Source organism: Dermacentor silvarum, chromosome 3 (assembly GCF_013339745.2).
Source record: "Dermacentor silvarum isolate Dsil-2018 chromosome 3, BIME_Dsil_1.4, whole genome shotgun sequence".
Lineage (NCBI taxonomy): Eukaryota > Metazoa > Arthropoda > Arachnida > Ixodida > Ixodidae > Dermacentor > Dermacentor silvarum.
The window spans coordinates 2,558,588-2,619,535 of record NC_051156.1 but is presented as its reverse complement, the minus strand read 5'-3'; the positions used below and the strand labels follow the sequence as shown (position 1 = coordinate 2,619,535).

The window sequence follows — 60,948 nt, the reverse complement described above, 5'->3', positions numbered from 1 at the left end:
CCTGCAGTTCTCTAACAAAGGCCTCCAGATCGGTTATCGCTTGGGCTTCTTGAGTTTCTCTTTCGCTCCGGAACTTTGCCCAGTCTGTGGTTTTGGTGGAGCGTATCTTTTTTCTTGGGAAGTCCACGTGTACCGAGATGTCGAGTATGAAGTGGTGGCTCCCTAGCGTCTCATTAGTGTTTTTCCACTCGACGTTCCTGAAGCCTGGACATGAGCGCAAGATCGGGACAGGTGTCGCGGGCCTGTGCTGTTGCCTACTCTCGTTGGATATTTCGGATTCGTCACTATCGTAAGTTGGTGGTGTTGTATGACGTTGTACAAGGTTGTTTCCTTTTTGGTATGTCTGACGTACCCCCACGCCTCGTGCGCCGCGTTGAAGTCGCCTAATATGAGGAGGCCATTTTGTCCAGCTAGCTGCCTCGCTTGCTGCACCAAGCTGTCTAGGGGTCCTAGCGTTTCCTTGGCGAACTGTATATACTAAGTATAAAAACACTTGTGTTTCCCCTGCGCTGCAGCACTATTTCCGTGAAAACACAATCGATTCCCGTGTCCGCATAAGTGTGGTCGATTGCAGTGAAGTGTTTGCTCGTGAGTGTGGCCATACGTGCTTCTGCTGTCGCATGAGTGTGATATCCGGTGATTCTTGGTGATTTTACTGTTTCCTGTAAGGCTATTACATCCGGTGATGTGTCTTGTTTGGCAATGTACTGCAGCAGCGTCGCCCTCTTGCGAGTGAAGCCACGACAATTCCACTGGGTGATGCGTCCATTTTGATCATTCGGTTTTCTGGCCATTTTGATCCTCTTGCAGCATTTGCTGGAGGGCTGCCTCTCTGTATGGATAAACTCTCGGCTTCTTGTGGCGTTGATCGTTTACCAGAGGGGTGAAAACCTCGTGCAGATGCGTTATCATCTGTCGCATCTCGTCGAAGCCCTCGTACATTTGCATATGTAGCTCTTGGATGGCTTTCCGATTTTCATGAATACCTTTTTCGCAGGCTGGTACTCGCGCATCGATCGGTTGGGCTGTCTGATTCGGTTCGGGCGGCAAATCGGTGTTCATATCCTCGACGGTCTCCTGCACTACCGAGGCAGTGGACGCGCGCTGCGGTGGCTGTGGCGGTGTTCGGGGTTCGGGCGCCAATCTGCAGAGCTGCGAAACTGAGTTGGTTCTAGTAACGTTGGGCTTAGCGCCCACGCTTGCAGAACAGGCATTTATGGGAACCATATCATTGCGTTGTACCGACGATTGTAACACCACTTGCTGTGGGTGAGAGCAAGAGAAAATGATAGCGAGAGAAAGACACATAGAGAGAAAAAGAAAGAGAATAAGAGAGAGGCAGAGATTTGAATGCGGGTACTCATGGTCCGAAGGAGAGCGTCATACCCAATACGCAGTCTACGATATACAACCACACTTGCAGAGCTCCGCTGTTTCATCAGATTTCACAAGCGTGGAACTTGCTTAATTTTTTGGAAATTCACAGCTTTCATAACATTTACTACAATAATGAACAATAATGAAGGCACAGCACACATACCTCCACAGAAGGAGGCATCTGTACATGTAGAACAGAGAGAATTTATGGAGAAGTTATAAAATATGAAGGTAACTATACATCAAAGTGTTTCCAGATTAACACGCGGTCGGAACTTGCTGCGCGTGAGAGAAAAAAACTGTCGCGCAACTAATGGAAATTAGTCCTGTACAAAATGAAATGTACTTATGTCTTGATTGTATACGTTGGGCTGTTCATTTGGCACACACAATAACATGTAAGCGCAAAATGCATGCAGACCTAGTGTTTACGTGCATGTGTGTGCAAATAAAACAGCGCAGCTTGTATATCAAGACATGTCGTAATAACTATACCCCATCGATGATATTCTATACAGTATCCGGCTGGTCTTATTTAAATTTTTGTGACGGGTTGTAGTGCCATTTCATACTTGTATGTATTCTAATTTATGGACTCTATCCACTGCATGTGAGAATCTAGACTAATGACAGTACCTGAGGCAGGAGCTATTACAGCGGAGCTGTTAAAGTCGAGCTTGATCCGGGCGTAGCGATGTTCGCAGCATAGCTAAGTCGGGAGAGGGCCAAGTGTCTAGCGAGAGGGAAAGCTCTCTAGAGGGAAGAGAGTGTGGTGAGGGCCGGGGGACTAGGGAAGTGAGTGGCGAGGAGGACCGGCGGCACATAGGGTGCCTCGATGCCAGCGCCGCCGTTCGCTGGCATCGAGGCACCCTAGCGGCACAGGTGGGAGGACGAAGTTGAGTGGGAGCGGAGCGAATGCACAGCCGCGCCCAGCGCACGTTGTATGACCTTACTAATGACATCAGCACCCCCTAGTAACAGGCGCGCTCTCACATCGGCGCGCCTCTATCTCGCCCTGAACTTTCTCGACGTAGCACAATGGCGTAACCGACTGCTAGAACTCCCGAAGAAGAAGCCGCTCGATTGGAACGCCGTAGAGAAGCGGATCGAGAGTGTGCTGGGAAACAGAGAGCCGATCCCAAGCAACCGGCAATGGCGTACCAAACAAGTGTTTCTCGAGCGGGGGGGGGGGGGGGGCGACAGCCCTGTGACCATATATATGTATATATGGATAGATAGAGAGGAGAGAGAAGGTAGGAGACCAATGGGCGAGTTCTTTGAACACAAAATGGCACAATGGAGGCTCTTGTGAGGCTATTTCAAACTGCCCTGACGACGAGAGGTCCACTTTAGAAACTGTTGGCGTAAATATACTTTGAGTTTTTCTTGACAATAACGCCTCCATTGTGCCATCATTTCTTCTATATACAATGTGTCTCTGTATATAAATTACAAGTGCATTAAACTCGGCCGAATATTCCGCCAGTGAGTTATTTCTTAATTGCCAGGTCGATATATGAATCAGATACGGCCAACCATTAAGCAATTAATCATTAGACGAAACACTGGGCGCAAAATAAAATAGCAACGAAGCTTCTGTGTTTTCAAAGGCGGTTAGACAGCCCCAAAAACTCCCCAATTCTAGAAGTAGCTAAAGGTGTCAAGTTCCTCCATATTTAAAATGCAAGTGATGTGTGGGACCACCGTGGTAACTGGCCAGCCATGGCATGCATGCCACCATGCATGCTGCATAAGCTTTTATATCACGGGTAAGTGGACCGTGAAGGTGCACGTGGACTCTCACTTACAATTGTGAACCACACAGTGGCACAGCTCGAATTTTTTTTCGGGGGGGGGGGGGGGCAGGGGAGGGGGGAGCACGCACTTCACTGAGGACGGGGAGGGAGGGTGTGGAGTGTGGGTGTGGGCAGGCTCCACACTAACAGAGTAACTTGGGCGAGCGGGGAGAGAGCTGCGTCATTGCATAGTCTCTTAATAGCTTTTTCTGGTCACGAAACTGCCGCCTCAGTTTGATATAGAGCCAGCGCCTGCCGCTAGCGGCGCCATAGTAAAAGAAAGGCTAAAGCCCCTATATATAAAAAAGTTGCGCCATTCTTAGATCTTGCCGCCACCGCGCTCACCCCGGCGTTTCCTCCTTGCCGCCTACTGTCGTCCCTGCCTCCTCCGCTCCCCCATTGGCCAATCCGTGTCACGTGGAAGCACGCGTTGCGCTTTTGTGTATTTTTTTCTTTCCAGCGCGCTCCGACTGCCATTTTCGGGCCTGTGCGACGAAAGTGCTGTACGCACATAGGGATCAAACGTGTTAGGGATAAGAACTTCGTTGTGATGGCATGTTGCTGCGCCTTAAGTTGCCGCAACCGACAAGGTGAGGGCAAAAAGCTTTTTTTTTGTTTTGTTTACTATCCGGCGAACGCAAATGCTTGCTGCACACTTGGTATTTGCGCCGTCTCGCTTCGTCGCGTTGCCAAAACGGCATCATTAAGGCCAGTTACTGACTGACGAAGCAAAATAGCACCTCAAAAACTTCTCCGCAGGGCGGGATCGAAGTTTTCCGCGGATTTCCTCTGGTAGCGCGTTAGCTGTCGTCTGCCACGGCAGGCCCAACGGTAGGCGGCACCACTGTCGTTATCGCGCCTCGATCGCGCTGGCCGCGCCGAGCGTGACAGTGGAACGGAGGAGAAGGGATGTGGTTGGCGCTACTTTTTATATATAGGGGTTTTAAGAACGGCCACCTATTCTTTCTGCTCCGGTCGCGTTGCGGCCGAAAGCCCAGCTTCTTTTCGATTTTATTTACACATATTTTGTCGTAGCAGTTACAGTATCCAAACTTGAACATCTGAGAGTGTTTTCTAAACGAAATCAAGGCGCGTACAAAAAGTAAAAAATCTCAAAGTCAGCTGGCGGCTCCGTGTGTCAGCAGACGACGCGCATAGAATTATTTTTATTGAGAAATCTGTCGTTAGGTGGCCCAACCGGCTTCAATTGAAAACTTTTAAGCGACTTTTATGCGCTGTACAAAGAATAAGACATTAGCGGCGTGACGTTGCCAGTAAACGACAACCTGAGCTCATGGTCGTGTGCTGTTATGGAATTCCGATTGTACTCGAGCTGTTCAGGCGATGGTGACAGATTGTAATCGCAGGTAACATGAAATTTTCGACGACGTCAGAATTAGTTTGGAACAGGTACATCGGCAAATCGTAGCGATGAATGAAACGCTTGCTTGAAGGGGAGTATTGTCATTTTCACGTATCACAAGCTTTGCTAGTTTTGGTGCGTATTATTCCAAATGTGTGAGAAAGTTTTCAAATGCGATTTTTGTTGCCAATATGCCCTATGAAAAGCCAAACGACTGCCCGACTGCCCCAGCACTGCGCTTATTAATCTTTAACTCACACAAGCAGAGTGACGAGGATTGACGCGGTCCGCTGCACTCAATACCATACCTCCTTGGCGAACTGCGACGCATAATAGTATTTGAATCGCGAGCTTTCTTTGAAGCAAATGTAGCCGTTCTAACTCGCAAAAATTCTTATGAGAAATAGCATTTAATGTTCGCTTTCACTCAGCACTGCTGTAGTGTAGAGCTCAAAAAACGATCTGAAAGTTGTATTGACACAGTAAACTGACATCTCGTTTTTCCAGTTGCACTAAGTTCCTAATGTCCCATTTATCACGGCTGGCAGCCTACTTTGCTTCAGGAAACAAAATTACTTCTATGGATTGGCCTTTTTGTAAGCCGCGCAGCGCTGAGGTAGCAACGTTAAACAAATGTTAGAATTGTCAATAGCTGTTGCTATCAGCATGCGAAATCCATAGGCAAGAACTAAGTGCTTATGCGAATAATTAGTCGTCTATAAATATCAACACACAGGCAGTGCAATCATGGTTACAGCTAGGTCATAAATATTTTATTGTTTAAACTAGAACAAAGTTTTTATATGTGCTTATGTTCTCGTGGAGCTACTAATAGGCACCGATGATGTTATTTGCAATATATAAATGAAACAAATCTTGTAAACAGAACAGGCGACTGAGAATCACGCACACACACACACACAGGCCGTCAAAAACACGAGGAATGGCAGTAGGCCCGAGGCGCGGCTTGTCCCTCGGCAACGATACGGCGTAACCGTCTATCGTGAAATCCGTCATCCGTACGGAGATGGATGATGGTTAAAAGTACTTCACGCACACACGCACATGCTTGGACTCGAAGCTGAAATCGTCCGTTTCTTGCTGTGGTATGGCTCGCTTCCTATTTTGAAACTGCTCACGAACACTCGGCTTGCAAAATAGCGATACCTTTTCGGTATTTCAGTGCCTTTGCAGCTGGAACGGCCTGCCGGCACACAACACCTGAACGGCATCGTCAAGCGAACGTGCCGCTTCAATTGTAGAATGCCAGAATTCGGATCTTGCCTAAAAATCAATCACAAATATAAAGTACGCGTCCAAACTTTCAGCCCACGCCGGCCGCATCTGCAGTCTCTCCGGGATTAACGCGGGGAAAGGTGGCCTCTCAGCTGCGGTGGCGCCGCAGCGCGGCGGCTTCACGCGACATATCAAGCTCTCCCATAGACTGACGGCGGCGTTTCGTGACCAGAAAAGTATTAGGGGACTATGGCCATTGCAACCAGAAGAGGCACTCTATGTCCTGCTCTGTCAGCAACCACGACAACACAGTTCAGGTTATAAATTTGTTTATTTGTCGCTAACAAGAGATCACACAGAAAACAAAGGCGCAGCTGTTGCTATTCCTTTCGAAACAACTTTGCTCATATGGAATTATCATTTTTTTATCTTCCTAATTTCAAACGTTCCCGTAACTTAATTTTCTTTCAGAACGCAATCAAAGCCGGCTCTTCTGCCCTCCGGGACAGCACCCGGTGTTGCTAGTATTTCTTCAAAGGTTCGGTGCAATCGATCGTAGTTTTCGCGGAAGTCTCACAACCAATTCACCTTCACCACCCAGCGTTTCGGATAGAGCGGTAATTAGCGGCGCCGTCAACCAGTGCCCGCGAAGGTCTTACATGCTAAGAGTAAGCCTCACGAGCACGTCTTTTATAGAAGCCGCCAGCGTTTCTAGTGTAGATTCTGGCAGGTTGTAAAAGCCAGTAAAGTGTTCCTTCACAAACGACAATTGTGTATCCACGCAGCGTACACAAAGAGCAAATTGTTCGATGCCTGCCTGGTCAGAGAGAGAGAGAGAGAGAGTAGATTTCAATGAAGAGAAGGGAAGAGAGGTCGGCCTGGAGAGCGTGTCTCTAGCCTGCTACTCCTCACTGGGGTAAGGGGAAGTGGGAGATAATTGGCAATAATTGTCAATAATTGCGTAGAATGGGGTCTTTTGATCTCGTGAACGATGTCGCATTGCACCATATGAGCCTGTATTTCAAGTATTCCATTTTGGATGGATGGTGCCAACGAGTTGTCGCGATGCTTTAGCTACGTTTTTAACTCCGGAACGTCGTTTGCTCTCCCACTAATGAGATGAGGTTCCCAACGTCCGCACCCTCACCCCATATCCCCCTGCCTGTACGTGCCAGATACCTTAGTGAACTCATAATTACAAATATAACTCTTCGGGCTTTTCTCTGCTCGGACATATTGTGCTTAACGAGTGGGGATATCAGCGGAGCACCTTGTTGCTGTTCGACAATGATTTCTGTGGATGCCCGATGAAAAATGCTATTCTCATGAGATTTGAACTTCTCGGTTGCTTTCTTCCAATTACGAAACCCCCTGGGGTCAAAAAACTAATTTCCTCACTTTCGAGGGACTGACGCTTCGCAATGTGAAGTGCACTTATACTGTGAAAGCATAGTACGCAGTAGCGTTCCTGGTCTTAGTGCAGCCAGTAGAAAGTGGTGAACCATTCGTACCGACAACTTCACCCATTCGTCTGCGGGAACTTTGTTGTCTTAAGCGGTCGATGCTGCTCAATGACAGGAATATCTGGGCGTCCTTTGGGATTTGGTGACCTAACCGAAGTCGTTCTTCCGTGAATATAAACATTGCCTGGACAGACACAGTCAAATGACTAGTTAACTTATTGTTTGGATTGTACAATAAGTAAAGTTTAATGTAGTCAGTGCGCGTCACTATGAACTCTTCGAGGGCCCGTTCATACTTGAGCGTCAAGAGCAACTATAGAGCTACTGGAGCGAGCAATTTTGGCCGCATCAGTCGCTCAAATCACCACAGGAACACTGATTTGGCCTGGAAACATTTTATCGTTGTAGGCGTAGGCTCGCCAACTCGCGAAATTCCTCGAGTAGCCCCTTTCGCATGATGCTAAAATGAAAAAAGAAATAGTGCAGTCACACACATAACATTGCAATTTTCGAAGAGCACTTAGTACATGTCTGCGATTCCGCTGGTTTCAATGTCCAAGGTTCCTTTCTCCCAGCACTTTTGGGAAGACGCCGAATATTTCAAATCTAATGCGACAACCTACACGTTATGATGTTGTTGACCTGTAATAAAGTCATATATTATGCGTGTTTTCTAAGTAAAGGAATGCTTTAAAATTTGCATTTATTTTTAGTGCGCAACAGCGCTCACTGAAATGCAGTGCCTGAAGATATGGCGGCCGTTGGCTGTTTCTCGCAGTTTCGCACATAATGGATCCAGCAACGTCGTCGGATCAGTGTAGTTATATGTATAATAATAAGTATGCAATACATATTATACTGTATGTGTACACGGTCGCGGGTTGTATAACTAATAATTACGTGTTAAAATGACAGTGAATAGGCGCAGTAAAGATACGTAGTCCACAAAACTGTACACATATAAAGATTTCCGTGCAGAATAAATGACACTCTACCAAATTAAACAGGTAAAACCATATTGTAATATAAAATTATAGTACGAGGTTGTCACTTCAGTTTCCTTCTGTGTCTTGTCAAAACGATGAAATGTATGTACAGATTCCCACCCACGGCTCTTCAAGAGAAGCAGAACCCTGCATAAGCTGAGCCAATTTTAGTAATTCCAACGTGGGCTAGTCTACACACGAGTCTTAATCTATGCTATATAGTACCATATGCGAATGCCCGTAATTATGCCGTGTGTACCACCTAACGTTAGCGAAGCTGTTTAACGAAAAAGAAGAAGCAAAAAACCCTGCGCAAAATACATTTGTAAGACCTGCGGTGCTCGGTGGTCAGAGGACTGACGAGCGAATGTCGTAGATCTTACAGTGGCGTCTTGCACCATGTTAAATATTTTTTTTCGCCTAACAGTTTGGCTATCGTTAATTGGGACACGTCACATTACTCAAACACGGTGTACGTACCTGCCTCGGAGGCAGGTGTTACAGCGAGGGGCGCTGGTCCACAAGAAACCGCATAGCTCGTGCTATGAGTTGTAGATAGCCGCGGTCTTTTCAGAACAAATTTATCTATTGTGGGATGGTTCTCCGACCTGAAAATAACACATCAGACTTGTGCCACCTTGCACAATTGCAGTTCAATTTCCATCGACTGCGTTTTTTTTAGAACAGTTGCATCAGGAATTTCAGGTGTCTGTTAATAAACAACACGCCTTAAAACTGTACGCTTATGACTCACGCGTGCAAAAACCTTGATCGCATACAACACTTTCGAGCACTTGTTGAGTAAACTTCTTACAAAAGCAATAGTTGCGGCACACGGAGGTACCTTTCACTAGATTTTATCTCGATGGAAGCTGCAGTTCTCAAAGACAGTGGGTTATACGGGGTGATCATGTTTAAGTTTTACGAAAATTTACAGGCAACAATCTTGTTAACAATGGTAGGCGGAACACTTCCCTGGCTCCGCTGCTGAGCAGATTGATCGGAGCGCGACGGTGTGACGGCGTGAAATTGCCGATTTTGCAGCCAAGTGCACTGCTCGTCTTTGGAGATATTTTAACCCTCAACCCGTGGGCCCGGTATCCACCAGCAACGCCGTAAAAGCACGAAAACGGTTCCGCCGACGGGCACGCCAGCAGTGCGAACGTGTGTCGAGTGTCTCTATATGCTATCGCAATAAGGAATTCATCCTGATTCCCAAGCTCACCACGCAATAACACGTGGTAATTGAATGAGATCGCCGCCATAAACAATTACAGTTAACCCCACGCTAGTGCAAGCGCCTAGGACAACTCAGCAAGTCTAGCGCTCACCAAAAATCACAGCCGCGATCCAGCGTTGTCCGTCGTCCACCCAAGCGCTGCGGACCCGCCATGTGGGGCGGAGAGAGAGGAGAGCACTGTGGAGAGGGCGTGAGTAGGAGTGAAATCTCTCCTATGGGGAACCAGCGCTGGAGTTTCGAGCTGACACACAGCGCTTCTTGCGGAAATCACGTGCATTGTTCAGTAATACAAACAGAAGAAAATGCTCGGCGGCGACATGCGGTGAATGAAGTGAAAAAGGCGTGAAGAAAAAAAAACTGATTTTTTTGAAGGCCATCGTTATCCCTGCGTGGTTAATTGCTACAACTAGAAAAGTCGTAATGTAGCCTTATCATTCTGTTATTTTTCGTCAAAACTTTCCTGAGCAACGGCGACGTCGGATTCAGGCAGGCGCGATCGCGGGCCGTTTAATATTCAACTCTTTCTACAACTTCTCCGGCAAGGAACTGCCTCTATTTGCGTCCGGAATCCTTGTGCATTTAATTTCATTGAAAGCGAAAATGACAATCCTTTTAGTTCCAAAAATGTATACATGTTCTTAGTAAAGGTCGCATATATACAGACGGCATTTTTTCGGGGGCGCTAAAAGTAATAACTGTGCCAGCCGGCGTGTAAATTCACACTGGGTTTCGAGCGGTTGATGCCTTGTGACAAAATGAAAAGGCAGCAAATGAGAATGGAACTGATACAGTCTCACAGCGAAAATATAAGGTTAACACTTCGTGTTTACTGCAGAAACACGGCGCATCGACGCTGCACCCGGGCGACGCCGCTACCGGCGACATAAACATTGGTTATGCAGCTTCTATCCCAGGCAAAATGATGTCCGCTAGAGTAAAGTTACTTGTGTATAGTGTTCTATATATATATATATATATATATATATATATATAAAGAAAATGGCGATGATCAAACGTTTCAACGATAATTGCGATACAAGTCAAGTTCAGCTGCAGTCCATGGCTATACCGACGGCGCACTGCGAATAGGCTCGGCAGTGCTCGGATTGCATATATCATCATCTTCGTGGGAAATAATTGCGAGGCGAGGGTAAAGCGGCTACAATGCATGGTAACAAAACATTGCTGCTTGGGACCGCCGTTCGTTCTTTCTGCAGCGCCGTCAGCTACAGATTGGAACATTAAAACGCCTGCGACGATATCGGTGGTGAGCGATCAGCGACGGCAAGGCTGCCGGCGACGCCAGAGCGTAGCCGCGACCACTCCTCTGTCGCTCAATGGCCACGCCGCTGTGCCGCAGGGAGATCTAGCAGAGAGGTATCCTCTGCATGACAGTGAGATCTTACCGTTTTCCAGCAAGACCGCCGTCGGCCGGCGGTCTCTGCAGTGTCGTTAACGGGCACGCGCCTTCAATTCCGGCGCCGGGGATACCATAAGTGGCTCCGAGGAAATCAACGTCACTCTGCTTACGAAGGAACTGCCTCTATTTGCGTCTGGAATATGCAGAAATGGAACACTGCTGATCGCTTATTTGAATTCTGACGGCGTTTATAGGCTTCTTCACTCGATCGTAAATAGTATTTCGCTGAAACCCTGAACCATCGTTGTCAGGTATCGTTTTCTCAACCTATAAAACAATTTACTGCATGCAATCCTCGCCTTTCTCCAGTTATATCGCATCAAAAGCTCTTACAGTTAAACCACAGTCTCGAAAATGTGCCGAAAGACGATCGGCTTTACACACTTGGTGCATGCAAGGCTCTCATGCAGTTTTGTGCGCAAGACACTTCTAGGGCGTTTTTCACAGGGAAATTCGTCCTCGATTATCGGGGCCTCTTCACTGTTTTCAATATTCACGCTCAGAGAAAAGAGAAAGAAAAAGTCACAGGCCTGCGCGGCACACGCAGCACAGTCACAGCGTAAGCTGGTGGAGTGGCGTAAGACTAGCACCAATTTCGGCACCACGCACACAAGGGTCTTCGCGACAAAGTCTGTTCGCCTCGTTTTAACAAGAACGATCTGAACTGTCCGCCCGGCGTCGACGGCGAGCTGCAGCTTGTAATGCTCTCTGCACAGCAGTCTGCTGAGCCCGATGATGCCTGGTTGTAGCCCGCGCACGTAGCTCTACGATTCGCTTCTTCAGCAGCGGTTCGTACCTTGCGAGACGCCATAACGTGTAGTAGCGTCGTGTACCGAAGAGGCACGGCCGCTGGAAAAGGTATTCAGAATACGCGGCGCACATCTCACATCGGAATCGAGTTGATTGCGCGCCTCGTCTGAATCGCATCTCGTCGTCTGCGCCTGCGCCTGCTGCGTTTGCAGCGTGGTTTGCAGGCACCTTAACTAGATGGCGCCACCATACTGGCGGAGGGTCGGGTCGTTCAATGGCGGCGGCGGAGGTGACATCGCGTACCAAAACTAGAGTGTACTAGAATACGGTCGAGTGGAACGAGCGGCTGGGGCGGCGCATGCTTTGCAGTGAGGCGCCCGATGTGGAGAAATACTACCATTTTTCGATCGGACGCTTGATTGCGAATCTTTCGCATCTTAAACTCCTCTGTTATCCGCCAAATTTCAACCCTAGAGGTTAGTAACGTTAGAGTGCCTCTAGTGTTTGCTTTTCTTTTCAAGGATGTCGGCAAGCTTCCCTTTATGACGTGGGAGTGCCTGCAATACGCGCTTTAAATGTTTTTCATTCGTCTGTACGATTACTGTAGCAGGATGGCCCTGTTGAGCACGTGGCGTGATGATGGGACCACAGCTGCTAGACTGTCGCTAGATAGCTCGTATTGTGAACGCCGGTCGTCAATTGTATTTTGCTGAATGTAATCCAGATTCTATTAACTGTTCTTTAGTTTGTTATTTCATTAATGATCTATTTCGCGGCAGTGAGGATTCGGTCTCCAAATCTGCTCACAAGGCGAAAAAAAAGGAAGCATTTCATGCGCAATTAGATTTTATTTTGTCCGTCTATTTTACTAACAATACGTGTACGGTATGAGCGAGCCTTTCTTGTGTAGAATTGATTACGTGAATCAATACGAGAGCAATGGAAGCAAACGAAAAGAAAATCAGCTGAGATCACTGCTTCGAGTGTTTTGGAGGCGGCTGCTGGCTGTCTCTCGCAAGTAGTCTCAAGATGTTCTGCATGGTTGCCGCCAGCTCGTCCATGACCCGCGCCTGGTGCTCCGCGATGGCTATCTGGCGAGTCGTGGTGGCTTGAGCCTGTGAAGCAAAATTTTTCACCTTGGTTATTCATAAGGTCTCCTTTTTTTTCGTTAAATTTGCGCACCATGCGCAGAGCACCAATTAAAGCCAGCCTAATGTACGGTGCGCTACATTTGTCTCCATCGCAACACGGAACATTTAGGTTCCCTAATTTATAAAGTATTGCTTGACAACCATAATCACCCCACCTAGCTATAACAAAATTTAAATTATGGGGTTTTACATGCCACATATACAATCTGATTAGGAGGCACGCCACTCCTGATGGATTTTGACCATTTGGCGTTTTTTAGCGTGCAAGAAATACACGGTGCACAACCGCTTTTTGCGTCGGGCCTCCACGGAATGTGGCTGTCGCAGCCTGGATCAAACTCGGACCCAGTAGCCCAACGCCATACCCACCGAGCTACCACGGTGGGTAAGAATAAACGTTTTGGTCGTACGCTGTATCGTCTTACTTCGGCAGCGCTTATAGGCGATCCCGTGGGCGCCGCCATATTTGATCACGTGGTCACGCGTCCATTGCTTGCCTCAGTTGCCTCCGTGTTTCCAATGAGTGCATGACGGCCGGCGCGGCTGAGCAGACCTGTTTTTGCGGATATCGTTGACGATAACTGGGGGGACGACATGAAGCTTTGACCACAGCTCCAGTGGACATGTAAATGCTCGCGTAGCTCATTACACCTTGTCCAAACGGCGCAACCAGCGTATACAGTACTTGTACTAAAAGCGGAGCTATAAATTTATTCCAGCTGTCCAAACTTTCCACTTGTCAATTAAATCAGGATCAGTGTGTATTGCTCTTGGTTCTTTATTTGCCAAAAACATGGAAACAGTGGCTTGCCATGTTTCTCACTCGTACTAAGTTCCTCAGTGCGGTCACTATCTGATGTTTATTTTTTGCCTGATCGCTCGTGGGTGTGCGCAGTGGTGATAGATTTGCTCTTGCGGCGCACAAGGCTTGGAAAGTAGATGATGGGCACTTTGTAACCGCTTATAGCAATAGCTACAGAGGCACGTACTTTAGTCTCTTACGTGCATTCAATGCGTAAGTATTCTGGGCGGATCAAATCGACGTCCATACTATTTCGACGTCCATGTCATGTCACATTGCACATGACGTCATCACTTGGTCATGTCACCTTGCAACTTAAGGTTACTACTTGGACACGTGACTATGTCACCTGACGGGATCACTTCGTCATTGCTCAGTCTATATTGAGGGTGGGCCACCCAAATTTTGGGGGTGGGCCAAGTCAATTCTAGGATACGGCAGGTCGGTTTTGAACATCATCGTCATCATCAGCTTATTTTTTCTGTCCACTACAGCACGAAGGCCTCTCCCTGCGATCTCCAATTACCCCTTTCTTGCGCTAGCGTATTCCAACTTGCGCCTGCAAATTTCCTAAATTCATCATCCAATCTGGTTTTCTGCCGACCTCGACTGCGCTTCCCTTATCTTGGTATCCATTCTGTAACCCTAATGGTCCACCGTTTATCCATACTACGCATTACATGGCCTGCCCAGCTCCATTTCTTGCGCTTAATGTCAACTAGAATATCGGCTATCCCCGTTTGTTCTCTGATCCACACCGCTCTCTTCCTGTCTCTTAACGTTAGTCCTAAGATTTTTCGTTCCATCGCTCTTTGTGCGGTCCTTAACTAGTTCTCCAGCTTCTTTGTTAACCTCCAAGTTTCTGCCCCATATGTTAGCACCGGTAGAATGCAATGATTGTACACTTTTTTTTCAGCGACAGTGGTAAGCTCCCAGTCAGGATTTGGCAATGCCTGCCGTATGCACTCCAACGCAATTTTATTCTTCTGTAAATTTTTTTCTCGTGATTAGGGTCCCCTGTGAGTAATTGACCCAGATAAATGTACTCATTTACAGACTCTAGAGGCTCACTGGCGATCCTGAATTCTCGTTCCCTTGCCAGGCTATTGAACATTATCTTGTCTTCTGCATATTCATCTTCAAAACAATTCTTACACTTTATCGATTAAGGTTCTCAATCATTTGCTGTAATTCGTCTCCATTGTGGCTGAATAGGACAATGTCATCTGCAAACCGAAGGTTGCTGAGATATTTGCCGTTGATCCTCACTCATAAGCCTTCCCAGTCTAAGAGCTTGAATACTTCTTCTAAGCATGGATTAAATAGCATTGGAGAGATTGTGTCTCCTTGCCTGACCCCTTTCTTGATAGGTAACTTTCTACTTTTCTTGTGGAGAATCAATGTAGCTGTGCAATCCTTGTAGATGTTTGCTAAGATATTTACGTATGCCTCCTGTGCTCCTTCATTACGCAATGCCTCTAGGACTGCTGGTATCTCTACTGAATCAAATGCCTTTTCATAATCTATGAAAGTCATATAGAGAGGTTGATTGTACTCCGCAGATTTCTCGATTACCTGATTGATGACATGGATATGATCCATCGTAGAATATCCCTTCCTGAAGCCAGCCTGTTCTCTTGGTTGGCTGAAGTCAAGTGTTGGCCTGATTCTATTGGAAATTATCGTGGTGAATATTATATACAATACTGAAAGCAAGCTAATGGGTCTATAATTCTTTGATGTCTGCCTTCTTATGGATTAGTATAATGTTAGCGTTCTTCCAGCTCTCTGGTACACTTGAAGTTGTGAGGCATTGTGTATAAAGGGCCGCAAGCTACTTAAATCTACTGTTATTCCATCTTCTCCAGCAGCTTTTCCCCTGGTCATGTCTTTCAAGGCCCTTCTAACTTCATCGCTAGTTATAGAAGGAGCCTCTGTATCCGGTAGCAGGTCTGACCGCCGCCTTGGTCAGGAGCTCCGCTGCCACTGGGGACTGAGGGCCATGGGTTAATTGTCGGAGTCATGAGGGAGGTAGCGGCCGAATACTGCTGTTCTGGTGAGGGAATGACTTTGATGAAGCTTAGTGAGCCTTCCTAGTTTGGCTGCACCTGAACTAGTATAGCCCCAGTAGCTCTCGGCAATATTTTTATTTTCTTTGCCGGTGTCAGGCACTACTCCATGCCTGAAAATGTGGTGGACTGGAGTAGGATTCGAACTTACGGCCTTCAGATTTGAGGCCGGGTATTCTACCTCTGCTCCACGCCACCACATGCTTTGGCGTGGAGTTCACCACATGGTTTTGAACATGGGTGAAGTCAATTTTTGAATTGGACGAAAGTCAGGTTTGGGGAGTAGGACCAAAATTTTGTGGGTGGGTCAAGTTAATTTTGTGGGTGGTTCAAGTCAATTTTTGGGAGTGGGCTAGGTTGTTTTTTAACGTGGGTCAACTCAATTTTCGAATTAGGCAATGTTTTCGGTTGTCGGCCATGGCGTCCACCCCACTCCGTGGCAGTTCATCGGGGGATTTTATAGTGCAAGCCGCAGCAGGTCCAGCGCCGGGAACGTGACGTCATCACTTGGTCATGTGGGTTTTGACCCCATGGGATGTTAACGCCGGATGCTCGCCGGAATTTACGGTTCATGGGGCATATAATGTTTTCGCATTAAAAATGTATTATGGTTAGTTATCTGCTTACTATCTGCACCGTCCGAAATGTTCAATTTCGAATATTCGTTTGCTGTCGGTGTGCTCGCCGTCACCCATGTTTTCGGCGATTTGATTCAAGTGTGCACCTATACATTGACAAAAGAGTGGGCGTAAGTTTGCGTGTGAGTTGCGGATGGTGTGCGTAAATAACGTGTGAGAAACTTACTATACCAGGAAGCGACGTTACTCTTTGTCACTGGTTAACGAGCAGTACTCACTCTTCCCGACGTTGCGGGGTTGAAGTCCTTTGTTGGGAGGTTAGCGATACAACGCTGTCGAATAGGTTATTTTTATTTTATTTTTGTTTTTATCCTCGACGAAAACCATACATAACGAAGGGTCGGCAACAGACAGTCCATTATGTAGCAGTGGTTAATGAATATGTTCACACATATACATTCCATTATTCAATATGCCATTCACTATTTTTCCAATCTGAATGGTCGTAAGTTCGAATCCTACTCCAGTCCACTACATTTTCAGGCATGGAGTGCGCCTGACACCGGCAAAAAATATCGCTGAGAGCTTGTGGGGCAATACTAATCCAGGTGCAACCAAATTAGGAACACCCACTAAGCTTCAACAAAGTCACTCCCTCACCAGAACAGGAATTTCCTCAGTCACCCGCGGCTGTGGAGCATTTGACCAAGGCGGTGGTCAGACCTGCGACGCGGCAGAGGGTTCTAAGAATCTCCGGGTACGGACAGGCCGCCACTGGTAACTGAACCTGGTAACGGTCTTCTTTCTGGGATTCTCCGTGCCAAAAGCGGTTCTGATTATGAAGCACGCCATAGGGCAGGGCTCCGGGTTAATTTTGATCACCTGGGGTTCTTTAACGTGCTCTACAACGCAAGCACACGGGCGTTTTTGCATTTCGCGTTCATGGAAATGCGGCCTCCGCGGCCGGGATTCGATCTCGCAATCTCGTGCTACCTGGCAACTTTAAACACGTGCACCCTATCGAGTGAGGCTAGCTTAGCAGGGCTATTTGAAGAATTATCAGGCATTGCCTGGGATATTATTGGCCTTAGTGAGGTTAGAAGAACTGGTGAGGTTTGTTTTCTTCGTAAACATAGTGTAAAAATTTGTAAAACTCACGCTGAGTACCTCTGGAGGTGCTCCTGCGGATGAACTTTAGGCCACTCTTTGTAGGAAAAAGAAAAAAAAAGCGACAAAAGACACGTTTGAACGCGCCGTCACCGGTGTAAATGTATCGCGGGGACTATTTGGCGCTTGTTTCCGCCACCGTTCATGCAGGGTGGCGACCCTAATAAGGTTTAATATACTCATGAACAGTCACGTGTCCGTTGCTATTACTGTTTAGAAGCGGGGGTGCTGCTTTTAGGTAGGCAGCTGAAACATATTTCTCTTCGAGTAGGTGAGCTGGTGCTAAATCATAAAGGGAGGCTGATTGCTACTTAGACGAGATACAAGTTCTGAAAGTTCCCAAGCCAATATCTCGCAATATATAATGCAGAAAGCTTAGCTATAGTGAGAACGCCGACATCGGAGACATTTCCAGTACTTCATGGTGGTGAAGAAACACCGTAGAACAGACAAATGACGACACATCTGGATGGCCCAGCGTCCTTCCTGCCCAGTCTACCGTTTCCTCTTTTGTTTCTACGCTGTTTCTTCTTTCCTACGAAGCGCTGGAAATGGCTCACATCTGACCATAATTGAAGGCGTTAAATTGCGAAGCGGCCTTCGCACCTCTTCGAAGCGCCTCAGCACTTGGGTACGAAAATTGGTGTCCTCAGCTGCCTGCTGCTCCCTCAGTTGAGTCAAGCGCTCCTGGGCTTCCGTGAGGCGTGCGAGATAGTCATGCGTGCGCTGCTTCCGCGAAGTCGTGGCCTCGGTTGCTGCAGTGGACGCCTGGGGAACAGCCTGGTATGCTGCGTGTCGACGAATAGAGAGAGAGAGCGTTTCTACATCCTTTGATGCGGGCTCTACGCCTGATTACTTGCAAACATCGTTACCACGCTAAGGAATAAGAAGACATAAACACAGAATGCAGTGGACTGGCGCTGGACATTACCTGACTTTACTCCATTATTGCACACAAGAAGCCGATAATTGCATTACAACACCTTCTACCGGGATCTCAAGTAAAAAAAAAATAAAAAATGTTACTTGAACAAGAGAATGCGTAGTGCACGCGCTTTGATGGCTGATTCCGGCATGTGATGTACTCTCTAATTGTGACGCGAGTGTGCCCGATGCTCGTAATAGTTGATGCAATAAAAGCAGTTAATATCCAGCCCCCACACTGTGTGTTCCGTGTTTCTCTTCGTCTTTCATAACGCTGTAATAATGTTTCATAATGCCAGTAACAATACACAGTCCAGCTTTTAGCGATATAGTGCTTGTCTATATCTTCCAGTACGCACGGACTCTGCAAATAACACGGTTTCCTTGGAGTCCTCCCTTTTCAGTCCTATATTCAGAGTACAGAATGCACACAAATCAGGCGCACAAAAAGAGGCTGCAATTTACTGCAGCGTAATCTGTCAGAGAGAGAGAGAGAGGTTTATTTGAAGACAGGCAGAGAGGTCGGCTTGAGCGTTAGTTTGCTCTGGCCTGCTACTCTACACTGGGGAAGGGGGGAGGGGATAAAAAGAGCGATGAATGATGATTAGGAGGTGCGTATGTACATGTCCATCCCGTTGAGGTCATACTATAGCCGTGCATGGAGTCCAGTGGCTTGAAGGAAGGCTATAGTCGCTTCGATGACCACAGCTGCGCTGTTGGCGTCAGGCCAAGGACCTAAGACAATCTCGTCAGACATTGGTCTTTTAGTCACTCGCTGAATAGTTGAAATGAGGCTCTGCCGTTCTCGCGCGTACGCTGGGCATGAGCAAAATATGTGCTCAAGTGTTTCTGGCACTGGGCAGTGATCGCAGTTGGGACCAGTGTCACTGCAGCCGATGATATGCGTATAACGCCTCGTGAGTGCAACACCAAGACGAATCCGGTGTAGCAGACTTGTTATGCTCCTCTTCAGTTTATGAGGCATGCGGAACTTCATTTCTGGGTCCCATTTGTGCAGTCTCTTGTGTCGTCGATCAGGATTGGTCCAGTACTCAAGTGTAGAGTTCCGCATGACGCACCGAAGCAGGCCATTCGTGGCTGTTCGTGAGAACGCGATGCTTACTTCTGGCGCATTATTTACAGCTATTTTAGCTTCAGCGTCTGCTTGTTCATTTCCTATCACGCCACAGTGTGCAGGTATCCACTGAAAGGTGACGTGGTTACCGCATTTGGTCGCAATGTCGAGAAGCTCTGTGATTTCTAGAGCTAAAATATAATAAGGGCCTTGTCTCATAACGCACTCAATGGCTTGAAGAGCGGGTTTGGCGTCGCAAAATAAAGTCCATATGCAAGGAGGCTCTCTTGCAAGGAATCGTATTGCCTCGCGGATAGCAACAAGTTCTGCAGCAGTTGAAGTGGACTTGTGGTCTAATTTAAACCGTCGAGCGATGGACATTTGCGGGATGACAAAGGCTGCGGTGGAGGCACATGGGGTAACAGAGCCATCGGTATACACGTGGGAAGTACCACTGTATGCTGTGAAAATGTGCGATAGGGTAAGTTGCTTAAGGCCAATGGATGAAACACAGGACTTCCTCGTTATCCCAGGATTTGAAGTTTAACAAGCGGTGTAGGCAGCACCCACGGAGGTGCACTAGGAATGCATGGGGAAGAGAATCTAAACGGCAGAATGTTTTCATGACGCAATATAGTTCTTGAAAAACTGCAGTTTGGGTGTGTGGCAGGGAGTGCTGATAGGGGATGTTGCCTATGTCGGGTCAACAAGCGTAGGTGCACTCGAAGAGGTTCGCAGAGCATATATACGTTGATGGGACAAGCCCGAGCTTCCGCAATGGTTCCATTCGTTGAGATGCAGCGTGGTAGGCCCAAGCACGTGCGCAAACCTATGCTCTCTAACGTCCGCACACAGCTGGGTCTCATGTTCGAGAGCGCCGGCATGCTGTATCATATATAGCCTACGAACAGGGCTTGGTACAATTGAAGAAGAGATGATTCCGACGGGCCCCATCTTGCTCCTGCCACCACCCGAAGCACAAGGACAAAACTCTTCAGTTTTGACTTCAGTGCAGTGACGTGCCTTGACCAGGATAGTTCACGGTCGATGGTTACACCAAGGAACTTGTGGTGTGTTACGTAAGGTATCGACGTTCCTTTAACGACTATCGGATATTTAGTCATTTGTTTGCGCGTGAAGGCAAGCACTGCACATTTTTCAGTTGAAAGTGTGAGGCCTTGACGTCGTAAGTACGTGGCTGTAATAGTCACGGCACGTTGCAAACGCGCACGCAGTTGCGGACGCGTAGCTCCAGATGCCCATATGCATATTTCGTCGGCATACGCGCTAATCTTTACTGTGTTGGGAAGCTCAGACGCAAGTCCAATCAATGTCACATTGAAGAGAGTCGGACTGAGAACTCCTCCTTGGGGAACACCGCATTGAATATTATAGTGACCGGTGTCTCCATCGCTTGTCGACATATATACGGTACGGTCATTGAGATAACTAACGATCCAATTATATAGTCGGCCACCAATGCCTAAATCGTCAAGCGCATCAAGGATCGCGTAATGCAGAACATTGTCATAGGCGCCCTTAATGTCAAGGAATACTGCCCCGACTAATCTGCGTTGACTTCCTTCTTGTTCAATATCGGAGATCAAGTTGACCACACCGTCAATGGCAGATCGGCCTCTTCTGAATCCATGCATAAATTGGGGAAAGCAGTTATTGCTTTCTAAGAACCACTCTAATCTAGACAGTACCATCCTTTCCATTACTTTGCCGACGCAGCTGGCTAAGGCGATCGGCCTGTAGGATGAAAGTTCATTAGGGCACTTCCCTGGTTTGAGCAGTGCAATAATGCGGCTGCATTTCCAATTGGCAGGAACATTTCCTGATTCCCACGAGATGTTATAATAGGACAACAGGATTTGTCGTGCTTCTGTGCCAAGATGACGGAGTGCAGCGTGCGTGATTCCGTCTGGACCTGGAGCCGATGAGCGTCGGGAGACTGAAATTGCAGCGTCAAGTTCTTGCTTCATAAAAGGCACCTCGAGACGCTCATCAGGTGACGGGGGCGCTATGGTGGTAAGAGCTTCAATTTCGGTATTAGAGGTAGCCACCACAAGTTTACAGTAGTCATTGGCCACCTCCAGTTCGCTCCGGCCTTGATGTAGAGCCACGGCACGGAATGGGTGGCTTTGTTGTGGACTCGTCTGCAGACTTCGTACTACCCGCCAGATCTTAGATAAAGGCTGTCTTGGGTCCAGAGAGCCGCAGAACGTCCGCCACCGCTGCCTGTCAAGCTTGTCGAGATGTCTAAGAACGTGTCATTGCGCTCGGCGACTGGCTGAAAGGTCTGACGGAGACTTCGTTCTTCTGTATCGTCGTTCTGCGCGGCGGCGGATTGCACGAAGAGCCTCGTATTGTGAATCGATCGCTGATCTGCGCATTGGTAGGTTAACTTGTTTCGTTGTGTCACGCAGAGAAGTAGAAATGATGTCCTCAACCTCGGATGGTGTAGGCGGGCACTGACATCTGGTTTTGATAGATGCCTTAAACAAAGTCCAGTCTGTTTGGTGTATGCATCGTGAGGCTGATCGGCGGAACCAGCTAAATTGAACGTATGTTGGGAGGTGGTCACTTCCATGAGTTTCTACATCCGTGGACCAACATGCAGTTGACAGAAGGCTTCTGGACACAAAAGTAAGATCAAGGCAGCTGCTGTAAGAAGTTCCACGAATGAATGTAGGTGACCCGTCGTTGAGCACACTGAGTCCCTGATTACACATGAAGTCGGCCAAATCTCTACCACGACAGTTCACTACAGCGCTACCCCATATGGGATGATGTGCATTAAAGTCACCAATCACAACGTGCGGACCTCGTGCGGTTTGCAGCACAGACGTCAGGTAGGAGCAGTCAATCTTCGCTCTTGGATGGATGTATCCACCAATTACAGAGAACGTTCGCCTTTTGTGTGTTATAGTCAGGCATACGTAATCATTGGTAGTATGCGGCATGATGTCATGTCGAAAGTATGTCAGATCGCGGCGTATACAAACTAGTACTTTGCTTGCACGTTGGTCGCTGCGAGACCATTCCTGGATATACCCAGAGATACGGAACGTGGAATCCATGTTTGGCTCGCATATAACAATAACTGGAAAATGGTACTTAAACAAACGCTGTCTTAAATCCGGCAGACGACCACGTAGACCTCTGGCGTTCCATTGCATAACAAGCGACTGACGTATGCATTCCTCAAACATCAATGCCATATTCGCTTATTGAAGAACCACTAGAAGTGGCTCCAACACCTCAAGTAGCTGTACAGCAGCCTTAGCAGCCGGGCTGTTGAGGTTGCCAAGGATCTTGCGCATCGAACCCATCAAATGTTTTAACATAGCCTTGACGTCAACTTCATCCGTCCTTCGATTCTCTTCATTGCAAGCAGCAGCACTGTGCGACGGAGGCGTACACGTGGGTCTCGATGGTAACGATGGCCATTCTGCCTCCGATGTATTCGGGGCTAATGACTGGTGACCTTGCACTTTCGCGTTCTGTAAGGGCATTGAAGTACGCGTGTCTTCATTTCTGGCCGGCAAGATCGGGCGAGGAGGTGATGAAGACTGTACTTTGGGTGTTGGTTTTTCTACTTGATGAGCACTGCTGCTTCGTCGTCGTCGTCGGTGTCGTGAACGACGCCTACGGCGCTGGACAGCGCTTGCAGCTTCTCTGTGTTTGTAACGGTCTCTAACCATCTTCTTCATGATACTTATTTCGTTCCTCATCTTGGGACATTCCTTTGATGTAGCATCATGGGCGCCCGAACAGTTTGGACATTTTGCAGCAACGCTGCAGTTATCATCTTCGTGAGATCCACCACATCGTTTGCATGTTACCACACCTTTGCAAACTGCACTCACATGCCCAAATTTTAAGCATTTATGACATTGGAGAGGCCTCGGCACGTAAGGACGTACTGAATGCCTCACGTATCCAACCTTGACGTGTGTAGGCAAGGTCTCCGACTGTAACACTACTTTCACACATCGGGACCGTCCAAAGCGGTGAAAGCCAAGTACAGGAGCCGACGATGAGAGCAATTTTTCAAGGCTCGAGTCAGTAATGTCTTCGTCCACATCGTATATGACGCCTGTTGTAGCTTCCTTGTCATACGCGGAGAATGCGCGGACCAGAATGTTGCCCAACTGACCAATTGCTTTTAGTGTGTCCAGTATGGTCTTTGTATTGACTTCCACAGACAGGATGTTCTTTTGAGCATTTATACGTATCTCTTCAACTTGGCCAGGGGCGACAAGTTCAAAATACTCCGTCAAGCTCTGCCTAATCAGAGAGTTCAAGATGTCTGTCGTCGTTGTTGGTACATACGAGATTGTGTATGACCGCATGCCACTCGCCTTTTTCGGTGGCTGCCGACCGGTCGGTGATGTCCTTCTGATCTTCCTGTTCAAACGGCGGCTTGAGACAACGGTGAAGTCGCTATCCGAGGCCATATATTCAGTGGAATAGCCATAGGAAGTATCAATGTCGACGACGCTGGGGCCGAAGCGGTCACTCACATCGGAGGCACAAGGATGTGGTCGTCCAGGGCCCCATTGCTGGGAGGGGTTTTTATCCCCCATCCTAAGGGAAAACGTCCCCCAGTGTTCTTGTCTCTGATTTCAGAAATCACGAGAAAATCACAGGGATACACTGAGAGATCGGAGCTGAGGCAGATCGCTACGATCACTTCTTCTTCCTCTCTCTGTCAGAATACTCGAAGGACGAACAGTTGACTAATGTTGACAGATAAAAACTGCTCCATAGAACGCGACTCATTTATGTAACTGAGAATAGCAGACATGCGTGCGCTATTTAAAGACGGGAATGAGCGAAACAAGATACTAACACAAAGTAGGCGATTCCGACCCGGAAATTTCTCCTGAGTGGCAGCTGCGCCGAGTGGACGCAACTTTAGAAGCGCCTCCGCCATGCATCGACTTCTTAGACGGGTGCGACGTCGACTGCAGCAACATAGCCAGAAAACCAAAGCAAGTGGAGGAGAAACAGGAACACAGTGTAGCTGAAAGAAAACTAGACGCAACAGAAACGCGAAAGCTAACAGCCGTCACGGTGTCATGAAACACAGCGAGAACAGAAAATATTACAGGTCTACCATGTTATGTCACCGTGAGCAGTAAGAACTGAGGGTAAACTTGGACGTTTAGCAAGAAAAAAATTGCGGTGAGCGATTCGGTTCTGCATTTATACAGTTAAATGCACAAAACATCCGAGAAAACCTAAGGCATCCTTATGAGTTGTGAATGCAAAAGCATAAATGTTCAATTCAACGCAGCTGAGCGTTCACCCGAGTTATAAAGTCCTCGCGAAGCATGCGTATTGAGACATTTCGCCAACGACTCCTAAATGGCACCAGGCCCGTGCACTTCCATCCATGACCTCATGTTACCTTCCCTGACTATCATAGATACTAATAGGGAAGCTCCCGAGTAAGCCTCGGTAATTTTGACGTCACCGCTTTCGTCACGCCGGCTTGGCAATGGAAAACTCGACCTAACTAGCATGACGTCATAGAGAAGAGTGCTCAGGGGCTTGGCGGGTCTTCAGCTCCGGCCGCAGCTGCGTATGGCACGGCTGAGCGCGGCTACGCGGACCATACTACAGCGAAGCTGTCTTTCGCTATTATCCCGGGATATTTTCGCCTTCGTCACGTCTATCGACAATCCAGGTGGGTGGATGCCGGCGGCAGTGCAGGGCCATGAGCAATGGCCCTTTCCCTCTAATTGGCAGAGGCGTGAAGCAAACATACAACGCAGCTTTCTTTTCGATAGGAAACACACGCACAAAAAGAAATATCATCAGTCATTTTAATTTGTGAAGGTGGGTGACCAGCGGAGCCGTTTAGCACACGACACAGAGGTGATACAAAATTTTGGGCATAGGTACGAAAACATTAATTGTCTTGATCGGTGGTCATCGATCGTGACGATAGGCACGCACACTTCTTTTATCACCTCTGCTATTATTATACTATTTCCATCATATTCGCGTACAGTCCGGACTCTCGAGGAGCAACGCCCCTTCGAAGAGCGACGGTAGGAACAGAGACGAGAATCGTCGCCGGCGGGCGGCAGCACCACCGATGAAGATCGTGCACAAAACTGCACGAGCATGCGGGACGTCCCTCTTCGTGGGTGCGTTGCTCTTTGGGACCTCCCTATTACGACGACACAGAAATTCAAAATGTGAAATTCAAAATGGAGAACGGCAACTTGTCTCCCTGCTTTTTTTAATATACATTCGCATGAACGATGGAACCGCCGCCCCGAGGGGCGGGAGGAAACTAGACGCGCGTGACGTTTCGATGGCACCGCCACCAAGGGAGAGCGGAAGGAAAGGAAACTAGATACGGGAGGGCTTGGAACGCCGACATTGAGAGGGCGGTGCGAAAGTACACATGGCCGACGCGGGTCGGCCTTTTGGGCTAAGATCCGATCGTGGTATCTGTTTCTGCACGTGTGCCTGTGAACACTTTGGGCCGCAGGTGTGACGAGGGTAGTTCAAGGTCGCGTTACAGGTTCCAGAGCCGACCACCCGGAGTCCACAGGGGTATGTGCCATTGCGCTTGGACATTTCTGGACTGTCACCAGGATCGGCCCACTTTTTTGTTGTCTTCGTGGAAGAGCTTCGGTTACTTCAACGATCCGAGTCAACCAACTGTTTAGCACTGGTCATGCATCGAGTATCATATATCACTTAGAAGAGCAAGGTGCGTAATGGGCGCACATCATAGGATCAGTGTTTGAGAAGTTGTCCTACGGTAGGTGCAATACGTCTACAGCTTCGCTGACCAACCGCCTTCACATAAGTGGATTGGCGGTGATTTCTTGAAAGTAATTTGCAGTGGGCGCACAGTCTCGAATCAGAGGACTGCGGGCAACGTGCGCGCTATGTTCTCGCCGCTTAGTGTTCGCGTTCAAGCGAAAAGCAGCACGAGCGGTAATTTGCTCGCTGCTACAGCTTTGCTGCCCCTTATATTTGATGTCAGCGTTCCGACAGGGCAGCGAGTGTGAGCGGTCATCGAGTGAGATGTGTTCATGATTGTTTGTGCGCGCGTGACTCCATGCTTGTTAATTTAGTTAGTAAGCCAATGTTTACAAGCTGATACGGCCGATAAGACGACTATCCTGACTTCGCATAGCAATCTAATTATTTGCTATTGCAATCGATGCTTCGCCTTTAGGGCGAAATTGTGAGAATATTTTAAAATAGTTTTTGCTCAGCCTATCAGGATCAGCTCTAAAAGAAGGCCTCGCTAATGTCTGGGCCGCTTATTAATTAGGTATGGTCACATTGGTCACACTTTTCAGTAAAACGCGCTCCAACGCGCCCACCATAAGGTACATTGCGAATTTTAACGCGGTCGTAAAGAAATTGTAACTATAGTACTGTTTACACTACTATACTTGTCCCGCTTCTCTGCGATTTGCGTCTGCGGTTCTTTTTGAAATAGATGCACAAATTCCTTTGAAAAAACCACAGTGTGCGGGCAGCATAGGCCTTGGATATTTACACATGCTTCTGAAGCACTTGCTGAAGCTTTAAAGGATCTAGAACAAACCTGCAAAAGTTACGTGGACCGAAACTTACGTTAAATGTGTCAGAAATGGCATACCGACAAGGATGAACTCTACAAGCGCCGAATCGCAAGAAGCAAATTACGGACAGTGCCTAGCGAGTAAAGATAAAAACTAACGGTTCTTGACAGCTGTAGAAGTACTCAGAGGAAGCCTGGAATAAGAATCAGAACGATGACAGTATCAATCGTCCTTGTCTGTTTTCGTTGGGTTTATTTATAACCGTTCTTTGCGTGATATTCTCCACGAAACTTCAGAATGTAAGGGCCTGCAAAATATTTTTTTTCTCATTTCGAGCACGGAATTTCGCACTACGCATGTCATTGTGTATTAAGCGATGTTTCTTCCTCCTCAAAATTCGCCGAGTTCTTTCCTGTATTCAGTGACGTTCCTTCGTTCTTTTAATTAAAAATCACATACGTTTACTTGGCTGCGTGCTGTGCTACCTGTTGCACTTCGCATGATCTACGGCGACCGGAAGGAACTTTACTGGAATAGCATGCGGAAAGGTACGCCAGATAAGAAGAATGTTGGCTGCGCTTTTATAGTACGTACCGGGTACAATGAACCGGAAGGGGACTGACGCTCCCGACGCTTTTGCACCACGTGGCCCTCGACGACTTCCAGCGCCACCTCGTCGCCGACGACGCTCAGCACACGGGCGTCGTCTTCGGATAGCCCAACGGGTGACGCTCGTTTCTCACTGCCAGATGGAAGCCTTCGATAGCGAATAAAAACGTAATAGCGCAATTTTGGACGACTTAAATGAAGGGCACACAAGGATAAGACAAGGACACTTTCATTCATGCAGAATCGACCAGCTCAATATATACCGCTACATATGATAGAGACATTCCCCTAAATTGTGTCTGCTAAATGTCTCCCCTAAGACACTATGGTACAACTCAGGTAAAGGGGAGCGGAATCAGTTCGCATTTTATGTTACCTCTTGACGCAAAAATATTTCTCGTCGTCTAGGAGCAACCGATCTTGTATTAAACTGATGAAAACTGCGAAAGCCTTTCCTTAATGCCGCCAAGCCAAATGAGAACAGATGTTTCGAGTATCGGTCTAGCTTAAATATTATTTAGTTTTATAGCAAGCAAAGGCACAACCCTCGGAAGTTACTTTTGTCTGCACTGTTTAGCTTAAAAATCCCGTATTTCACTTCTGTTTTTGTTATCTTGGTCCTGATCAAATCCCGGCCATTGCAGCCACATTTCGCTGGGGTGCACATAGGTGCACCCCACATTTAGGTGAACGGTAAAGATCCCCAGGTGGCTCAAATTATTTTGGAGTGCCCCACTACGGTGTGCCTCTTAATCAGGTCGTGGTTACCGCGTGTTAAACCTGATAACCTTTTTTTTAAGTTGGACCTAGTACACACACGGGTTATTTTTCTTCCTTTTATTTACATTCCAGTCCAAAGGTATTGCGGCCGCAATGGTGTACCACAATGCTCAGAAGCGAAATAGCAGATTGTCATTAGCCCACCGTCTGCTGATGAAAGCTAGTGTGCGATTTTAATTAGTTGGACGTAACGCCAATGTCAGAGCAGTGACGTACCGCACCAGGAGGATTTTTTCCTATGATTTAACTATCGATAATTCGACTAGATTAATTAGCGATTTTTAATTACTAAATTGAGGGTGCGAATTTTTGTATAAAGTTATAATTTTGTTTGTAATACACCCGATTCAATTGATTTCGGTGTGCTATTCCTCGCGTATTTTTTTTCCGCGTTATAAAGAAAACGTGCGAAATATGAGAATAGCCGCATGATTACGCGTCCGTGCGTCGCGGCTCGAGTGGTCCTCGGATGAATTAACTCTGTTCAATGCCTTTGTCCTCCTCCTCAATGTGGCTGTGTACTGCACCGGCTTCGCGCTTCACGTAGAAATGGGTGGTCGCAGTTCGCGGTGACCAACGCCAATACTGAGGCCTCGGCCCTTTTCACGTGGCCACCGAGCCAGGCATTGCGGATTGCATATTCTGCCAGCAGGACGCAGGGCCGCTTAAAGGAATGTTTACCAGCTGTTGATCCTCGTTAGATAGTTGAGGTCATGCTACCAGGGCTGGTATAATCTTGCTAGAAATGTTTTCTCGTATTCATTTTTACGGCACTGCGAGCGGGCATATTCTGTGTCGTAGTGCATTGCTAGCAGCCGGTAATACTTTACGTCATTCAGTTTATTGGCGTTTCATTTTTATTAGGCTAAGTTAGGGGAGCCCAAGCGCTACGCATGGGAGTCATCGTAAACAAGAGCCGGCAGATCCCACGCTGTTTGAATCGATGTTGTGCGAGGCAGTGTGTGGGGAGCCTACCAAGTTAACGAGACGACCATGGCAGCACCGAAGTGTAGGCGGCTCTTTCATGACCTGCATGACACGCATGTCGTGACATTTTTGTCATGACATATCATTATAGCCATGCTTATGACTCTAACTTCGACCATCATCCTTTAGTGTTTCCTTCACTTAGTGCCTGCGTCTGAACCCATTCTAGTGGTTTTTTTAGTGTTTATCATTCTTGCTGAGTGATGCTACTGACTATGACTTCTGACATAATCTTTTGGTGTTTCGTTCACTTAATACCCACGTCCGAACCAATTGCAGTGGTTTTTGAGTGTTAATCTTATATCGTTGAGTCTTTTCTGCTGAGTAATGCACATGACTGCATATTCTACCATCATCCTTTAGTGTTGCCTTGACTTAGAACAAACGTCCGAACCTATTCTAGTTAACTCCTAAGTTAACGAAACGACCATGAGAGCACCAAGACGTAGGCGGCTGTTTCATGACCTACATGACATACATGTCAAGACATTTATTTCATGACCTATCATATATGTTCTTTATACCAATGCCAATTTTGGTACATACCAATTTAAAGAAACGACCATGAGAGCGCCAAGACGTAGGTGGTGGTGGTGAAAATCTTTTATTTGTGAAATAGTGATAGTTTTGGGGCCACAGAGTGCCCCGCTACATGGTCGGAGTCCCTAGTCTGGGGCACCGCATGACGAGGCCCCGTCTCGCGTCCGTTTCTCCAGAGCCCGTTGGGATACCAGCGAGGAGCACTTGAGAAGGACAGTTTCCCATGCCTCTCGGGAAGAGGTAGGGGTAGCGGGGACGTGGCGATTTTGAGTACATGCCCACACCATGTGGAAGATATCACAGGTCTCCCCACAGTGAGGGCAGCGCCTATCTGTGTTAGCATCGAAATGTTTGATTATTGCAAGACAGAGTAGAGTACCTGTCTGCAGGCGCCTTAAAGTTCGCTCCTCCGCCTTACTCAGACTCTTTACAGGAGTAGGAAAAAGGAAGTGGTTATCGCTATAATGTTTTCTAATTTCTGAACCGCAGCAGCGGTAGGTTTGCCTCCGAGCCAGAAGAGCTGGGGTGAGAGGAGCCCGGTGAGTAAGTGCTCGGGCAGCCGCGTCAGCTGCCTCAATAACTGGTAAGCCCTGGTGGCCAGGAGCCCAAATGATATATTTCGGTGTTGGATGAGTCGCAGCCCGTCTTAGAATTTGACGGGTTAAGGGGGAGATCTCCCCGGCCAAGCAATGATCACATGCTTTACAGAAATCCGTGATGATGGTTCTCGAATTGGGGTCCGCGGCAAGCAAGCGCTATCGCTACTTCCTCAGCTCGGGCTGAATTTTGGGCTTGGAAGGAGAGCCCATCAACGTGCTTTTCGCGGTGAACGACGGCAGCCGTGTAAAATCCCGTGGGCAACGGCCCTGCTACGTCTACATAGTATACATCAGGTCGGGAACCGTGTTGTCTCTCAAACGCCCGAGCCCGCGCATGTCGTATGCTTTCGTGGGTGTCGGTGTCTATGCTACAGGGGAGCGGAGAGACCCAGAGCATATGGCGCCACAGTTCTGGAATACGCTCCGCCTCCTATGGAGTGCAAGCGTGTTGGATGTGTGAGCAGTTGAGCAGGCGACGCCCGGGGGCTGTCTGCATGAGCCGCGTGTATTGGGTCACGAGGTGGGCCTCCAGCCAGTCCTGGTAGGAGTTCAGCACAACCAACGCGTTGCGTTTAGCGTTAGAGGTAGCCACCGGGAGATGCAGGGCTCGCTTAGTTCCTTCCGAATGATGACGTCTATATGCTCGCGTTCTTGCTTAGCAGTGCGAAGACACGGTAATGCGTAGAGGATCCGGCTAGTCATGGAGCCATGGGCTAGCCGAAGCGCGTCCCTGCCTCGCAGACCGCCCCGCTTGTTGGAAACGCGCTGGATCATTTGCCCTACCTGTTCACCTACTCTCTTGAGTTTCGCAATAGTGGAGTCCGGTCTGAGTTTGTGGTAAATGAGCAGGCCCAGAATCCAGAGCTCCTCCACGTCTCTGATAGGACCTCCCGAAAGAGAGATGTGTACTGCTGATTTATCCTTTGGATTCGCTCTGAGATGCAGAAGCTCTGATTTGGCTGGAGCACATTGGAACCCACAGTCGATGGCATACGCCTAGGCGATGGAAGCGGCCCGCTGAAGGCGGTCCTCCATTTCCCCAAGGCTCCCCTCAGTGGTCCAGATTGTAATGTCATCGACATATAACGCGTGTTGAATGCCTTCCAACCGGGCCAATTGACTTGGGAGGCGCATCATAGCTATGTTGAACAAGAGCGGTGATAACACCGCTCCCTGAGGGATACTCCGTGTTCCCATCGTGTAAGGGCCACTTTCCTCGTCCTCGACCCGAAGAAGGGCCTGGCGCTTAGAGAGGAAATCTCTTACGTATGCCTAGGTCTTAGCCCCGCAATCGGTGGAACTGAAGTTGGCCAGGATGCTACCGTGTTTAACATTGTCGAAAGCCCCCTTGAGATCAAGGGCGAGGATGGCTTTGTCATTGTGTTTTATAGTTGTGGGTCGTATTACATCCCTGTGCAGCTGGAGGAGGATGCCCTGTGCACGACATGTGCGAAAGAAACCCGAGCATGGTGGCTGCACAGAAGCCGCTGCCCTCCAGGTATAAAGAATAGTGCACTGCACGGGCCCAGCGTTTGTCGGCGGGCTCGAGCCGGGCCCGGGCTTAAAACCGCGGGCTCGGGCCGGGCCCGGGCCGGGCTCGGGCTTGAGGCCGCGGGCCCGGGCCAGACTCGGGCTTGAAGCCACGGGCCCGGGCCAGACTCAAGCCCGCTCATTGATGGGCCTAAGTAGGCCTTCGAGCACACGCGACCGTTATGCATTGCATGGTTCGATGCATTCTGTGCCAAGCTGAAGTGAAACGTGCAAGATGACTGTCATCATCATCATCAGCCTATATTTATGTCCACTGCAGGACGAAGGCATCTCCCTGCGATCTCCAATTACCGCTGTCTAGCGCTAGCTGATTCCAATTTGCACCTGCGAATTTCTTAACTTCATCACCCCACCTAGTTTTCTGCCGTCCCCGACTGCGATTCCCTTGTCTTGGTATCCATTCTGTAGCTCTAATGGTCCATCGGTTATCCATCCTACGAATTACATGGCTTGCCCAGCTCCATTTCTTCAACTTAATGTGAACTAGAATATCGGTTATCCTCGTTTGTTCTCAGATCCACACCGCTCTCTTGACTGTATCAGATGACTGTATATCTTATCAAAGAAAATAGTAAAACAGATGAAGTTCTCATTTTTAACAGCGGAGCTGTTTCAGCTGTGCCTAATATGTCTGCTGAATTCAAAAATGTGAGCCGATCCTGGCAGCAGTGCAGAAAGGATGCACGCGCAATGGCACGTACACCTGTGAACTAGCGAAGCTGAGCCTCGCTAAGTCTAGCTAAGAATGGTGGGGAACACTTAAACTTTGTCAATCATCGATAGGCAATTGATAGCCAATCAATAGCTAGTCAATAATCGGTCAATAATCAATAATTTCGCGAAAATGCAGGGGATGTCTTGGTAGTGCTTAGCCTAGCCCAAATACATGGCCAATATCTTGCGATAAACAATTGATAGTCAATCAATAGCTAATCGATAATAAATCAATAACAAATATATTCTGGGAAATGCTGGCGATGACTTGGCAGTGCTTAGCTTAGCCCAAAAGCCAGGACTAGCTAGGTGCCGATCAGCTCCCCTGTCTCTTAAGCATTGCGCCGCCAGTGCAAGCTACGCTAATTTCTTTCTTTTCCGCAAAAAACGAGCATTGTTTCCGCGTAAGGAAAAATAAATTATACAAAGAACCACTCCTCAAACCATTTCCATGTTACCGCTTTTGCGATTGCACTATTACCAGTGTCGATACTATTGCATTGCACAAGGCCAGTTACTTTTGTGCTTCAATGCATACAACAGCGTTTTCCGAAAAAAGTTAACTGGAACGCCCATGCATTTCGTCGGACACTTTGAAAATTAATATCTCGAAACTGGTTCAGTCCTAAGAATTCGTTCCAAGTGGATACGCCTTGCGAACTCAGCGGCAATAGTTCGTAGATTGAAAGATGTGCCGTAAAATAATTAATTAAAAAGTTAATTAACGTAATTATTTTAAATATTCAATTAGGCGTTTTGATCATCCCTTAGGCAATCCATGTCAGAATTAGCGTGGAACTACATAAAACAATTAGCCTCCGTAGAGTGTCGTCGCATTAATGCGAACACAAGAAATCCTGAGATATGGTAAATTCCATACTTCAGAACACTCTATAAGCATCAGTCGTTAATACATAACCTAGCATTCACTTTGAACAAATACAAAAATGTCGATAATATCTGTAAGAAAGCACTCAGCTCATACTTTGGTTGCTTGTAATGTATCTGATGTGATTATTATTCTGCCTCTGTGTATGGTTCTGAATATATAATGTACATCCTGTTTCGTTTTCATAGCAAATGTTAATCTTGTAAAATTCAGTCTCATGCTATGTTGTATAGCTGGTGTTGCGTTGTTTTGTATAGCTAGTATTACTATTGTAGTGTTCTTTGAAATGCATTCTGATAAAACTTTTTTCCAATTCTGTTAACTCGTCGTGACGGAAATATTCTTTGTCTTTCCGTTCATAGCTATTTCGTCTATGAGGAATTCCAGCGAGAGCTGGAAATATATGTGAATTATTGCGCATGTGCGCGCACTTTTTGCTGTACTATTGCCTTGCCTGGTCTTTTGGGTCACGTCAAGCTACATATGTAGCTTGACGTGACTATGTTATTACGTGACTACGTGATTATGTTAATTCTTCAATTCGGCTTATGATTTCTCGTGTAAGTAATGGCCGCCGCATCGAGTAGTTTAGATCAAGGATTATAATTGTGCTATCTGCGACAGGGAATCTGTAAAAATTTGGTTCAGCTAAAATGAAACAGCCTGTATATTTGCACGCTAAATGACATCATAGTACCATATCGTACAAATCAGGGTAAGTGCATGCGCACCAGCGGAAAAATAGCAGCACAGGCAATGGGCCGGATTACTGATGTTCCCGTGGGAGAAACAAAGATTTAGGCCTTTTATTGCTTATATACTGCAGCCGATTAAACCTCCAGAAGGTGAGGCTGGCAGATACGGTACAATCTGTAAGTAAAAAAAAGAATTTCTTTCTTACAGGCCGGGCCTGGTCATGGACACGCGTGCAGTGCTCTAATAGAGAAAGGTGATCCCACACCATCGTCTCGATAAGCTTCCCCGCCCACGAAGTCAGTGATATGGGCCTCAGGTTGTCCGTATTCACGGCCCTACCTGCTTTGCTGCCAAGACGTAGACAGCTGTTTCATGACCTACATGACAGATTACATGAATGCAATGATTGTGCACTTTTCTTTTCAACGACAGTGGTAAGCTCCCAATTAGGATTTGGCAATGCCTGCCGTATGCACTGCAAACCAATTTTATTCTTGTGTAAATTTTTTTAGCGTGATCAGGGTCCCCTGTGAGTAATTGACCCAGATAAACGTACTCCTCTACAGACTCTAGAGCCTGACTGGCAATCCTGAATTCTTGTTCCCTTGCCAGGCTATTGAACATTATCATTGACTTCTGCATATTCATCTTCAACCCAATTCTTACACTTTCTCGATTAAGGTCCTCAATCATTTGCTGTAATTTGTCTCCATTGTTGCTGAATAGGACGATGTCATCTGCAAACTGAAGGTTGCTGAGATATTCGTCATTGATCTTCACTCCAAAGCCTTCCCAGTCTAAGAGCTTGAATACTTCTTCGAAGCATGCAGTGAATAGTATTGGAGAGATTGTGTCTCCTTGCCTGTCCCCTTTCTTGGTAGGTAACTTTCTACTTTTATTCTGGAGAACCAAGGTACCTGTGGAATCCTTGTAAATGTTTGCGAAGATATTCACGTATGCCTCCTGTACTCCTTGATTACGCAATGCCTCTATGACTGCTGGTATCTATACTCAATCAAATGCCTTTTCATAATCTATGAAAGTCATATGGACTGGTTGATTGTACTCCGCAGATTTCTCGATTACCTGATTGTTGACATGGATATGATCCATCGTAAAATATCCCTTCCTGAAGCCAGCCTGTTCTCTTGGTTGGTTCAAGTGAAGTGTTGCCCTGATTCTATTGGGAAATATCTTGGTGAATATTTTATACGATACTGAAAGCAAGCTAATGGGTCTATATTTTTTCAATTCATTAACGTCTCCCTTCTTATGGATTAGTATAATGTTGGCGTTCTTCCAGATCTCTGGTACAGTTGAAGTTGTGAGGCATTGAGTATAAAGGCCGGAAGGTTTTCAAGCATATTATCTCCTCCATCTTTGAATAAATCTACTGTTATTCTATCTTCTCCAGCAGCTTTTCCCCAGGTTATGTCTTTCAAGGCCCTTCTAACTTCATCGCTAGTTATAGAAGGAGCTTCTGTATGCGGTTCATCACTATTTCTAATGAAAGTAGCTTGGCTATTTTGGGCACTCTACAGGTCAGTATAGAATCCTTCCGCTGCTTTTACCATGTAATCGAAATTGATGATGATATTACCATGCTTATCTTTCAGTGTATACATCTTGCCTTGTCCTATGCCAAGCTTTCTGCTTACTGATTTAATGCTGCATCCATATTTTACAGCTTCGTCAATCTTTCCCACGTTATAATTTCGAATATCCCTTACTTTGTTGTTGATCAGTTTTGACAGTTCAGCGAATTCTATCTGATCTCTTGAGTTGGACATTTTCATGTTTTGTCGTTTCTTTATAAGGTCCTTTGTTTCTTGGGAGAGCTTATCTGCTGGTTGCCTTGGTGCCTTACTTCCCACTTCAATTGCTGCTTCTGAGATCAACCTAGTTACGGTTTCATTCATTAACTCTATGTTGTCTTTTATCTTCCTTTTCTAAAGCTGAATATTTGTTTGCGAGCACTAGCCTGAATTGGTCTGCTTTTACCCTTACTGCATCTAGGTTGGCCTGTTTCCTCTCGACTAATTTCACTCTTTCTCTATTCAGATTGAGAGAAATCCTAGACCTCACTAACTTATGGTCACTACACTTTACCCTACCTAACACTTCTACCTCCTGCACTATGCTGGGATCTGCATAGAGTATGAAATTTATTTCATTCCTTGTTTCTCCATTAGGGCTTTTCCAGGTCCACTTCCTGTTGCTGCGATTCCTGAAGAAGGTATTCCTTATTCAGAGCCTATTCCTTTTCGCGAACTCTACCAACATCTCTCCATTAGTGTTTCTAGAATCGATGCCGTCGTTGCCAATTGCTTGGTCACCAGCCTACTTTCCGCCACTTTTGCGTTGAAGTAGCGGATGACTACAGTACACTGAGTATGCACCTTTCTTATTGCCAACTCAACATCTTCATAAAAGTGTTCTATTTCTTCATCATCCTGACTGGAGGTTGGGGCGTAGGCTTCTACTACCTTTATTGTATACCTCCTCTTCAGCTATATTATGACGACTGCTACCCTCTCATTAATGCTGTAGAATTCATCAATGTTGCCCGCTATGTCCTTATGGACTAGAAATCCTACTACGAATTCTCTCTTATCTGGGAGGCCTCTGTAGCAGAGGACGTGGCCGTTAGTAAACACTGTAAGCCTCACCAGTTCTTCTAACCTCACTAAGGCCAATATATACCAGGCAATGCGTGGTAATTCTTCAAATAGTCCTGCTAAGCTAGCCTCACTCAAGAGGGTGCGCGTGTTGAACGTTGCCAGGTTCAGTTTCCATTGGCGGCCTGTCCGGACCCAGAGATTCTTAGCACCCTCTGCCGCGTAGCAGGTCTGGCCGCCGCCTTGGTCAGGTGCTCCGCATGTACTGGGGACTGAGGGCCACGGAATTAATAGATAGATAGATACTGTAAAATTGGCACATGTTCTCCAAGAAATGCTTGGCATTTAATAGCTGTGATAGAAGACATATTTTCAGCCATGAAAGTGCAGGAAAGACTCATTAGGGTCAGATAATATGGTCACAAGCCAGCTGATCGTATCTAGCCCTTTAATGACGAAGCATATACACACCTAGAAAAAATGTTTATTTTATCTCTTATTGTGCAAACCAGATCCAGAATAAACATTGCCAATTCAAAGGAAAACGTTTGGCGGAAATTTTTTCAGCAATAGGGAGAAACCCCCAGGCAGGAAACGGGAAATGGGCTTCACCCCAAGCCACGTAAGGCTTCACTTTAAACTCTTCATATGTGAACCATAGGTGTCTATTTAGTTTGCTTTAAATCCCATGTGTGACAGCAGTGAAGCTGGATATCTTGCATCGGCCTGTCACCTTCTTTCTCCTCGTTCGGTGTTCTAAACCAACTAATGGCGTTTGCTGCATGTCATTCAATGTTGGCCGAAGACATTTAGCCAGAAACTTAGTACTCTATACTGAAACTCGGCAAGTAAAAATTTTTTTCTCGTATGCTGCCTGTAGGCAACACTCGTCAATATAGGATTAATTAGTGAAAGCGAAATAAAGGCAACCTGAATGCGGGAAATGTGTACCGGCTAGCTGCAAAGCACATTGAAAGACTCCGCACCAGGTGTGAGCATTGCAAGCCCACGACTAGGGTGCACATATAACTCGCCGACGATGGTGTCGGCGCAGTATCAAACAGCTCCACGACGCAACAGCTACAGAAATACGATATGAAAGCCCGCGTGCCTTTGGTCAGAAGTCACGCTTCGACCGAAAGAATCAAGGTCATAATGCATAAACGACTCAACGTAAGACCCACTGCCTTCCTCGTCACTGACAATGGAACGTGACGACGACAAATGTTCAGAACTAGCGAAATTGCCGGAATGCACTCGGCTGGAGAAAAAAACGAAAAAAGTTAACAACGAAAAGGATAACAAAACGGCGTGGGGCTCGCGAAGTGAATGTGACGCAGCCCCTCGGCTCCGGTATGGGAGGCAGGGAAGGAATGCTACTGGCAAAGAGTGAGAGTGTCGGTGTTGGCAGTGAAGATTTTCTTCTGGTAGCCTGGCGACGCGCAATTTCAGTTCCCCTTGTCTACTCTAATATTGAACCAATATGAAAGTTTATTGCGTATAACCGAAATTTTAGAGGCGGCTAGGTGAGAGGCCCTTTACTACTACAGTATATGCCAACACTGGTCACATGACCACCACACCACCACTGCCTTTCAGCATCCGCTGCCTTGCAGAAAAGGCAGGCATTCTAATTGTACAGCGACAGCCAAGACTCCATACCTGCTCACGGCGTTTGAGAGCTCTGCGGCCCTCTGCCTGGCGGTGGCCACCCGTTGCTGCCAGTATTGGCGCCACTCCTCGCGGGACCTCGCGATCGGACCGAGGGCGTTCAGCAAGCTGGTCAGCTCGGACCACAGGCGCTGGCGCGTCTCGGACCGCATCTCGTTCGTGGGCCGGCCCAGACCCGTGTGCACACACAAGAAGTCCAGCATGACGGCCCACTGGTCCGGAGTGCAGCTCTGAGGGTACGAGTCGCGCTGGCGTTTTTCTATAACGGTTTGGTCCTGCGCCATCTTCGTCTTCTTCTGCTTCTGCGCACCGGCTTCAAAGCGTTCATGATGGTTACGCTAGCAACAGTGGCGAGCGGCCAAGCATCTGGCGGGTTGTACAGGGTGAATCTGTGGAGTCTAAAGTTTAAAATAAATAAAAAAACATTGACAGAGCGAAAACAAGAAAGTGAAGACACTCAAACTAGAATCAGAAAGAAAAGAATACAATAAGTTAAGAACAAAACATGAAACAGTCAAGAAAATAAAATAGAAATAGAAATCGATAAGAACAACAAAATTACGGGGCTTTTCGTGCGAAAAGCTATCATCTAATCATGACGCGACGCTCTCATTACTTTTACTTGGCAGCAGCGGCGATAGTGGTCACTTCATTTCTGTTCACGTCCTCCGCATCTAAATCACAGGTTCCTGTCCTCAACGGAGTTCCCAGTGGCATTCCTCGTGACCAAGGACCTGCTGTCACCCATCTGCGCGTGTGTACGACTCGCTGACAGGTGGTGTGAACCGGTGATTCTTACATCGACTCCTCGTCGCTGTGACGTCAAGCTATCGGGAACATCCATTGGCCGACCGGCAGTCCTGGTTACTATAAGAATCGGCTTGTGGTTGTTGCCTGCTTTTACTTGGAAACAGCGGCGATAGTGGTCACTTCATTTCTATTCACGTCCTTCGCATCTAAATCATAGGTTCCTGTCTTGAAAGGAGTTACCAGCAGCATTCCTCATGGCCAAGGACCGGTTGTCACCCATCTGCGCGTGTGTACGACTCGCTGACAGGTGGTGTGACCTGGTTATTCTTACACCGACGCCTCCTCGCTGTGACGTCAAGCTATCGGGAACAGCCATTGACCGACCGGCAGTCCTGGGGCGGTATTCTGTAAGAGTCTACCTAGTCGACTGTCCATTTCGGCGACCGTTGATTCGCTGCTGCTTGACGTGCAGGAAGGAGACTGGCTGGCATCTTCCTGCACGGCAAGCTGCAGTGAATGAACGGTCGCCGAAATGGCGAAATGAACAGTCCACTACGTAGACTCTTACAGAATACCGCCCCTGGTTAGTATAAGAAGCTGCTCGTGGTTGCTGCCTGCTTTTACTTGGCAGCAGCGGTGATAGTGGTCACTTCATTTGTATTCACGTGCTTCGCATCTAAATCACAGGTTCCTGTCCTGAACGGAGTTCCCGGTGGCATTCCTCGTGGCCAAGGACCTGCTGTCACCCATCTGCGCGTGCGTATGACTCGATGACAGGTGGTGCGACCCGGTGATTCTGACGTCGGCGCCTCGTCGCTGTGACGTCAAGTTATGGGGAACAGCCATTGGTCGACCGGCACTCCTGGTTACTATTAGAAGCTGGTCGTGGTTGTTGCCTGCTTTTACTTGGCAGCAGCGGCGATAGTGGTCACTTCATTTCTATTCACGTCCTTCGCATCTGAATCACAGATTCCTGTCCTGAACGGAGTTATCAGCGGCATCCCTCGTGGCCAAGGAGCTGCTGTCACCCATCTGCGCGTGCGTATGACTCGATGACAGGTGGTGCGACCCGGTGATTCTGACGTCGGCGCCTCGTCGCTGTGACGTCAAGCTATCGGGAACAGCGATTGGCCGACCGGCAGTTCTGCCTACTTTAAGAAGCTGCTCGTGGTTGTTGCCTGTTTTTATTTGGCAGCAGTGGCGGTATTGGTCTCTTCATTTCTATTCACGTCCTTCGCATCTAAATCATGCACAGGTTGGTGCCTTAGCACATGGCTAACTTTTAACACCACTACTGTTTATTTTCGCTTGCTGCTGCCATGGAGTGCTCCCCCCCCTCCACTTTTTATGTCCAGGAACAATACGTGAGCAGAATTAGAGCACTGCATAGGCCGATTTTTTCAGCCCGGGCCCGGCCCGGGCCCGATTTCACATCGGGCGGCCCGCCCGAACCGAACCAAAAGCTTTATGGCGAGACCCGGGCCCGGCCCGGGCCCGGAAATAATCTACGTTACCCGCCCGGTCCGGCCCGCCATCCCTTTACCTTAGGCCAGAGCCCGGCCCGATCCCGGCTCGAAACCGGCCCGAACCCGGCCCTAACCCGGTCCGAGACCGAAAAAGACCACCAAGTGGCATTAAAAAATAAAATAAAGAAGAGAATGAAAGTAATTTATTCTTAAGGCATAGATACATGTAATATGCAATTATGAACACAATTTGAGTGGTCTGAACGGTAATACCAGCGCGCGAAGTAGTACGAATGACCCTGCCGAGCAGTATCGCCAGCAGTTGCCAACGGCGCGACTTTGATACCGCCCAATCCACTTCTATCGCCACGCCGCCACCGTATTTTTCCACGTCGAGCGCCTCACTGCAAAGCATGCGACGCCCCAGCCGCTCGTCCCACTCAACCGTATTGTAGTGCACTCTAGCCGAAGCGCAGCCACGACAGGTCGTGAGCGCAGCGCATGGATAGAGCAAATGGAGAAAGAAAGCTTCTCGTTCCTCCATGGTGCAGCGTAATGAGCTCCTGCTAGGCGGCTGGTTGAGGGCATGCGTGCAATCATGGATGGACGCAGTGCCATATTTCAGCTGCGTGACGAATTATGTTATCTTACCAGTCAACGTTTTACCAATTCACCTTTGTAGAATCAGCAAGTCGCGAACGCGCTTACACCGTGCTGAAAGCATTAATTACATTGATTTAGGTAAGGAATACAATGGCATCCGTTGGTTTGAGGCGACGTCAGTCTTTCTGGACTCTTGCATTCTGTTGAAACAGCGCAAAATACGACGGAAGAAGAAAAGAGAAGTACACAGGAGCAGCATTGCTAGCTTCCAGCTGCGCCGGGGCAACATATTTTTCAGAGTCAAGACGCGTGAGGATAACTCAGTGCACGGTACATGCACCACCAGAAAGTTCGAGCCCGGCCCGGGCCCGCGTCGAAATACCCGAGCCCGGCCCGGGCGCGCGTCAAAAAGCCCATGCCATGCCCGCGCCCTGGCCCGATCCCGTAAAAAATCTGCCCTAACCGGCCCACGGGCCGGGTCGGGCTCGGGCTTTCGGGTAAGCCCGAGCCCGTGCAGTGCTCTAAGCAGAATTAGCGAAGCTAATGAAAGATTTTAAAGCGGATATGCGTGACATGCGCACTTTAATGAAGAGGGAGCTTCGCAAGGAATGCAAAGAATTAAAGCACTCGATAGACTTATTCAGCACTCAATATGACGTCATAACCACGAAGTGCTGAAAGAGAGAAAAAGAAAATGCTACTCTGAAGAAAGAAAATGCCACACTCTTTTCAGAATACTGAGTACTAGCGGAGCAACTGAACGCCGCCGAGGTGAAGCTGACCAATATGGAACAGTACTCAAGAAATATAAATATTGAAATCAGGGGCGTTCCAGCCGCCAAACCTGAAGCTAAGGGAACAATCCTAAAAACACTTGGTGGTGACATCTATGAACTGAGGCTGATGTAGATTCGTGTCACCGAGTGCCAAGAAAGGCTGTTCTAACATAGTAGTGCAGTTCACTTCATGAGCGAATCGAAAAGCTGTCGCTGAAAAAGCACGCAAAAAAGCAGGAACCTGGGCTGCTTGTCCAGGTAATCGAAAGAAAGAGGGCAGTGCAATGAAAACATGCGTGGACTAGCGGCGGAAAGATCTTTGCCAGGAAGACGGATGCTCAGAGCATGTCAGAGCGGGTTACGGGCCAGGCCGAAAGTGCTGCTTGAGGGCCCACTCTTTTTGGTACCTACCAAGTTAACGAAATGACCATGAGAGAACCATGACGTGGGCGGCTGTTTCATGACCTACATGAAACACATTCATGATATTCATGTCTTTCATGGCCTATCATTTATCTTTGTCGTACACTCTTATGAAAAAGAAGAATGTTTTATTGCACTAAAATATATACAAAATGATCCTGACATCATCTTATTCATGTACCCTAAAGACCCTTTTACAGGCATTACCTAGGGCGGTTAGGAAAAAAAAAAAACAATGAATGAATATTATACATAACCCCGCAAGTAAAAGGAAGAAATCCTACACGGAATACAAGATAAATGATCCAAAATACTACAAGATTGAAATATACAAATACAAGTTTGGATTACAAGCTACGCATATAGGTCGTGGAAAGGCTTTTATTTATCAGTATGCATGCAGCATTTCAGTTCATTAACAAAAGCATCGTGATTGGTCTCGGAAGCGATTTCAACTGGCAGTCTGTTCCAATGATAGATGGCAAGGAATAGTGGTGACTGATGCATGAGTTTAGTACGAGCGAACTTTGGCCGCACTTTAAAAAGGTGATCTAATCTGGGAAAGACGCAAAGGGCCGGTTTGATATGGGCGTCTGTGAATGCCGAGGAATTATGATATAGTCGGTGAAAGTGATATACCACTGTATTAAGTCGTTTTTGGAGCATGCATAAATTTAGAGATAATTTCGTGTCAGTTACGCTGTAGTAACGAGAATATTTTTTCATGACAAATCTAGCAGCCTTATTGCGTAGCGATTAGAGTTTGTTGTTGAGATATTCTTGATCCGGATTACAAATGATAGCGGCATATTCCAGTTGTGGTCTAACTAAAGTAATGTATGCTAAAAGCTCGGTCGCCTGGTTTGCGGAGTATAGGTGGCGCCTGACAAAGCCGAGGGTATTGGACGCTTTGCTACTTATGTATTCGAAGGGCTGGTGCCACGTTAGGTCTGAAGGAATGCGAACGTCTAAATATTTCACTGTGGACACTTTTCCAATGGCCACGTTATTAACAGTAAAAAAGCAAGTATGAGGTACATTGGTTTTGGTAATTGTCATTGCTTTTGTTTTGGAGATGTTTATCCCCATCTGCGATTTTTCGCACCACTTAGCGATTTCATCAAGGCCCCACTGAAGCAAATTAGTGTCATCAGAATTATTAATCTTTCTGTAAATAACACAGTCGTCAGCGAATAACCGGACAGTGGAAGTAAGGTTATTGCTTAAATCATTAATGTAGATAAGGAACAGCGCTGGTCCAAGCACCATCCCTGAGGCACAGCATATTTCACAGGTATTAGTGTGGAGCAATATTCATTTGCAGAAACAAACTGCTGTCGGTTAGCTAGAAAACTGGCGGTTCAGTTCATCACATTCCTGCTTATATTAAGGTTATCCAATTTCAGTATACGACGATTATGAGCCACCTTATCGAACGCTTTTGCGAAGTCGATGAACGCAGCGTCTATTCTAATTAGATTGTGTAAAGAGTCGGGAAGGTCAGCCGTCAGTCCAAATAACTGTGATTCGCAGGAACGTCCACGCGAAAACCCGTGCTGGTTTTGGAAAGGAAGTTGTGCTGGTCTAAGTACTTCATTATTGCAGATGAAATTATGTGTTGAAGTATTTTACTTGGTATGCTTGTTAATGAGATAGGTCTGTAATTTGTGAGGGCAGAACGGTGTCCAGATTTAAATATAGGTATAGGGTTGAAGATGAATATGCAGAAGACAAAGATAATGTTCAATAGCCTGGCAAGGGAACAAGAATTCAGGATCGCCCGTCAGCCTCTAGAATCTGTAAAGGAATATGTTTATCTAGGTCAATTACTCACAGGGGACCCTGATCATGAGAAAGAAATTTACAGAAGAATAAAATTGGGTTGGAGTGCATACGGCCGGCATTGCCAAATCCTGACTGGGAGCTTACCACTGTCGTTGAAAAGAAAAGTGTACAATCATTGCATTCTACCGGTGCTAACATACGGGGCAGAAACTTGGAGGTTAACAAAGAAGCTCGAGAACAAGTTAAGGACCGCACAAAGAGCAATGGAACGAAAAATCTTAGGAGTAACGTTGAGAGACAGGAAGAGAGCGGTGTGGATCAGAGAACAAACGGGGGTAGACGATATTCTAGTTGACATTAAGCGGAAGAAATGGAGCTGGGCAGGCCATGTAATGCGTAGGATGGATAACCGGTGGACCATTAGGGTTACAGAATGGATACCAAGAGAAGGGAAGCGCAGTCGAGGACGGCAGAAAGTCAGGTGGGATGATGAGGTTAGGAAATTCGCAGGCGCAAGTTGGAATACGCTAGCGCAAGACAGGGGTAATTGGACATCGCAGGGAGAGGCCTTCGTCCTGCAGTGCACATAAATATAGGCTGATGATGATAACACGAGAAATTTTCTATGCATCAAGCACGCAACCTCTGTCAATAGACTGCTGAAATAATGCAGTGAAAATGCGCACTATTGTTGATTCAGTTAGTTTGAGCAGTTTGGGGCAAATACCATCAGGACCAGGACTTGAAGACCAGGACAGGCAAACGGTCAATAGCCTTTTCTATTCCTTCTTGAGTGGCCGGAATGTCGTCCATGGTGGCATTTATAGAACCAGCATGCGCACTTGGCGGGATTGGGATTTAATCGGAAAACACTGAGCTAAAGAGAGGTTAAATTCTGTGGTGACCTCTGTGGGCAAAAGGATCTCACCATTATTTATTATAGATATAAGACTAGATGTAGAGGACTTAGGATCGATAACTTTCCAGAATTTTTCAGAATTGGTTCTCAGTAACGTTGAAATATCGTGGTTAAAGAATTTATCTTTGGCTGTTTCAATTTCAGCTTGACATAGTTTTGACTGTTCGCCGTAACGTTTCCAATCGTCCTCGGAAGCTGATCGTTTTGCCTTAATGTAAAGGCTCTTCTTTTTGATGATGCATTGCTTTACGTGTCTTGCTTTACACTCACCACGCCATTGTTCTAGAGATGGCGTGGTGAGTGTGATTTTTGGAATGTTTCTTTCTTTTAGCTCAGTCAGTTTGGCGCTAAGTACAGTCCAGTTATCATTCGTAGAACGGCTTGATACAGATTCCAAAACCTGCTCACAGAATAATGACAATTCACTGTTCACTCGATCAACGTTAGCACGTGCGTGGTCGTAGATAGTTTTCCTTGGTGGTTCTGGTTTGTTACTATTTAACACGTATTCACAATGCAGAGCATTGTGATCACTAAGAAAGTCTAAAATGTGCACAGTCATATTTTCCGGATGGGTTGTCAACACGAGGTCTAAAATCGACTTTCGACGCGTCGGCGCAGGAACCGTTTGTGATATAAACCAAAGTGGGAAATCAGATCGATGAATTCTTTACATTCGTTTTTCCTAGTATCGCCTTCGGGAGTGAACCTCCGCCAATTTATGCCTGGGTAGGTAAAGTCGCCAGCAAGAATTGTTACTGATGCTGGATACTTATCGTGAATGAAGCTGAGTGATTCGTTAAGGTTTTCGACGAAACCTCCAGGCGAATCTGGCGGAAGATAACATACGCCGATGATACAAGTTACAAATTCGGGCAGCTGCAACGAAATCGAAATAATTGCTATGCGTGACGAATTGTCAAGTTGTGTATCGTGTAGGTGTTTTTTACAGCTATAATGACGCCACCGCCACGTGAGGTACACCTATCCTTCCTAAATGGAGAAAAGTAACGAGACATAGATAGTTCATTATCGTCAATATCAGGATACAACGATGTTTCCGTTCCCAAGACAATGTCTGCTTAACAGCATTTGATGAGTGGGGTAAGGCTGTCCTGCTTGCTTAGCAAACTACGAAAATTAGACACGGTGAATGACAGTTTCTTATTGGGAAAATGCTTCGCGCGTCATTTTGAACTATTGATTGCCTCATGAACTAACTGGAAGGGAGACAACCCCTTGAATTGAACTATCAAATTTATAGAATTTATTACCAATGCCGAGTATATCAAACAGTAATCTGTACTTCTTCCCGGGTTTCCGTTCACTGCGTACAAAATCTCTTGAGTTTTATTGCGATGGCAATTATATGGACGCTCCCAAGCGGATTTCTGCCATCGCCGTCGCCGTGAGGTTCCGTATGATGTCAACGGCGACGAAATCGTCGCCGCGCTCCGGACGCTGTGTGTGCGAGTGAAAGTGCGCGAGGGACGCGTGCTTTCACGGGGAGTGAACGCACGTCGGAGACCAAACGCGCGTTCTGCGCCGTGCTCCCTGAAGGGCTGCAGAATAAAGCATCTCTTTCCTCCTATACAATCACCATATATAGAGTATATAGCGAGCAAACGCGACTTCTTCCGACGCGCGAAAGGCCGTGAGGGGACGGGAGGGAGGGGAGTCGACATGTATCTGCGGCACCAAATGCGGATTAATATAAAAACATTGCGAGGCGAGAAGGTAGGTAAGATTTCCGACGCTGCTCGACGAGTGTCCCATTCTGATGTCGTCGAAAACCTCCGAGCCGCCGCCCCCAGAGGCACCGGCAATAGTCACCAACGCCGCGCGCGTTCGGTGCGAACGAGGGCAAAACGCCGACGGCGTCGACAACAGTTCTGCGCGTTGCTGTGCTGCTGCATGTCCAAGTTTATACAGCTGATAAAACTACTATCCTTACTCCGTATAGCTCTCTACTAATTTGCTATCGCAATTGATGCTTCGCCTTTCGGGTGAAACTGCGACATTTTTTTTCTGATCATTTGAATTCGAGGCGAAAAGTCCTCCTCGATCCATACACGAGGTCATTCCAAGTCTTTTAGCTTAAATGCAGTTTTGAAAATGTTAGTTTTGTCCTTGAAACTTAGAAATTACCCGCCGGGGTGGCCCAGTCAGCGAAGGCGTTGCGCTGCTGAGCACGAGATCGCGGGATCGAATCCCGGCCGCGGCGGCCGCATTTCGATGGAGGCGAAATGCAAAAACGCACGTGTGCTTGCGTTCTCGTGCACGTTAAAGAACCCCAGGTGGTCAAAGTTAATCCGGAGCCCTACACTACGGCGTGTCTCATAATCAGAACTGGTTTTGGCACGTAAAACCCCAGAAATAAGAAGAAGAAACTTAGAAATTTAGCTATGATAGACCGGTCATAGCCCGACTTTTTCTGTCCTATTCAGTGCACTCGTTCTATTTCACCTGCTTGAACGCCAAGGTTTTCTGCCACAAAATCACCAATCAGTTTTTCTGTATCTGTCCATTTTTCTGTCTGCTCTTCTGGGATACCTTTGAAGATGAAGTTGTTGCGACGCATTCGATTATTTAAATTGTCAACGGCAATGTTTGCTTGTTCAGACTGCTTTGATTCAATGCTCTTTAGCTGGGAATGCGATTCCTGCAGTGTAGTGTTCACGCTCGTGACATCTTGGCGCAAGTTGTCGACAGCTTGCAACTTGTCTTCCAGTTTGGAAAGCCGCTTTTTAATTTCTGTCAAGTTTGAATGGATATCTTGAACTTTGCTTGATGTGTATTTTTGAAATTTTTCGTTCGACAATGTAAGTTCTTTAACGAGGGCAATGACATGTTCAATCTTGTCAGGGCCGGGGTTCATTTCAACATCACCAGCGCAAATAAGCAGATGCGCCATACAGAAAAGGATTACAAGCAGTCGGCCTGCTCCACTCCAGCATCCCAGTGAGTGAGTGAGTGAAATAACTTTACTGAGGTGCAGAGAAGACGCAGGGGACACCCCGCGCCACCCGGCTAGTCCCACGTAGGGACCGGCAAGCTGAGCTTGACGGCCCGATCGCGGGCACTCTGGATGGCCAGGGTTTGGTCGTTGAGTTCGGGGCTGCCCAAAAGCGCAGCCCACCTATCCTCGCTGAAGGCGGAGCCGATGGCTTCACACTCCCACAACACATGGTTAAATGTTGCCGTTAGTCCACAGGCAGGGCAGTCCGCACTGGGATACCTTTCAGGGTATATAGCGTGAAGAACCGCAAGGTTAGGATACGCACGAGCTTGTAAAAGTCGAAGGGTCACCGCCCGCGCCCTGCATAAGGCAGGGTGCGGGAGGGGGAATACCTCTCTTGACAGATAATAATGCTTAGTGATCTCATTATACGTCATCAATGGTTCCCCGCGGGGTAGGGGGACTGCGGAGACGGCGCGGTCAGTGAGTCCTCGCGTGGCCTCGTGCGCGCTCTCGTTAGGGTTAGAGGGAGAGCCCTCAATCGACCCCAAGTGAGCGGGAAACCAAACGAGAGAATGCGGAGAGATACTTTTCAAGCTTTGGAGAATGCGAAGGGCCTGAGGGGAGACCAGCATCCCAGTGATGCATTTGGTTGGAACCACACAGGCGAATAAACGCAACGCACATTACTATGCGCAATGTCCCGCAGGGGCGTCTGCGTCAGCAGGCGTTTGGTGTGTTGCGACGCCACGGACCCGAGCACATGGGGGTTGGACCCTCCCGCGTCTTACCGTGCGCGGCTTAGCCGTGTCCGGGGAAAAGGGGATCCTGGAGGTTGAGCCGAAGCCGGGTGTTTGGACCTTTATGGCCCCCCGGCGGAGGCAACACACCTCTTTGGCCTCGGCTTCATGTAGACGGCACCCCCGGACTGACCCACCCGGGGGAAATCGGTAGTTGCCTTTTCCTGTCTCTCTCTCCCTCCAACCTTCGTCTTTCTCTCTCACTTTCCATCTCTCCTGTCTCCTCTTCACTTCGTTATACTTCCAATTTTCCAGGCAGCAAGGGTTAACCTGGTGTAGTTTATCCAGCCTTGGGTCTATTATATTAGGTTATAGTGGCTTTGTACAGCTGGCGTCTTCGTTGCCTTCGGGTTTCGTAGCGTCCCCATGTTGGGCTCGGTGGTGGGTGGCTGGCATAGCTACCGAAATTATAGTTCCCTTTATGGCTTTTTCGTCATTCCCCCGACTCCCCGATCGCCCTCTTGCCAAGAGAGGGCGCACCGATGACTCCCTGAAGCTTTTTGTCCAGACCAAAGAAATATACCCGAAGTACCACGTGCTAAGTTGTCAAAACAGTGATAAAACTGCAAGAACACTATCGCCATTTGTCGTTGCGAAATGCCTCACTGAGAAACTAGGTCCCGGCTATAAGGTCACAAAAATGGCCAGCGGTGATCTATTGATAGAACTAAATGACAAGAATCAGTTCGAGAAACTGTCCGGACTTGCTGAAATTGGTAATACCCCTGTCTCGATGAACCCCCACCGATCTTTGAACAGTTCACGCGGAGTTATATCAGAACAAGATTTCCTTGACTTGAGTGAAACCGAGCTCCTTGAGGGCTGGAAGGAACAGCATGTGACAAATGTCCAAAGAATTAAGATCAGGCGGGATGACAAAGAGATCCCCACTAAACACCTAATTTTGACGTTTTGCACAAGTACCTCACCAGAATATATTGAAACAGGCTATCTGAAAATCAAACTTAGGCCCTACATTCCAAACCCTCGCCGCTGCTTTAAGTGCCAGCGATTTGGTCACGGCTCTCAAAGCTGCCGGGGCCGTACCACATGTGCAAAGTGTGCGTCGCACGATCATCCTGCTGACAATTGTACTGAGGCACTACACTGCGCAAACTGCGACGGTGATCACCCTGCATACTCCCGCTCATGTCCTTCCTGGAAGAGGGAAAAAAAATAATTACGGTAAAGTTCAAAGAGAACATTTCCTTTCAGGAAGCGCGAAAGCGCATTTCCTTCCTACATATCGCAGGGTATGCTGATGCGGCGCGTAAGGGGGCAACGCCGCAGCAGACTCCGGCATCAGCCCGGCCCACAAAGAGTGTGGCCGCGGCTGTGCCACCAGCCCCCCAGGCGACAGCAGCCAGTGCTGCTGCGCCATCTCTTAAGGAGGGCCCATCGACCTCTGGGTTGGTGGCCTCCAAGGCCCTGCTTTCTGAGGCAAGGCCTACCCTGAAAACACCCCGCTCGAATGAGCGGAAGTCCAGCGGCTCTCAGGAGTCGATGGACACAACTACAAGTCAGCCGCCGCACCCAGCGCCTACTGAGCGGCGCGAATCTCGCGACCGCTCCAAGAAAGACAAAACACGGATTACGGGGCCTGGAAAGGCTCCGTAAGCCAACTGGACTCCTCTTGACACACAGCACAAGAACACAAACAATATGGATACACAAATATTACACTGCAACGTGAGAGGTCTTATGCACAACCTCGATGACGTTAAAGAACTTCTACACAAATACAATCCAAAGGTGCTGTGCGTTCAGGAGACACACCTCAAACCAACACAAGGTAACTTCCTCAGGAAATACGCCATTTTCCGAAAAGATCGAGATGACGCACTCGCCTCTTCGGGCGGCGTCGCAATCATAGTGAGCAAAGATGTTGCTTGTCAGAAGTTTCTTCTCCGAACTCCTCTTGAGGCAGTCGCAGTCCGAGCGGTGCTCCTTCAGAAGTTGGTCACTATAACTTCCCTATACATCCCTCCGAATTACGAACTCTCGAGATCAGAGTTTCGAAGCTTTATCGCTGAACTTCCCCAACCATATATCGTTGTTGGAGATCTAAATGCCCATAGCAGCCTGTGGGGCGATTCTCGTTGTGACGTGCGAGGGCGCTTAATTGAAAACTTTCTTTTCTCATCTGATGCGTCCTTGTTAAATAAAAAAGAGCCCACATTCTACAGCGTTGCACACAAAACATACTCATCTATAGATTTAAGCATCGCATCAAGTACACTCATGCCATATGTGCAGTGGAATGTTATCAAAAACCCTTATGGGAGTGACCACTTCCCGATCATATTAACATTGACAAAAAGTGAAGAAAACTCTCCTCATGTTCCCCAGTGGAAGATTGATTCTGCCGACTGGAAGCAATACAGAGAGCTCACCCACCTAACATGGGATGACATCCGTAATCTTAACAAAGACGACGCAGTAGCATATTTCACAGCATTTATTGTGAATATAGCTTCCATATGCATCCCAGAAACACAAGGAAAGCATTCGAAACGACGTGTTCCTTGGTGGAACAATGACTGTAGGGAAGCACGAAGAAAGCAAAATGAGGCTTGGGGACGCCTTCGTGACTCTCCAACAACAGAAAATCTCATAAACTTTAAAAAAGTAAAGAGTGAGGGTCGAAGAACGCGCCGCCGTGCTAAAAGGGAAAGCTGACAAAAATACATATCAGGCATAAATTCTTGCACAGACGGAAAGAAAACCTGGAACCAAGTTAACAAATTAAACGGCCGGCAAACTCATCCTCTGCCATTAGTAAACAACCAGGGAAACACTCTTGAAGACCAGGCTGATTTTCTAGGTGCCCACTTTGAGTACATTTCTAGTTCGGCCCATTACACAGATACATTTCTACGGTACCAGCGGCAAGCAGAGCGATTGCCCCTGGATCAGAAAATAACAAAGAATGAACCTTACAACTGTCCATTCACCATGGCGGAATTTCAGGCCTCACTGAGTTGCTCTAATAAGACAGCGCCAGGAAGAGACAGAATAGCTTATGACATGATCAAACACTTACATCCTGAAGCCCACAAAACACTTTTCTCGATATTTAACTCCATATTCTGTGGTGGGTACATCCCGGCTGCCTGGAAAGAGGCAATAATAATTCCCATTCTCAAAGAGGGCAAGGACCCCTCTTCGGCCAGCAGTTATAGGCCTATAGCTCTAACAAGTTGCCTGTGCAAACTCTTTGAGAAAATTACTAACCGGCGCCTGATCCATTTTCTTGAAAGTAACAAAATACTAGATCCCTTACAGTGCGGCTTCAGGGAAGGTAGATCCACAACAGACCACCTTGTCCGCATCGAGACAAATATCCGGGATGCCTTCGTGCATAAACAGTTTTTCTTGTCGGTGTTCTTAGACATGGAGAAAGCCTATGACACCCCATGGCGTTTTGGAATCCTTCGTGATCTGGCAGGAATGGGCATCCGAGGGAATTTGCTGAACGTGATTCAAAGTTATCTCTCGAACCGCACATTCCGTGTTCGCGTTGGTAACGTCTTATCTCGTCTATTCACCCAAGAAACTGGTGTACCACAAGGAGGTGTGCTGAGTTGCACCCTATTTGTTGTAAAAATGAATTCTCTCCACAGTGTCATACCACGCACAATGTTTTATTCGGTGTACGTGGATGATGTGCAAATCGGTTACAAATCTTGTAATCTTGCTATCTGCGAGCGACAGGTGCAGCTTGGCCTCAACAAGATTTCCAAGTGGGCGGACGAGAATGGATTTAGACTAAACCCACAAAAAAGCACGTGCGTCCTCTTCTCGAACAAAAGAGGTCTGCAACCAGACCCCTCTGTTGACCTTAATGGAGAACGGCTATCTGTGAGTCATGAATATAAATTTTTAGGCCTCATCTTAGACTCTAAGTTAACTTTTGTCCCGCACCTTAAGTACCTGAAAACAAAGTGCCTGAAGGCTATGAATCTGCTGAAGCTCTTGTCACGCACATCATGGGGAACCGACAGGAGATGCCTCCTTAGTTTATACAAAAGCCTTGTACGGTCACGCCTTGACTACGGAGCCATAGTTTATAACTCTGCAACACCTAGCGCTTTAAAGATGTTAGACCCCGTTCACCATCTGGGTATTCGGCTTGCTACAGGCGCCTTCAGGACTAGCCCTGTAGAAAGCCTGTACGTTGAGTCGGATGAATGGTCCCTGCATCTCCAAAGAGCATACTTAGGTCTATCTTACTCCCTGAAGGTAAAGGCAGATGTAGAACACCCATGCCATTCCACTATAAGCGACATATCGGCTGCCAGGCTGTATCAAAACCGGCCGTCTGTGAGGACTCCTTTGTCCATGCGTCTAGAAGCGTCGGCTGAAGAAACAGGCATCCTACTGCAGGAGAATGTCTTAACTGCTCCCAGTTGGCTTCCACCACCTTGGGAGTGGCAGACTATTGAGTGCGATGTCTCCTTCATAGAGATCTCTAAGCACGCACCTGAGACTCATATACGCTCACACTTTCTCGAGCTTCAGGCGAATTACTCATGTGGAGAATTTTACACAGACGCTTCCAAATCTCCTGCTGGTGTTGCGTACGCAGCTCTGGGACCGTCTTTTTCAACATCTGGTACACTAAATCCACATACAAGTATTTTTACAGCGGAAGCATACGCAATCCTCTCAGCAGTTAAACACATAAAGCGAATGAATGTTACCAAAGCAGTTGTGTTCACAGACTCATTGAGCGTCGTTAGAGCTCTAATGAGTCTACGAAAATACAAGAATTCAGTTTTTAACGAACTTTACAGCTGCTTATGCTCAGCCTACATGGGCAACCAAATGGTCATAGTATGCTGGGTATGCATAGTATGCTGGGTCATAGTATGCCATAGAGGCATAAAAGGCAATGTAGCTGCAGACGAAAGTGCCACGTCAGTTGTTTTTAAGTATACAGACACAAACATACCTATCTCTCCCACAGACCTAAATCCTTTCTTGCGCCATCAGTTGCGGAGATGTTGGCAAAGGCAGTGGGACAACGAAGTGTCAAACAATCTACATATGATCAAACCAAGAATAGGAAAATGGATGTCCGAGAAAATGGCAAGACACAAGGAAGTGCTTCTTTGCAGGTTAAGAATAGGTCTCACTTTTGGCACACACTCGTACCTCCTTTCTGGAAGTGATCCTCCAAAATGTGATAGGTGTGGCGACATTCTTACAGTCCTCCATGTTCTTGTCGAGTGCCCTGAAATAGAAGGCCAGCGTAAAAAGTACTTTTATTCCGCATATCGTAAGCACATCCCTCTTCACCCAGCATTCTTTCTTAGCCATGAGCCGCTTTTTGATTTTAATACAGTTTTAAAGTTTTTAGCAGATGTAAACACTTCCACAAATCATCTGGCCAGGGTATCTGTAGCGCAGCCTCGTCTTGCAGGCTGCAGCTGCAGTGCAAATGTTTGTACAGCAGGTGCCTCTCAGCCCTTGATTTCAAGGAACCACTTGAGGCACTAGTGCAATTGTATACGTTTTAATACATCATTATTTGTAACAGAATTTTTATAGTCATAGCACTAATCATTAGTCATTGTCATAATTTTAATGCCAATATATTTTACGCAATTTACAGCGACTTGCTTTTAGGCCTTTTTACAGCCATGTTACATCAACTATTTATCATTCATAGACCACTCTATGGTACATTGGAAAACTATCATCATTTGTCATGGCGCTCTTTGGCCATATCTGGCTCTTGCGCCAATAAAAACCACATATTAATTAATTACTATGCGCAATGAAGCAACCTATTCTGGCGCGGTACGCGCACAAGCCAATTCCCATACTGGGATGAAAAACAGCAGTTGGAATTTGCAGCCGACACAGATGATCAAGCAAGGTAATCGATATTCGGATCGTACAACTCACCTATAAAGCACAATTGAAAAACATGAGCACCGAGTACTGTGCTGCAAATCCCGCGTGATGGCGGTCGTTGTGTCTATTTGTAGGCGTCTCAGGGGGCGCCGCAGTCGATGAGCTGGACGCCTGCGAAATAGATGGCTGGTCACTTGCGCGGCGAGCGGAAGTGGTTGGCAAGGCACGAGGCTGCTGGATCATCTGGCCGATGACTTGCAATGAGCCGTGGCTGCCGCAAGCAGAACCAGCGCACCAAGCAGTCACTTTCCGGAGATGTTCCCTCGCCACGACACAGACGCCTTGAGTTGCCTATAAAGCACAATTGAAAAACATGAGCACCGAGTACTGTGCTGCAAATCCCCATAGCCGGCTGTAGATCCATAGCCCTGGATCCATAGCCGATCTGGCTAGTTAGGATCCATTACAAAAATGTTGTGTAAGTACAGCGTGAATTAGCGGGTACATTGTTGACAGGAAAATTACAGCATCAATGAGGCATGTATACAATATCGACAGTAATTTGCGAGAATACTAATATTATGGTGACTGGTAGCTCCCCGAAAGAGTCTTTTGAGCAATGGTGCTATCTTTGGCAGACATTTATTCAAGCTAGGTATATTGTTCCAAATTATTGCGCCAACAAAGGATCTTATTTGATGGCCGTAAACATTGTGGACTATCGCCAGATTAAGATTCGTTTGTTCCGCCTGTCGAGTGTTACACCTGGGTTTTAATAAGGCTTATGAATGATAGGGTACGTTCTTGTAAATTATTTTTCATACTAATGTAGCGCTCTTATAATGCCTAACTTTATTAAATGGTATTATGTTGATGTTTATGAAAATTTCTGTGGATGGTGCATTCTTGGGCACTGACGTAATGGTTCGTACAGCTCTTTTTTGCTGGATGCTAACCACCGAACACTATGAAGCATACGTGTAGCCCCCTGATTCTATGCAGTATGTTAGGTGAGAGTGAAATACTTCAAAAAATAATATACGGAGTGGCTGTGATTGAAAGATTTTTGAGCCTTCAATAACATGAGGCATCCAAAGCTTAGTTTTTTGCATAGATAATCGATATGAGTTGGCCAATCGAATGATGAGAGTCACGCCAAGGTAAGTATGTGCATTTAGTTTCTCAGCATTTCCTCCAATGTATAGCCCACATGTTTCAGGTACCACTTTTCGGTTAGAGGTGAGATCAACGTGCTTAGCCTTCTTTGTGTTTAGCAGTTATTTGTTTCGTTTAAACCGTTGAGAAATTACTTCTAGTTATTTATTAGCGAGTAATTCTGCTTCCTGAAGAGAGCGCTGTGCTATAAGTAAGGCAGTGTCATCTGCATGCAGAGCTGCTTGCGTGGGGGTGAAGGTGAGAGGATAATCATTGATGAAGAGGGAAAACAAGATCGGTCCAAGTACTGAACCTTGTGGTACTCCTGTTTCAACGAGTTTACGGTCTGATTTGTTGGCAGGTATTTGTACGAACTGAGTCCGCTGAGTCAAATAGCTGCGAAAAAAAAATTTTAAGACATCCCTCTATATCCATAGTGTACGAACTTGTACAACAAAATATTGTGGTTCACTGAATCAAAAGCCTTTTTTTCTATCTAGGAAGATACCTATGATTATTTTTGTGAATGTTTAAAGCGCGGTTTACTGTTTCTACCACAAAATTGATTACAGTAGCCGTGCAGTATTCCTTTGTAAAGCTATGTTGATTCGGAGTTAGGATACTGTATTTTGTGATAAAGTCAATCATTCTTGTGGCTACCAGTTTCTAAAAAAGAGTGTGCACGCATGATAAAATTGTTATGGGACGGTAATTTGCTATGTTGTCAGGATATTCTCCTTTGTGTATTGGTGTCACCCTCCCTATCTTAAGCTGTTCAGGGTACACACTTGTCACGAATGACTGGTTGAAAATGACTGCAAGGGGTTTGCATAAGATTTCAGTGTTGTCCTTCACTATATTAATTGGTATTCCATCTTGGTATTCCATCATTAGTATTCCGTCATTTTTTTCCTTCTTTCTGTTTTTATGCATTTGAGAAATGTAGCTTTCTTGTAGTTTTCTGAATACCTCTGTTTCTGTTGCATTATCATTAGGGCTGTACCCACTGTTTTTGGTTGTTCTTTTTGCGTTGTGTGTGGCCACGTGTGTGTATAAATCTGCTCTGTGATGTAGAATAAACCTTAGTTGTGAGTCGGCGCTTGTGTTCGTGTGTTCTTTCGTCTGTCGTCTTCCTTGTTGCGCCGTTCTGAAGCCATGTACCCACCCCTTATGTAATAGCCCTAGCAAAGGGGTCTTTAAGGAAAAAAACTGAACTTAACAGAACTGATTGACCCATGGACTTGTCGGATGACATCTTACGCGCATCTGCAATGATTTCAGCGTCTGTTATTTCCCGAAAAACGAAAGTATCGAGAACAGTTGAGAATGGTGAGTCAGACTCTTCGTTTCTAAAGGTTGCCAACTGTTTTCCTGTGGTTACGAAATAATCATTGAAGCGTTCTTCAAGTTCTCTTTCATTACTACCGATAACATTGAGGTCAGGTGAAAGAAGTTGTTGCGGCTCCGGTTTGGTGACTGCCTTTATTATATGCCGAATTTCTTTTGCATTACCAGCAGCTTTCACGATAAGATTACTGCAATATTCTCTTTCCGTTTTCTCATCAACGATAACGATAGATTGCGTGTTTCTGTACAGTTCTATATAATAGCCGTTACCTTTATTTTTCGCGGAAAGAATTCGCGGTAAGGAATAGGCTCCGAATAATGAATACCTACTTCAGGAAGCTCAACAACAGGAAGTGGACCTGGAAAAGCCCTAATGGAGAAACAAAGAATGCAATAAATTTCATACTCTCTGCCGATCCCAGCATAGTTCAGGATGTAGAAGTGTAAGGGAGGGTAACGTGCAGTGACCATACGTTAGAAAGGTTAGAAAGATTTCCCTCAATTTGAAGAAAGAAAGAATAAAATTAGTCAAGAAGAAGCAGGCCAACCTAGATGCAGTAAGGGTAAAAGCAGACCAATTCAGGCTGGTTCTCGCAAACAAATATGCAGCTTTAGAACAGAAAGATGAAGAACACATAGAGGTAATGAATGAAACCGCAACTAGGCGGATCTCAGAAGGAGCAATTGAAGTGGGAGGTAAGGCACCAAGGCGACCAGTACGTAAGCTCTCCGAAGTAACAAATGACCTAATAAACAAAACAGCAAAACATGAAAGTGTCAAACTCGAGAGATCAGATAGAATTCCCTGAACTGTCGAAACTGATCAATAAAAAGGAAGCGAGGGATATTCGAAATTATAACGTGGAAAAGATTGAGGAAGCAGTAAATTAAGGACGCAGCATGAAATCAGTGAAAAGAAAACTTGGCGTAGGACAAGGCAAAATGTACACTCTGAAAGATAAGCAGGGCAATATCATAAGCAATTTCGGTGACAGTAAAAACAGCGGAAGAATTCTATACTGACCTATAGAGTACCCAGAACATCCAAGCTACTTTCATTCGAAGTAGTGATGAAGAGGATACCGAGGCTAATTATATAACTAGCGATTAAGTTAGAAGGGCTTTGCAAGACTTGACCAGGAGAAAAGCTGCTGGAGAAGATGGAATAACAGTAGATTTAATCAAAGACGGACGAGATATCATGCTTGACAAGCTTGCGGCCCTTTATACGCAATGCCTCAGGACTTCAAATGTACCAGAAAGCTGGAAGAACGCCAACATTACACTAATTCATTAGAAGGGAGACGTTAAAGAATTGAAGAATTATAGGCCCGTTAGCTTGATTTCGGTATTGTATAAAATTTTCAGCAAGATAATTTCAAATAGAATTAGGGCAACACTTGACTTCAGCCAACCAAGAGAACAGGCTGGCTTCAAGAAAGGATATTCTATGATGGGTCATATCCATGTCATAAATCAGGTAATCGAGAAATCTGCGGAGTACAATCAACCTTTCTATATGGCTTTCAAAGATTATGAAAATGCATTCGATTCAGTAGAGATACAAGCAGTAACCGAGGCATTACGTAATCAAGGAGTACAGGAGTCACACGTGATTATCTTGGCAAATATCTACAAGGATTGCACAGCAACTTTGGTTCTCCACAAGAAAAGCAGGAAGATACTTATCAAGAAAGGGGCCAGGCAAGGAGACACAATCTCTCCAATGCTATTCACTTCATGCTTAGAAGAAGTATTCAAGCTGTTAGACTGGGAAGGCTTAAGAGTGAGAATCAATGGCGAATACCTTAGAAACCTCCGATTTGCAGATGGCATTGTCCTATTCAGCAATAACGGGGACGAATTACAGCAAATTATTCAGGACTTTAACCGAGACAGTGTAAAAGTGGGGTTGAAGATTTATATGCAGAAGACAAAGATAATGTTAACTAGCCTGGCAAGAGAACAAGAATTCAGGATCGCCAGTCAGCCTCTAGAGTCTGTAAAGGAGTACGTTTATCTAGGTCAATTGCTCACATGGGACCCTGATCATGAGAAAGAAATTTACAGGAGAATAGAATTGGGTGGGAGTGGATACGGCAGGCATTGCCAAATCATGAATGGGAGCTTACCACTGTCATTGAAAATAAAAGTGTACAATCATTGCGTTCTACCGGTGCTAACATATGGGGCAGAAACTTGGAGCTTAACAAAGAAGCTCGAGAACAAGTTAAGGACCGCACAAAGAGCGATGGAACGTAAAATTTTATGCCTAACGTCAAGAGACAAGAAGACAGCGGTGTGGATCAGAGAACAAACGGGGATAGCCGATATTCTAGTTAACATTAAGCGGAAGAAATGGAGCTGGGCAGGTCATGTAATGCGTAGGATGGATAACCGGTGGACCATTAGAGTCACAGAATGCATACCAAGAGAAGGGAAGCGCAGTCGAGCGCATATTTAATCAACAGCCATTAGATATGGTGCACTGGCAGAGGGCAACCGCATAATAGTTCATGGTTCCCGCTGTCGCATTACGATTGCTTTAGGTAAAATTTAAACGACGACTATGTAAATAAAGCTTGGCCTAAAAGATCTGGAGGCCGATGGAGTTTGCAGCCTTTGACTTGCTAAATGTTAGAGAAAGGTCCAACTGAACTTAATACATCTACTTTTATTTTACTAATTACAATGAAAATGAGAGCTGTTCTTAAGGAAGAAAGGAAAGCAGTACATTCTTCACTGCATATATTTAAACGCGTTCCGCGTGACATCAGTCAAGGGTAGCGTGCATTACCGCCTGAGCCCAGCTAGTGGCGAAAAAGCTCCTATAGTCATCTTTCGACGATTTTTCCTAGTACAATGCGTTTTACATTTTTTAAATGCGAGGCATTTCTTGGCGAACATTTGCCACTTTAACAGTATCTATTTATCTATCTATCTAGCCCCCTACGTCTTGGTGCTCTCGTGGTCATATCCTTAACTTTGTATTTACCAAAATTGGCATACTATGATAGAAGTGTATGATGAACATAAATGATAGGTCATGACATGAGTATCATGACAGCGTGTGTCATGTAGGCCATGAAACAGTTGCGTACGTCTTGGTGCTCTCACGGCTGTTTCGTTAACTTGGTAGGAACCAAAATTGGCATAGTATGACTACAGACTATAACGAACATAAATGATAGATCATGACATGAACGTCATGGCATGTGTGTCATGTAGGTCATAAAACAGGTGCCTAAAATGGCAATGACCCAACGAAAAAAACATTAACACTCGAAAACCACTCAAATGGTTTCTGACGTAGGTACTAAGTGAAAGAAACACTAAAGGCTGATACTAGAAATCAGTCATGAGCATGACTCTGCAAAAATGACAATGACTCAGCAAAAAAGATTACCACTCAAAAACCACTTAAAGGGGTTCTGACGTGGGTACTAAGTGAAGGAAACACTACAAGATAATGGTAGAAAGC

At 46.7% G+C, this 60,948-nt stretch overlaps 1 protein-coding gene across 1 annotated transcript; it reads right to left on the bottom strand.

The window, feature by feature from the left end:
• Positions 1–12,602: 12,602 nt before the first annotated feature.
• On the bottom strand, positions 12,603–38,937 carry LOC125944083 (uncharacterized). Its single transcript, XM_049663905.1, has 4 exons — positions 38,614–38,937; positions 27,559–27,725; positions 18,005–18,186; positions 12,603–12,746 (listed from the first exon to the last, which is right to left on the bottom strand). Exons 1-4 carry the CDS (start codon positions 38,904–38,906, stop codon positions 12,603–12,605), a joined length of 786 nt encoding a protein of 261 aa, XP_049519862.1. The 5' UTR covers positions 38,907–38,937.
• Between the last annotated feature and the right edge of the window lie 22,011 nt (positions 38,938–60,948).

What these genes read in the sequence shown, in the direction of transcription:
- LOC125944083 (XM_049663905.1), bottom strand. Translation starts at nt 38,906, where the DNA reads ATGGCGCAGGACCAAACCGTTATAGAAAAACGCCAGCGCGACTCGTAC. An exon ending in CTCTCAAACGCCGTGAGCAG is followed by an intron (nt 27,726 to 38,613) that starts GTATGGAGTCTT and finishes TCGCTATCGAAG; the next exon opens with GCTTCCATCTGGCAGTGAGA. An exon ending in CGGTTCATTGTACCCGGTAC is followed by an intron (nt 18,187 to 27,558) that starts GTACTATAAAAG and finishes GTCGACACGCAG; the next exon opens with CATACCAGGCTGTTCCCCAG.